General features: G+C 37.1%; 2 protein-coding genes across 3 annotated transcripts; both read right to left on the bottom strand.

Annotated features, from left to right (window-relative positions):
- Positions 1 to 17,128: 17,128 nt before the first annotated feature.
- LOC113360052 lies at positions 17,129 to 21,284 on the bottom strand. Its single transcript, XM_026603603.1, has 2 exons — positions 21,206 to 21,284; positions 17,129 to 17,730 (listed from the first exon to the last, which is right to left on the bottom strand). Exons 1-2 carry the CDS (start codon positions 21,282 to 21,284, stop codon positions 17,129 to 17,131), a joined length of 681 nt encoding a protein of 226 aa, XP_026459388.1.
- Positions 21,285 to 25,873: 4,589 nt separating this feature from the next.
- On the bottom strand, positions 25,874 to 39,838 carry LOC113357570 (E3 ubiquitin-protein ligase UPL2-like). Of its 2 annotated transcripts, none has more exons than XM_026601011.1 (18): positions 39,634 to 39,838; positions 39,404 to 39,530; positions 38,749 to 38,844; positions 38,463 to 38,669; positions 34,536 to 38,348; positions 31,695 to 34,443; positions 30,528 to 31,606; positions 30,133 to 30,438; positions 29,844 to 30,051; positions 29,304 to 29,572; positions 28,917 to 29,209; positions 27,710 to 28,823; positions 27,449 to 27,595; positions 27,234 to 27,314; positions 26,907 to 27,132; positions 26,674 to 26,813; positions 26,400 to 26,506; positions 25,874 to 26,271 (listed from the first exon to the last, which is right to left on the bottom strand). In XM_026601011.1, exons 2-18 carry the CDS (start codon positions 39,500 to 39,502, stop codon positions 26,169 to 26,171), a joined length of 11,037 nt encoding a protein of 3,678 aa, XP_026456796.1. In that variant the 5' UTR covers positions 39,503 to 39,530; positions 39,634 to 39,838; the 3' UTR covers positions 25,874 to 26,168. The 2 variants fall into 2 exon arrangements, with proteins under 2 accessions (XP_026456796.1, XP_026456795.1); XM_026601010.1 differs by having other exon boundaries at positions 31,695 to 34,480; positions 34,573 to 38,348.
- Positions 39,839 to 72,089: the final 32,251 nt, after the last annotated feature.

The following is a 72,089-nucleotide window of genomic DNA, read 5'->3' as shown; positions in this document are numbered from 1 at the left end:
AAGTTAAACAATGTACCATGCCGGTACTACTACTGACATGCTCGATAATGAATTTTCTATGTCGGCAGTGTACTTAAGGAGCACTCTTTATATTTAAAATCTCGACTACAATTTCAAATTTGGGGGATATTATTTGTTGGCATGGTGAAATTATGAATGCCATGCGGAGGAGGTACTTGCCGGAATGGTATTCATACTCTCACCATGCCGGCATTGAGTTTTTTCAGGTGTAACAATGGCGAATTCCATGGAGGAAAAAAATCAAATTTCATGACATTAATACATACACCTAAGTATTTGGGTTACTTGTATGTTGACCTTATTTACTTTCTTGAGTTGGTTCTTCACGAAAATCTTCATGCTCATAAATATCATGATTTAAGGATGTTTGATCCACAAAAAGTTGTAATTGTGAGTTGTTATCTAATCCATTAACTTAATTAAACGTGATTAAATGCTAAGTATGATTAGTGAGGGGTAAACTAGGAACTATATAAATTGGGTAGATAACGGGCACCTTAGAAAAAACTATTTACATCTCTTTTTTGTCTTATTAGCATAGCCCCCAATTACTTTTAGTATCCCGAACTGCGCGTTCTTTTTCTAAGGTTAAATTATTATTTTTTTGTCATGATAACAAGCAAATAATTAATTAATCAAATAGTTGTTCAGGATTTTCCAACTAACATTCTAGACAAGCATATGCATGATGTTGTGATAATTTCTTGCCCTGCGGGCCAAATAGAGTGTGCCTTGATTAAATAAAGATTGAGGACCCATTCATGTTTATTCTCATATTATCTCACACTTTAGACGATGTTTATTTTGGGAATATTTTCTTCTTAAAAAACAACATCGTCCAAAGTATGAATCCGTGCGATAATGTGAGAATAAAAATATGAGGGGATCCTCCCGCTAATATAAATGCGGGATAAATAACTTCAAAAAGGTGAAATATATTAAGTTAAATGGTTGGTGTCATTCCAATAAGTTGCATCCATTCATCTCCTTATAGGACTTGTTGATGTGGCTTTAATATGAAATCTTTGGTGAAATTTTCCGAATTAGCGTGTGTGAGATTTAAATCAAAAACCATCGATTAACATTGTCATAAGAAAGATGAAATGATATATCAATGTTATCTAGTGAGGTTGATACGGTAAACAACATAGATTCTGGTGCAGCAGTTGACGATGAAGACTACCGTGGGTATTTTTATATAGGTGTTTGTTTACATATTTTAGCGTATACCGTCGAGGTTATCTTGTTTATCATCAAAAAAAATATATATCATCAACATTAACTTTTTTATAAAACAATAAAAAAAGAAATTTTTAGCCATTCTCCTTCAACCCGTTAAAAGTTTGGTATTGCTTTACAAGACATTGGGACCAACAATGTTGAATCAAATGTTTTGCGAACCCATCTGGTCCATGAGTTTTTCCTTCTTCCATCAACTTAATTTATTTTCCTAATGGACTATCTAAACATGCTAGATTCACAACAAATACATAAAATAAAGATTATAAAATCTCATTAACATCAAGAGATTTACCGAAATATACTACTTTTGATTTTGCAAAAAAAGTATCACTTTTTTAATTTAGTACAAAAAAAGGCTAAATTGAAAAAGTGATAGTAGTAATCGAACAAAAAGATATATATATTATAATAATTAATTTTAACTTGTTTGAATAGACTCCGACATGAAAGTAACTTGCACAGAAGAAGAACAAGAAATGAACTAAAATCAAAATATGCGTAAAATAAAGACATGTGCCGAAAATGGCACCTTAAGCAGAGTATCAACCAAAGAAAATATAGGTAAATCAAAATTTTCGGGCCAAATATTGGTTTTCGAAGTCTTTACTCGATTTAAGGAAATCTTACTAATCTAAAAACCATGAAGTGGAACGACATTCCTTTGTAGTTGGGTTGTTTCACATCAAGATAGATACTCTTAAGATGTTTTAAAATAGTCATTTCTTGAACCTCTAAATAATCAAATGCATCCTAGTATGCATCAAAAAATTTAATCTTTTCGAAAATAGTAAATTATTGGATATATATATATATATATCGCTAGCTCGAATGAGGTAATTAAAATGCGGGAAGTTTTCTTGATAACGTTGTTGTTATAGCGGCATACAGTTATCACTTGTTGGCATGAGCGGCATACAATTATCTTTTGTTGGCATTATGACCGTTATGATTTTATAATTTGTTTTTTTTTGCAAAATAAAATTAAAAGGGAGGCAAAATATAATTCATTGTCATTGTAACAATCCCATTTTAAACGTGTTGGAATTTCGATTAGATTAGAAATATTATTAGTTAGTTAGCACTGCTGAAATATAAATTTGAACTACATTATGAATAAATGTGTGCGTTCATACGTACCGTTTCAATTTAAATTTGAATCTCTTTATCCGAAGGATGTAACCTTTCATGAAAGGATTTCTATAAGAGTCTCTTTAGAATCTATATAAACCCTTCTTTGCACTGGGTTTAAAATATCTAATCTAACTAATATAAAGAACAGAGGTATTTTAGGTAGGAGACCTCCTAAATGATTAAGTTTCCCTCACTTAAATTACTAAGCCCTATTATATCATGTAAATTCAATAAAAATAAAAGGGTAAAAATGTACATTAAGTAAATATTTACATATTTACAGAAATGCAATTGTTTTAAAAATAGATCAAAAAAGTAAAAAAACTTTTTTTTCAAAATATACACCGGACTTTTATAAAGCTTATATATATTTGAAAAGCTCTTTGAATTATATACGTAACGAGTTAATTTTCATTGTTTCCAAATTTCGCATTGTTCGAATGATTTAAATTCAAGCATGTGCATCACACATGTACTCTGACTAGTAGAAACAAAGGGCGGAGGAGGTAAATAGAAAATCAATTTTATTTTCTACTGAATTTGAGAGTCGTTAAAAGAGAGTTGTGTCATATCTAATTGTCAATTCACGTTCAGTTTTGGTGTTCATCGAAGTGTTGAAGAACATCAAAGGTACTGTTGAATGCTAGAGATTTATGTCATTATCTTTATCAGCGTTTAGAACACTACACTAAATGTTGTAAGTAAATAGATTACTCGCCTTAATACAACACGGTAAGTTTGTTCAAGAATCATAGATTTCTCTTCTCTTTACTCTTCTTCATTTCTTGTTTATGTTTTTGCTAACTAAGTAGTACACCAATTTTAATACATAGGTGAAGCTTAATGTTATAACATTGTAACGAATTTGTTGATATAGTGTACAAGTCGTATTACTTTCCTATCGGTAATGTATATTTTCTAATAATCTTAAGACATTTTAGTGATTTATTAAATGTAATGAAAGCCTTATTACTTGATTGGTGTATAGACACGTCTTCTCCGATGTATCCATCTTCTTTTTGACATTAAAGAGCATCAACGATGGAGGACACTACCATTCAAGTTTTGTTGTTGAAATGCTTTAAAGTCTTTAACATAGGCAACAAATGAATCGTTGTAATTGTATTTTGATTTATAACTATTACAATCTAATTGTGTGAGTCAAAATGGTTTGTTAATGATTTAAGTTTATTCATGTGGAGACTGTATTGATGATATAATATTATGATTAAAACAATAAACGAAAATAAACCTTAACCTAAAGGTTGAGGTGTTTACATCTGTTTGAAAAATAAGGTTATCCCTAATTGAAGAAGATTTTGAGTTAATCCTTTTAACTGTTCATGCAAGACTCCTGATGAGTTTTAAACTCGATAGAAAATTTCAGAACTTTTAAACTGGTGGAACTATTTCTTAAAATTTTAACAATTGAGTTTTGTTTCTGCATACATTTTAAAGAGTAGAAAAATCATCCATGGTTTAGAGTGATCTTCCAATTTGACTATTATTTGGTAATAACACATAGTTTAAATATTATGGCATGTGTTGACAAGTACATCGACGACATAACACCATAAAATAATCGTTTTCGAACTGGCGCAACTAAATTGAATTAGTGATTCAAAGGGATATGAAGTTATTTAGAAAATATTAATTTCTTCATCAAGAAGAATGAGACTATGGTGTACCAAAAGAGTAAGTCGCAACGGTATTCAAAAAGGAAAATTAAGTTGTGAATTACTCCCCAAAAAGTCCTAAGGTATATCTTTCATCTTTACCATTCCAAAGATGAGTGTCAGTGTTTAAAAGGAGAGGGTAACTAGTACACCACCAAATTTTTCGTTTGGGAACCTATATACACATCCTTGTACAATCTATACATTCGATTTCTAAACCGTATACAAAATTGTTTTAACAAGGTAAACCTAGTATATTTCTGAATTTCACATGAACCGAATTCCAACAAGAACGAGTCTTGTAATCTATATTTTAAGATATGCATTCAATATGAATGAGTCTTGTAGGTTCTTTATAGTTAAGTTAATACTATGTAGGTTTAAATACGTACAACCTGTGATGTTTTAATTATAGAGATAAAACAATGCATGTGGAAAAGAAATAACACAGACACAAAAACAAAAAAAATATTAACAAGTGTTGATGGGTGAAAACGATTTGCTGGTTTTTTAGGAAAGTGGAGTCTCGAGCGTGCGGGCGGAGACTCCTCGAACGAGCAAATTGCCTAAACTTTTTTCAAACAGATGCACTGCACGGGAGTGCTTTGAGTTCGAGAGATCAGTTTGTAGGACTCCGTCCTAAACCAAGAAAATAGTCGTTCCAAAGTCAATTCGGTCAAAAAGAGGGATAAGGGTCGATTTGTAGGAGGGAAGCTGAGAAGTGTATGTGAGATCAAGGATTGTGAATGTGTTGAAGGTTTCTGCAAGTTTTTTGTGAACTGTCGAGTTCTAAGTTAAGTTTTGATTGATTGAGCGTTAATTTCTTGTTTGTCGTAATTGTTGCATCCAATCTTGGATTCAGAAACTTATTTATATTGCCATAATAGTAGACATATTGATACCAGTAAATGTGACGGTTGCTGGAGTGAAAGAGTGGGAAATCGTGGTTAAACCAGTTTCATGTCATGTGGAGACTTGGTTGATTGTCCATCCACGACTTTGCTAACTTCCTCAACCGCTTACACAACTTACAAACATTTCTCATCGTGGGTGTACAAACGTGTCGTAGGAACCAGACCAAAACCCTAGTGATTATCCCCCATGTGACGTGATTGATGTCTTGTGAATGTGGAGTCTGCAAGGACGATGTACATAAATTAGCCAGTTGTTGACTTGACTAGACGATGAGTCTTAGCCTTGATGAGTCGAGCATAATGAACGAATTTGGTATGCTCTGAGACTCATAGATTGAGTATAAGGTGTCTGCTGGGACATAATAATGGAAAGATATTGAGTCTTGATGAATTGTGAAATATCATTTTACCAGTCGAAGTAATAATGATATTTGGATCGAGCGATGATATTGCTCGATCAAGGACTTATTTTGATATGTCGAGTATACGACAGGAAATCAAAGATATTGTTGAATTATATAGAATGCTCATTTCTGATCTAATATATCATGAATGATCGAATTACAAAGTGGGATCAGAAATATTAGATGGTCGTCCGTTCGAACCATGTTGCTCAGTCGAGCAAAAATGTTGGCAGCAGGACCAAACATTAAACATAAATTAGAATATTGATTGCTGGATCAATAGAATTTTCGAATGTTGATAGTTGAATCAACATGAGGAATATTGCTCAATCGAGCAATTGATAGTTGAATCAATGAGTTTTGAACCCAGTTGATCGTGTATTTTGCTAGCTTAAGCAATTTAGTGTTGATAGATGAGCAAAATAAAGATTGCTAGTTTAAGCAAATATTGCTCGTTTGAGCAATATTGCTCGATTCATGAATTATTGGTAGCAGGACCAAATAAAATATTAATTAAAAATACTGGTAGCTGGATCGAATATTATATAATTAATCAATATTTTGATTGTTGGATCAACATAAAATTAGTAGTGTTTGAACTTGCTTAGAATTATGGTTTGCAGAGCATTTAGTTCGAAACCCTAATTTTGATCAATTGATGATTTAATGAAAATCAACCAATAATTGAGATAGGGACCGTCTACATGAAATGACAGGACGATCATGTTTACCCAGGTGCTCGAATAAGCATGCACCAAAGTCCTTTGAGACCAGTTGGTGAAAGGATGACTAAATGCTCATTTAATCACTATTAAAATAGTGCTCGTCTGAGTATTAGGTGGTAAAACCTAATTATGGAAAAAGGAGAGACCGACCAAGGGGTATGAAAATGGCCCTGGTGGTCGTGGTACCAACTGATTGTCAATTGGTTAAATTCCAAGTTGTTTGGAAAGAGTTTGAACAAAATATGAATTATGGAAGATTAATTAGGTCAAAATTATGATAGGGTGTGGGACCGGCTTCTGCAAGCCAAAAGGGCCGACCTTGGTCGGTGAAGGTGGCATGCCCGTGTCACCATGTTTCCCATGACTCAATTCTGAGAATTTTGGTATTTTCAGGTGCGCGTTCGAGGAATATTTTGGATTTTCAGAAGAGTTTGATCTTGACTGAAATTCTCGATTTTGCTTGAACGAACAAGTAGAACTTTGCTCGTGCGACCAATATTTTGAGAATATTAAAATAAATGATATTTTAATATTTGTCGTGAGAAGCCTGGATGGTTGTGTGACCATTTGGCTTTTGGCTTTTGGCATTTTGATAGTTTGAGCAAAATTGGAGAAATATGGAAAAATTAGGTTTTTGCTCAAACGATGGAATTTCATGAGATGAGAGAAGAAATAGTAATAAAATAACGAATTGGGGAGGTGTGGGACCGGCCACGGCTAGGGCATGGCCGGCCGGCTAGTAGGTCCGGTCCCGTGACACTCTTCCCTATTTTATGTTATTATTTTTCATTGTATGAGGAAATATGGAAAAACTAGGAGTTTTGCTCAAACGAGGAAGTTTGCTCAAACAAAGAGTTTTCATGAGACAAGAAAAATAATAAAATAAGATTTAAAAATAAAAGGGGAGGCGCGGGACCGGCCACGGGGAATGACGGCTCGGCCGGTCGACCGGTTCCGTGCGCGCCTCTCTTTTATTTTTATTATTAGTTTTCTTCACTATTTTGCATAGGTTTCCTCGTTCATCCATATTTTTGAATGCTCGTTTATGGATTTGGGTGCTCACTCATGCATATTTGGGTGCTCGTGCGTGCATTATTGTTAAGTACACTCGCACCTTGGTGTTGTCCTATGCCTGAAAAGTGAATATCTATTACTATTTCATGGAATTCAGCTGAGAATAAGCCATGAAACGGAGTAATGAGATAGATTGAATATCTATTAATCCAACTGGGAATAAGGCATGAAATGGAGTAATGAGATGAAATAGATTATTTTCTAGGAATTTAATTGATGAATGTTGCGGAAGAATTAATTTATAAATTGCTCCATACTAGCATGCAATATGTCTAGGAGCGTTTATTAGAGAATCGAGGTATGAGATGATAGAGATATCATACTCGTTCTGAATATTAGTTCTGTATAGTCAGGAAACATTGAGACATCTTGAAGACATTAACGCTTTATACTAGCATGCAATATTTCTAGGAGTCGTCCAATCATTATCGATTCCTATACAGAAGTGTTGATGAAATATGCGAAGTGTCGAAAGCTCAGTTGAGAGGCTTTACGAATCACATATTCATGCATGCTCTGAGAGGGTGTACGCTCGATCAGAGATTGTGAAATGAGCTTTCACAAATTCTAAAATATGAGTTTCACATACGTGTTTGAAGCCATGTCAGAGATGTGCAAGATCATGATTTTACGATTTTAACCTTTGTCGAAAATCCATCATCAACAACGAGGAAACTACAATCTTGTAGATAAAACCAGGGATTCGGTCCAGATTGTATGCACACTGATTTAAGTTGTTACACCAATTACCTACTACCAGATTTTGGACTAGATACAATATTTGCTTCAGTTGTATTCATTCACATGTAAAAATTAACTCCTACGAGAGTACCGATTTTGTTTAGGAATTGCTACTGTTTCTAGTAGATCGCTAATTCTCTTTATAAGATATATACTCGTCTAAATCTGTTAGGTAAACACTGATTCTTTTTAGAAGATGCTCCACAACCATTAGGGTTTACAGGTTCTGTAACCTAATTATTTTACCTCACAAGATCAACTAAAACTACTCTAGAGATATGTAGATGTACCAAGTCTAGGGTTTATGATAATAATCCTCGAATGGTCTCATGACAGAAGAGAATGACCTTAGAATGGACAAAGACCATTGTAATCACCTAGAAACGGGTTCCCCAACTATCAAAGAAGAAGATAGCTAACTTGTGCTTTAGAATTCCCAAGTAAAGTCTTAAAAATCTCACCCTTGTTCGTGAAGAACAAAGATGTGGAAACAACCCTATACAACACATATACAATTTTCCAAGGGATGGTTTATGTAGTTGCATAAAACCTCTTTTTATAGTGAATTACCAAGGCTAATTGCTTAAAAATCAGCCACCTTATTTATGAAAGGAAACACTAAAAAAAATAACTTGACTAGAATCACGTTTTTGGTGTTTTAGTTCGCGAACTCTCACTAAAAGTTCGTGCAAAATATCATATTCACGAGTCGAACCTTTAGCAACACTTTTCAGCTTCAGTAAACTCATAAGTCTTTCGTTATAACTCGAAATTGAGTGATTCCTGGCTCGTTGGCGTGGTATTTTTATTTAATATAACATGGAGACCTTTTCAAGGTAAATTGTTATTCTCACTAAAGTATTATAAAAAAATCCTCGAGTGTACAAAAGTATATTACCGTCATAGGAGTTATTCCAAAGAGTGAGCACTTTGTTTCGATAGATATAGAGGTAGAATAAACAAGAGAATCAAGTATTTGCTGCTAACCTTTAACGAATTTATTGATAGATCAATATCTTCGTGTATTCTTAAATCTTCAAGAAAAGCTTTGATTATATACTTTACTACTTAACCTAATCTAGTCCAAAACTGACTTTAGTAGACTAAAGTCAAGAATGCATTTTGGCATCTAAATTTGACAACTGACTTGATATGCCAATGCTAGTAGGATCAACCAAGCATGCTCCAAAAATATTTCTTGGCATGGATTAGGGTAAGAATTTCTTTGAATGAGTTTGTAGGTTAATTTGACTAATTAAGTATGGCAGGATACTTTCAATAGGAGATCACCTATATATATAATGTGTGTGTGTGCGCGCGCGCGCGTATGTGTGTGTGCGCGCGCGCGTGTGTGATAAGTGAAGCTTATTCTATAAGAACTATAAGGCTATTTACTCTTAAGCACTCATATATGTAGATGGGGAAAAACGATTTACTGGTTTTTAAGGAATTGCGGAGACGACCGTACGGAGGAGACTCCTCGAACCGAGCGAAATGTTAAACCTCACACAGATGCACCGCTGCAAATGGGGTGCTTTAGATTCGAGAGATCAATATGTAGTACTTCGGCCTAAATCAAGACAATGACCGTTCCAGAGTAAATTCGGTCACAAGAGAGGATGGGTTGATCTGTAGGAGGGAAGCTGGGAAATGTATGGAATCAATGGTAATCAAATATTCTGGGTGTGTGAATTCTGAATATGATAAGCTCTGAATGATTAAAATTGCTCAATTGAGAGTAGTTGCTCAATTGATGAGTTGATGATATCGTGTTGCCGATGAGACGTGAGATTGATTATATTGTTGATGTTGATCCTTCAATCATGATTCAGAGACTTATTTATATTGCTGGAATTTTAGACACCATGACCCCATGAAGTGTGACAGTTGATGGAATCAAGGAGTGGGGAAGTGGAGATCGTGTTTGAAACCAGTTGCTCAACGTGTGGAGACTTAGTCGATTTTCCACCCACTACCTCGTGAATTCCTTCAACTGATTGCACGACTTGCTCACATTCCATCGTGTGTTTGAACACACGTGTCGTAGACCGCCAGACCAAAACCCTAAGTGATATCCCCCCAAAGTGACACGATTGACGTCTCGTGGTTTGTTAGTCAATTGATGACTTCGTGGTTTGATGGGACGATGAGTCCATGTAGTTGCTGAGTTGAACATGATGTTCTGAAACTCATGAATTGAACATGTCATGAGACAGAGGTATAGTTCTTACGATGAAGTGAGCAAGTATTGCTCATTCGATGGACCGTTGAATATTGATTGTTGAACCAATATTCCTTGGTTTGAGAAAAATACTTATCATCTGAGCAAGTGTTTCTCATGTGATGAATTGTTGAATATTTGATCGTCTGAGCATGTGTTGCTCATCTGATGGATTATTGGCAGCGTACCAAAAATATTAATTAGAATACTCATCGTTGAACCGAGCATAATTAATAAAATTAATGACCATGAGGTCGTCGTAAAATTATTAAGGTTGGAATCTGGAATGATGATCCTTGGATTCAGAAACCCTAATTTGATCAATTGATGATCAATTCATGGTTCATCAGAAGTTTAACCATGGGACGAAGGAGGGAGCGACTACATGGGACCGTGGATCAACCATGTAGTGTCCATATGCTCACGTGAGAAAATACAAAGAACTCCTGAAGAGTTGACGATTTTTTGGTGAAAGAATGATTAAATGTTGGTTTAATCATTTATTCGAAAATGCTCGTCTGAGCCTTAGGTGAGAAAACCTAATTAATTATGACGGAGTGAGGGACCGACCATAGGGTCATGAAACCGGCCCTGGGTAGTCACCTGACCGCCTGATGATCACTTCATGAAAATCCAAAGTGTTTGGAAGAGTCTTGGACCTAATACGTGCAATTGTGCAAATTAGGTCAAAACTGTGAAACTTGATGGGACCGGCTTCTGTAAGCCAAAGAGCCAATCTTGGTCGGTCAAGATAGCGTGCTCGTGTCCCCAAGGCATCCGCGTCTCAGTCCTGAGAATTTTGATATTTTCTGGCGTGCAATTGAGCATCCATTCGAGAAAATATGCCAAAATTAGGGTTTTGACGAAACTGAGGAAAACACAATGAGATGATGGAAAATAATTATAAAATAAGGAATAAGGAGGCGTGGGACCGTCGAGGCCAAGGCATGGTCGGTCGGTCATGACCACGGTCCCGTGGTTCCATTTTCCTTAATTTTATAATATTTTTGATGATTTTATGAAGAATTCATGAATTTTAAGAAATTTGATGAATTTAGGGAGTTTCCATGAATTGAAGGAGTTTTCATGAGTTCAAGGAAGCAAAAAATATTAAAATAATAAAAACACGGGCATGTGGGACCGTGGGGACGTGGCCGGCCGTCTAGAGGCCCGGTCCCACGAGTTTTCATAATTTTTTATATTTTTTAAGTATTTTTCATGATTTGAGGGAATTTTTCCTAATTTGAGAGAAATACAATGAAATCAAGGAATTTGATGAATTCAAGGAAAAATAAAATAAAATAATAAAACAAGGGGCGTGTGGGTCCGGCTAGGGCATGGTCGGCCGGCTAGTGGCCCGGTCCTACAAGTTTTCATAATTTTATTTATTATTTGATGATTTGTGCAAAATACCATGAAATCAATGAGTTTTTTCATGAAATTAGAGAAATAATAATAATAATAAAATAATGAGGAACCGTGAGGTGTGGGGCCGGCTGGGACCAAGGCATGGACGGTTGGCCAACGGTCACGCCCCACACTTCTTTCCTTAATTTTATATTATTTTTTACGAATTTATGAAAATACCATGAAACCGAGGAGTTTCCTCGAGACGAAGGAGATTTGATAAAATGAGAGAATTTTCATCAAATCATGGAAAATAATAAAAATGCATTAAAATATAAAACTGGCGTGGGATTGACCACGACACGGTTGGTCGGCCGTGTGTCCGTGCTCCCAGCACCCTGGTCAATATTTTTAATTATTTATTATTTTCTTCCCTATTTTGCATAGGTTCATCGTTTCGTTGTATTTTGAAATACTCGTTCGTGCGGTGACTGTTAGTGTATCATCGTTGAATACACCTTCACCATTTGAATCGGGGCTTACTTAGAGGTAGCTCAGACTCCCGGTTGTTGATTATTTATTACTAATTGTGGAATTCGGTGGAGAATAATTCACAAAACTGAGTAATAAGATGTTTATTATTAATTCATAAGATCAGCTGAGGATTCGACTACGAATTCAGAATAATAAAGTGAGCATTACCATTCCATGGGATCGTAGATTCGACCGTAGAATCATAGTAATTAAGATTTATCTATTACCATTTACGAGACCAGTTGTGGATTCGATCATGAAATCGGAGTAATGAGATAATATAGTTATTGTTATTCTATGAGATCAAGTCGTGGATTCGATCATAGAATCAGAACAATTGTTTATTGCCATTCCATGGGACCAGTCGTGGATTCGACCATGGAATAGGAGAAATTGTTATTGCCATTCCATGGGACCAGTCGTGGATTCGACCATGGAATATGAGCAATAATAGATTATTCTGGGAATTCTGTAGTGAATGTCACGGCAGAATTAATCTTAATTAGGAATAATTGACTTTGTGGCTCTATACTAGCAGAGCAAGTTGTCTAGGAGCATTAATTATCCCGATATGAGCTTGTCGGTAAGTCATATCCTTTATATAGTCAGGGTAAACTCGTTGTTTGTTCCTGAAGACGTTATCGCTCTATACTAGCGGAGCAAGCTGTCTAGAAGCCGTCCATCTCGTGATACTATATAGAAATAATCACTGAAAGCGTTCAATATTCATGAGATATGCCGTTGTCCAGTCGTGAGACTACATATCTACATGTACTCTGAGAGAAAGTACTCTCCGTTGAGAATTCGATGAGAGACCCGTGTCTCAATAGTCATGTCTGATTGCTGGATCAGAGCTTCGTATAATTATGAGTTTACGATTTTAGCCCTTGTCGAAAATCCACCATCTACAATATAATTCCATGGAAGGAAAGAACACAACTGAGAACCACATATGCAAGTAAGAAACTTGTGTGATTCCTACTGCATCGTTATACATCATAAGGTTGAATAGTTCAAGGCTTCATGTTCAGTAATCAATCAACATGCCCGACAAGTACTCATTGAGGAAGATCCAAGCAAACGACCATCTTTTTCGGCACAATAATTTTCTACTTGTAAACTCTTTCTAGCATTTACACTGAATTCGCATAAATTTATATATAATGTGGGGATTATTTGAATTTTAACAGAAGTTTTATTAGCTAGTTAGTGTCACCGAAATTTAAATTTAATTGTGTTGAGAATTGTTTATGTTAATTCAAATGGATCCTTCAAATTTAAATTAAGTTGTGAATGGATATCTATGTTCATATGAACCCATTCAATTTAAAATTTGAGTATCTTTCTTTATTCAAAGGATATTGCATGAGATGTAGTATATAGACGAAGATCAATGCTACAAAGTTATATGTAAGGAATTGGAGAAAATAACATACAAGTAGTATCATTGCCCTATTGGGAATGAAGATTTTCTAACAAAATCTAAATGTAATCGAGTCATGTTAAAAAAAATATGGGATCGACCTTCCTTTGACGCCTTTGATAGTATGTGATTCCCCTAAGCAAAGTTTCATTCTTACACGAGATGTTTAATTTGTATTCATCATAAATACATCAAACGAACAACAATTGTAGCGTGGTTGAAAATGAGCAATTTTGTGTGTCAAACCATTTCTTATCATGAGTTTATGAATTCTTAGCCGTCTTTATAAAAATGTGTACCTGAGCATACCTCCAAGCTCTAGTCATAAACCAAATTTAGTCACGCCAAAGGCCAAATTAGTTAAATCTCGGTATCAGTCCTTAGATTTTTTTTCCTGTGTAAAAAATTATTACTTTTGTTTTAGGTTGAATTGTTTATATGTACATTGATGGCTACTAATTGGGTAGTCATTACTAAACCAAACAGAAACAAAACAAAAAATAAACTTAATAAGAAAAAACTCTTATTGGATATAGGATTCAAAATTATTTTTATATACTGCCTTTGTCCCACAAGCCTTTCACTTTTATAATCTAGCTTATTTTAGGGAAAAATATTTCATGTTGCAAAGAGTATGATATACGTTTGATTAGTGCCGACAGATAACCGATCATAAATTAGACCCGACTCGCAAATCATAAACACGTTATGTTACCTCCCTAATTTTATGCCTATGGCATTTATTTGGAGCATATCAATTTCTTCTCTCAATTTGTGCAAATGGCTATGGGGTGACAAATTTGGCGAAAATACTAATCTAGCCTCAAATTAACTGTTAATACTAACCCATATAAATACAAATCAATTACTATGTTCAGCTACAAACCATAAAACAAAAAAAACTTTTTATTCACATCCAAACTTTCCAAATTCAAAACCCTGATAAAAAAATGATTTTTTTGTCCAACGATCTCCGATCCAAGGTAAATCTCCATCAACTCGTTCTATTATGAACATTTATTCATTGATTTACATGTTTGAAACCCCAATTTTGAAAATCAAAATTCGTGATTTATCATATCCATCGATTTTGGTTTTGTTCTTCGTTCCATGAAGTTCATGCAGAGGAATAGGTTTATAAGATGATTAGCATCGACCAATTCTGGGTAGAAATTAGAATATATAAAGACTTAATCAGAGTCGGTTTATAAGTACATGAACATAAACCAATTTTGGGTACTAATTTTTTTTGAACTTTGTACTCTTAAAATCGGTTTTTATGTTCGTGTTTCATGTACCGGTTATGTCATTTGTCTCTTGAGATTCCCATAAAAGAATTAATATTTATTTATATGTCTTATCCACAGATTCTTAGGGTTTATTTTTCTTGTGTATTTTTGTTATTAGAATCGGATTATATATATTTTCATATGCACTGATTGTTAAACTTGATTTTTGTTTTGTATATATATGAACTTCAGTCACTTAACCTTTTATTCTCGAGTCATCCAACAAGAGGATGTTGACAGGAAACCAGATATTTTTGTACCTAAAAGCTTGTACAAGTTCCGCTTTGGCGCAGGGAGACTAAATTGGAGCAGGCATTGGCATTGGCTGACAAGCTTGCATATGAAGTGATGATTGAGCTCATCAGTTTTTTTAGAAAAAGAAGTGATGCATTTGGAGATCGGAGGGTAGACGACAGAGTGATGAATACTTTGTTTACATAAATGGATGCAGGTGCTACTGCCGATGGTGTTGTTAGTGCTCCAAATGTTGTAGCTCCCTGATGTCGTGCTCACTGATGCTTTGTGATGTTACCTAGTTATAAGTTTAAGTTTTTAATAATTTTAATGGTTTGTAATGGTTATCAAGACTTGTTTGCGTGATGGTTTTAATGAATTATAACACAATGGTGTGATGCAACAATTAACTTGGGTTTTAACTATAATTATTGTATGTAATGAGTTTATGATAAAAACGAGTTTATGCATGCTTCAGATTATGTTTTGTAAAAATAAGTACACTATCGGTCTATATGTACTACACAATAAACCTATTCTTTAGATCTCATCAAGAATATCAGTTTATGTAGGTATTCATATGATTTGATTCTTCAAGCCTTGTAAATGTCAGTTTTTCTGTATCTTCTTCTAGTCAAAATCGGATTACATATGCAGAAATATGAACCGATTATGCTCGGTGGAAAGTTCAAATTCTTTTTTTATTTTCAGACCTACAATTGGTTAATGTTGACAACTATAAAGACCGATTCTTATTGGCATAAAACCCTAATTGGTTTTACATGGTCATTCACGAGAACGGATTGTGCTCAATGATTTCACTTTTTCCGAGAAAAACTAGTCGTTTGGGTGTTTCTCTATATAAAGAGACCTCATCCCCAGACCAGATGTTCCTCAAACTTGCATATTCAGTTCACTCTTGCTCCATAAAATCTAAAAATACACATTTCATACCACTACATACAAGCATGGCATCATTTGAATCCGCTGAAGATTTGCCATAATGAGAACATGGTACGCCGAAAGTCGAGTTGTAGATCTCTACCCCGTAAGGGTATAACCCGAAACCTTTTGGGCGAAGATATATAACCAATATAAGCGAGATTATGGGAACCCAAAGAGAATAAGTCTTCAACAAATTCATGATAGGTACCAAATCATCCAAAATGCGATAATTGCTTTTAAAGCTATCCTCCAACAACGAGTCTTCAACGCTAGCCATTTAATCTTTTCCTTTCAACGATTTGTAAGTATTTGTATGGTTTATTTTACATAAGCTAAATTGTTTGATCTTCTAACTAAACAATACTAACAAAGTAAGTTTGTGTTGTGTTTTTATAGGAGGAAATCGTAAAAACGCACTTCTTGGAGGAAAGGGTGGAAGCATTCACATTTGATGAAAGATATCATTTCATGGTATCCAAAACCCCGGAGTATGCCCCGGCCCATATGCGAGTTTTGTTGAATCAGACTCGAATTCCTCCGATAAATATTGATAGTTTTAGAAGTTTTTGTATATATTTTCTTGGTATCCCTATGTGCACCCTCACGAGACTATAAATCGTCCACTAGGATTTCCTAGGCTTTAAAGGCTTGATGCATGTCCTAAGTGCATCCGTGATTCCTACTAATTCAAAGGAGTAGCTTTGAAACGAATGAATATGTCCTAAGAGTATGAATGAATTTTTTTTTCTTATGAATATGAAATAATATGTTTATATATGACTAGTAAAAAGCTGATTATGGATGTCTTTGGTGAATGACAAACACCAACCTAGAACCGGTCCACGAGCGCATGAACGTAAATCGATTCTGGTTGGTGTTTAAAAAAAAGGGACAAAAAGTTCGATTAACATTAACTAATTTCACATCTAACACGGTTAATTGGCACCGAAAATGATTAATAAACAATAATTAATCAAGGGTAAAATAAGCACTTAGGTGAGTAGTTAACTAAGGAGTTTTTGAAATTACTTCTTAATAACCCAATTTTTATCTTTCAGTGATAGGCCCCAAACAAAAACCATAAGCCTCAAACTAGGGTGGTTATGTTAGTGCCTCCTTATATATCTGTTAATTTTTTTATTTTTTATTTTATTTTATTTTTATTATTTTATTTTTATTTTGTAAATAAGGCATTGCATAGAAAAAACTAGGACTCTGAAAGAGTCGAGGTTACAAAAGAAGTAGAGCCATCCAACATGAGATTTGAGGAGCTCTCAATATTAGAATTATCTACTAAGAATTGTTTTCTACTACTAATAGGTGGGATTTTATCCCATTTGAAACAGTTGTTTACATTTTTAGCAAATTCGGCTATGTTATCTGCCACTTGATTTCCTAGTCTAGGAACAAAGACAAAACCCAAACAGTTGTTGCAAAGATGAGCTAATATATGAGCTTCTTGTATATAAGCTTTAGTTGTCAAAGATACATCTGCATTCTGACCGTTGATGTAGTTAAAAAGACTTTCGCAATCACCCTCAATACCGAAGTTCTTTATCTGCTTCTCTTTGGCCCAAACTTTCGTTTGCCAGACTCCTATAGCTTCTGCTTCTTGTGGGTCAAGACCTGCTGGAAGTCCTACCTTTCCTCCTTCACAATCTCTTGTTCCATTTCTCGAAATAAACGCATAAGTAGATGGTAAAGATTCAGAAATCCAAGTAGCATCAACATTAAATTTCAGGTTTCCGAAGCTTGGTGCTTTCCATCTAAAACTGTTCTTCTTTTTCTGCTTAGTTCTAGAGATCTTGCCTTTTTTTTGTAGACCAAAACTCGATATGTCTTAGTATTTCCAAGTTTAAAGCAGTACTATCCTTACTTTTATTTTCAAAGATTCTGTCACATCTTTCCTTCCAAATGAACCACATTTTTGTGAGTAAGATTTCTACAGAAATATCCTTCCTAGGATTTTCCATCCAAGTTTTACAAAGATCTAACATTGTGTTTGATTGATCTATGTTCAAAGATACAAGATTGGGATCAAAGTTCCAAATAGAAGCAGCATAAAGGCAATGAAAGAGAAGGTGTTCTGTAGTTTCAATTTCATTCTTACACATAGTACAAATAGGAGAAACATCCTTAACTTTACCATAAAGTTTAGCGTTAGTAGGCAGGGCATCTTATAAGCATTTTCATAAAAAGAGTTTAATTATTTCAGAAATATTAAGTCTCCAAAGAGATTTCCAGAAAGATTCGGGTAGAGGTAGACTGGTTATATCCAAACCACTTTCATTTAACTTTTCATACATCGATTTAACAGTAAAATCGGCTGTTTTAGTTAGAGTCCATCTTAATTGGTCTTTCCTAAGAATATGATTAGTCTCTCCAAAGAGGTGTATTTTCTTAATTTTGTTAGCAATGTTACTAGGGAAAGTAGAGCAGATTTCCAAGAAGCAGTTTCAGAGTCAATCAAATCAGATACTCTAACAAGATTGTTGTTACTAGAATCTTTTAGATGCAGCAAATTTTGTTTTAATCCAGGGATCCAGTAATCTTCCCAAATATTGATATCTTGGCCATTTCCTACTTAGCCATATACTATATTTTTCCGCTAAATCTAGCCCTTGTTTTATGCATTTCCAAGTCCAAGAACTCCTAGAATTAACTTTAGTCCTAAGAGGGGATTTATTTCTGAAGTATTTTGGACCCATAAAGCATTAGGTTCTTTTAACAATATCCAAGCTACTTTAGCTATCATGGCAAGGTTAAATTTTCGAGCATCTCTAAAGCCTAGACCTCCCTTAAGAATAGGTTAACAAAGGTTTGGCCATGCTTTAGGATAAAAAACCCCTTCCTCCGGCCTCTTTTCCCCACCAAAAGTCTCTTTGTATGGCATTTATTTTACTAGTTATTGTTTTTGGTAGCACGAAACTAACATCCCATTAGGTAAGATGGAATACCAGAAAGGACAGCTTTATTGAGGACATATCTACAAGGTTGGGCAAGAACAAGACTTTTCCACCCTTTGGATTTAGATTTCATTCTTTCCAGGATAGGATTGAAATTTTTTCTTTTTGATTTCTCCATAAACAGATGAGCTCCTAAATAAGGGTCTTTTAGGTTGATATGTTTTATTTTTAATAACTTGGATATCATCCTTTGATGTTTAGGTTCAACTTTCTTACTAAAGAAAACTCCTGATTTCTCAAAGTTTATAACTTGTCCTGAGACCTTACTAAAGGTTTCTATTGTGTATAAAATATTTCTACATTCTACTAAGTCAACTTTCACAAAAAGAAGGCAATCATCAGCAAAAAACAAGTGGGAGATAGGCTCACTTTTAGGAGTTATTTTAACTCCATGAAGGATTTTTTTCTGTTCCTGCATAAGAAAGAGTCTAGAGAAAATTTGCATACAAATAATAAAAATATAGGGGGAGAGAGGGTCACCCTGCCGTAATCCTCTAGAAGGTTTGAAGATTTCTCCAGGACTACCATTTAAGAGCACAACAATAGAAGTAGTTGAAATGCATTGTTCTATTAGTTTGCACACCTCATCATTGAATCCAAAGGTTTTTAATGCATTTAAAAGAAAGCTCCAATTAACCCTATCAAAGGCTTTGGACATATCTATTTTGATTCCTAGACCTCCAGTTTTAACTTTTTTCTTTTTGAAAGAATGTATGATCTCGTGAGAAACTATGATGTTATCTGATATTTGCCTAGAGGATAGAAAAGCAGATTGGAAGGGTGATATTATTTTTTCTAAGGTTGGTTTGATTCTATTTGCTAATAGCTTAGCAATGACTTTGTAAATAGTATTGCACGGTCTTATGGGCCTGAATTGACTAGGCTTCTTAGAGTTTTTTAGTTTAGGAATAAGAAAAAGATGAGTTATGTTTAGGTCAGGGTTCATAATTTTCTCTTTAAAAAAGTTTTGTGTTGTGTCAGTGACTTGTGAACCTACCAAATTCCAGTTATGAATAAATAAACTAACTGGGAAGCCATCTGGACCTGGGGATTTATTAGGTTTCATGTTTTTGAAGACCAAAAAGATTTCCTCTTTAGAGGGGATAGCTAGAATTCTATCATTATCAGAAGTAGAAACGGATGCTTGTATATCTGTAAAAATTGGATTAGATAACTCCACTTCTGAGGAAATCTCACAAAAGATAGATTGAAAGTAAGAATTTAAAGCATTATGGATTTCCTTCCTATCTTTAGTTATTTGGTTTTGTTCATTAGTTATACTTTGAATTGTGTTTCATTTCCTTCTTCTCAAAGTAATTGTGTGGAAATATTTAGTAATCCTTTCTCCTAGATTGTTTAGGTTGTCTCTTGATTGTTGTTTAGTTATGGCCTCTTGGGTGTCGTAAAAGATTTCTAGTTCCTTTAATTTACCTTTAATTTTATTCTATTGATATAAACTAACTCTCTGGGATTGTAATCTTTCAATCTCCTTAAGTATTTTATTTATTTTTTTAAAGGATAAACCAAAAATGTTTGTTTTCCCGTCAACAAGATTTATCCCTACCTGTTTAAGGTTATGTACAAGACTAGTTGATGCTTCTAACTCAGTAGAGTCATTCCAAGAACCGTGAATTACTTGTAAGCAAGATAGGTATTTCAACCATGTATCATAAAATTTAAAGACCCAATCAGTTTTAGATATTTTAGAATCTAATGTAAGTAAAATATGGCAATGATCAGAACCTACTGCTACTAAATGTGAAAGGGAAGCATATGGGAATTGAGTGTGCCATTCTGCATTGATCACAGCTCTATCTAGTCTTTCCTGGATATTTTATTCCCTTCCCTATGGTTGTCCCAAGTATAGTCACTACCAATATAGCCTAAGTCATAGAGTCCTGATCTTTCTAGGCTGTTTGCATAGTAATCACTATTAGTTTTGTTGAAACGTACTCCTCCTAGTTTTTCAGATTGGTTGAAAATCATGTTGAAATCTCGTATTACTATCCAAGGCATCATTCTTTGGGAACCTGGCTAATTGGGGCCTATAACACTTAATTTGGGCCTATCAAATTTTCATTCTCACACCACCAAATTACTATGGAAACCCAAACTTCTAAAAAATACTAATTTACCCCCACATTAATTCCTAAAACAATCTCATATAAATACTAATCCTTACCATTTTCAGTAAATCCAAAAACATAAAAACTAAACCTAAAAAAAGTTTATATTTCCATCATAAACTTTCCAAATTCTCAAAACCCTAATCAATTTTTTCTTTTTGATCCTCTCCTCCAAGATCTTCAAGAGCTCACATTGGAGGACATCCTCAGGAAACCACAACGAGTGCCAGAAAGAAGCCTCTATAAGTTTTCCTATGGGCGTGAGACCCATCTTGAACAAGCCCGCGCATTGATTGACAAGCTTACACTGGAGGAGCTTTATGAGGTCATGAGGTTCACTAGGATGAGGAGAAACATGATTTCAGCTGAGATGGAGCTCCATGCAGAAATGGAAGGTATGTGGGAACAAATGGCTCAACCACAAGCTGCTGCTTCTCCGGATGGTGCTGATGCTGGTGATGCTGGTGTTGGTGCTCCTGCTGATGGTGGTGCTGCAAATGTTCCCGGTGGTGATGATGATGTTGATGCTGGTGCTCCTGCATTTTAAGTTTTTACGTTTAAGTTTTAGATATTAAAAGTTTAGGTTTATAAGACTTGTGGATGTTTTAAGTTTTTAACACTCTTTTAAGGTTTGTATTTTGGATGATCTCTGTTCAATTCTTTTAAGTTCTTAACACTCTTTTAAGGTTTGTTCAACTTAATGCACTTGAAGTTTTAATTATAATTATGTGTTGCAACAATCGGTCTACTTGATATGGCAACATAAACCGATTGAGCAAGCTATTTTTCTTGTATGTTTTTCAAGCTAGAATTGGGTCACATATGAATATATATAAACCTATTGTTCAAGCTATTTTTTATGTATGTTTTTCAACCTAGAATCCGGTCACATATGAATATATATAAATCGATTAGTTTCGGCGAAAATTCAATTTTTTTACATGTCTTTAATCGGTTTATGTTGGTCACAAAAAAGATCGATTCCTGGTGGCATTAAAACACAATCGGGTTATATATACCTTCTAGAAGACCGATTATGCCAAATTATTTCACGTTTTTCAAAAAAATAGTCGTTAGAGACTTTCTCTATAAATAGAGACCTCACCCTTGGACCCCATTTGCCCCAAAATTGATCATTTTATTCCCCCTCACTCCATATACTCCACAACTACTCATTTCATACCTCCACATACAAGAAATAGCATCATTTGATTCAAACGAAGATTTGGTAATCACCAAAACATGGTACGCGGAAACTCGAGTTAGACGTCAATCCTCCGTAAGGGTGGATTCCGTAACCTTTTGGGCTAGGGTACACGAAAAATTTAGCCAAGAATTTGGAAATCCTAATGGAAGAAGTGTTCAACAAGTCCATGATAGGCATCTAGTCATCGAAAATGCGATACTTGCTTATTTAGCTATCCAACCTCAGATTTTTAACACTCGTACCTTCAACTTGTCCATTGAACAACTTGTAAGTATTTTTGTGGTTTGTTTTACGTAACCCATGTTGTTTTATCTTCCAATGAAACACCACTAACAAATGTAAGTTTGTTTTTGTGTTTTTGTAGCACGAAGTCGTGAAAGCGCGCTATTTGGAGGAAAAGGGTAAGCATTCGCATTCGATGCAAGCTATCACTTCTTGGTAGAAAAAATCCTGGAGGATCACCCGGACTTCATGGATCGTGTATCGTCTTCGAAGGAAGATTGATGGCTTTACAAGTTTTTGTATAGGTTTTGTGGGTAGACCTCTATGTAAACCCTCACGAGACATAACTCGTCCACTAGGGTCGCCTAGGGGTTTAAAGACTTGATGCATGTACTAAATGCATCCTACAATAATAATGGAATGAATGAAAAAAAATCGTATGAAAGGAAACAATCGGTTTATATATGTAATATGTAAAACCCAATTATGACAATCAGATTATACATATGGAAACATGAACTGATTATAGATGTCCTCTGTTAATTCGGAAACACTATTCCAGAATCGGTTTACATTTTCATGAACGTAAACCGATTCGGAGTACTGTTTACGGAAAGAAATCTAAATGTTTGATGTTTTGAAAAACTCTCTAACATTAGTTAATCTCACATCCAAAACATAATTAACCCCTAAAATGATTAATTAATACTAATTAATCAGGGGTAAAATAGGTATTTGGGTAATTATTTTGATAAGGGGTAATGTGAAGGTTATTTCTAATGACATTTTTTGTCATCTAGCTATAGGCCCAAATTAAGTGCTACATGCCCCAATTTAGCCAGGTTTGGGAAACATGTTTACTGATTTCTTCTAAAAAAATCCCAAGCTATGTTTCTATTAGTTGGATAGGGACTGCAATAGAAACATGTTAGACTCCATTTTTTGTTCTCAAAAGAGGATTTGACAATGATATTTATCATATTAATATTCCATTGAACAATTTCAAAATGGAATCCATCTATCCAAGCAACAACTAATCCTCATGCGGTTCCTATAGGGTCAACAATGTGATAATTGTGATAATTAGGGAAGGAAGATACTAATTTTTTGACAAGGGGTCTTTGATTTTTGGTTTCAAATAAAAATAGAATTTATGGCTTTTCTTTAAGAAGAAGATTAGTTAAGTGATTTTGGGTTTAGGGGTTTCTACAACCTTGCACATTCCATGCAAGAATTTTCATAATGCTAAGAGTAATAGAAAGAGCAGTTATTTCAAGAAACAAACAAGGGGTTCAATACAAAAAAAAATCAGAGAAAATCACACACATAGCAAATAAATGAAGCAAACAGTCTAATTGATTTTACAGCTAAAGGGAACAAAATAAGATGAATTTAAAGGGGATTTAAAGGAATCAGAGATATGGTGAAATTCAAATGAATTTTAAAAGAAAACTACCTGTGTCTCGTCCTGCTGCGTTTGAGGGACCAAATCAGGGAAAGGAATTGGTTGATAAGTGCTTGAGCCTGCCTTATGATCAGCAATGCTTGACCCGTATTGATTAATTATTAAAAAAAAAATCGTCTTGAGAAGGAACGGAACAAAGTTGTTCAGACGATGAGGAAGAAAGGAAATCAGAGACAGAAATTTTGAATGCAGATTTTGGCTGAGTTACAGGAATTTGAAATGATGATGCAATGCAAAATTTATGATCCATACAAGAAGAAGAGCTCACCGGCAAGGAAGGGGAAATTAGGGATCGAACAAACAGGATTTTTCTTCATGTTTAGTTAGAAAGTAATCTTAGATAATGTAATACCCCGACTTCGGCAGTGGTTCGTCGATGAAATTGAATATAAGTAATGATTTGTCCTTTCCTAACACCGAGGCCTGATGGGTACACTTGTTTGAGTTGTGGGAAAAACTTCTCAGTTAAGCGTGCTTGGCTGGGAGTAATCACATGATGGGTGACCTCTCGGGAAGCTGCTGCTGGATAACCGCAGTGGTGCCGTTAAAAATCCCACACTATTGGATAATCGCAGTGGGTAAGTGGAAACTAATATCGCTGTTAGTTGGGATACAACTAAGGATGGTTCGGTTGTGCTCGGGTGTGAGAGTATTCTGGGTTGTTATGCCAGATACTGGTCTCACAAGAGGCAAGGAACGTCTACATTATACCTAGGCCTTTTCAGCACAATTGGTTCCAGAGTTGGCAGAAAACTCTGCAGTTAAGCGTGCTCGGGCGGGAGTAATCCGGGGATGGGTGACCATCCGGGAAATTTCTATTGGATTACCGCAGCAATGCCCGTTGAAAACCCCACACTGCCGGATGACCGCAGTGGCTAAGTGGGGACAGTATCGATGGAGGGACGGGTCATTACATATAATGTTCCTCCTATATGGGCATTATGAAAATTCAAATTATTGAAAGCATGTTGGTGTTTGAACAAACGTAAGTAAAACGCATACCATAAAACACCATTGATAGGGATAGTACGTACTACAATATTACTCCTACTCCTAGTCCTACTCGTGATGATACAAAGTACTAGAGTAGTAGTGGTAGTACTTGGGGCTAGTAAGAAAGTAGGTACTGCTCAGCGAGAGGAGGCATAAGAACCAGCATTGCAGTAAGAGCCTGCAACCACAACAGCAAACCCTGCCTTGTCTATTCCTTCTCATGATAAGTCCCTTTTGAAAGTTTTTAATCTAAGCAAAAACAAATTTTAAATTTTTGTCTGACACGTGTACATTTCTTATTACACCAGCTACTACACAAACTTCGTTTATATGATAAACAACTTATTAAAATTCTTTCCTTCATTCATTAAAGCCAATGCTTATAAATGATCTCTGACCAACTCTAATGAAAACAAATTACAAACACAATCTAAAAACTAACAGATCCTTCCCTATATAGGGTTCATAGACGATGCACGACAATACAGTTGCTAGATATATGTGTCTCATGCAAGTTGGTCCCACAAACCCAACAATAGCCCTAAACCCTAGTCATTGATTCATCTCAATTGTTTTGTTTGTTTTCCAAAGAGTGATAGTGAGCATAGTGGGTGGATCTGAGTTACAATGAGATAGCAGTACGTACTAGTCATTGAGAGGTGCACAAATGATGAGAACACAATTGAATTGCATGCATAAAGATGCCCCCAAACACCCGAAGTGGTTTTGGTTTATTTGTTTTTAATTTTCACTTTTTACAGTTTCATGAGCAGGGAATCAATAAACAAATTAACATGTGTCCATCATTTACAAGGTTTGTCGGACTACAGGAAGAGAGGATCATGGCTTTGTTGTTCATATTTTTGTTTTTGAAATACAGTCGAAAGCGACTAAACCGTGGAGCAGACTCGTTACTTGATAGCACTGACACAACAAAAGCCCCTCTACCTTGGTAGCACATAAAAACACAAGGTGAAAAAAGAACGAAAGACCATGGAATACTTGCATAGGCAAATTACAAAAACTGCCTCGGCAATTTTCACCATTAGCATCAATATTGTAATTCTTCCAAAAGTAAAATAAAATTACTGTACAGTAAAATAAACATTAAAATTTTATCTATCCAACACTGGTTCTCTCTTTTTCTCATTTCACAATTTTCTCCAACTTCCTTCTTTAACAACACTATTATCTACACGAATGTGCCCTTTCTTCAGGGTCCCCCTACCATTTGTTCTCCTAACCCTGGACCTCCTGGGGTCGTTGAATCAACCAAAACCAAATCCTTCATTGGCTTCATGAATAGCCAGCAGCAGTCTCTCCTCTAAATGCTGTTTAGAGGGATACTCAGGTAGGTCCAACTGGTTGAAACTGCATTCAGTAAAAAAACAATAGAATCTGGTTTAGTTTCATCCTTGAAACGAATAAGACAAAATAGGAAAAAGGAAACTAGGGAAGATTGAGAAAAATGAAGATGTAGAAACAAAGTGAGTGAGTACCATGTATGAGCAGAAGGCAGGTGATCAGCGCTGCCATAGGCCTTGTGAATCTGAAACCTCTGCGAGCCTGAAATTCCCTGGAGTGCGCTAAAACCTTCCAAAGGTACCTTCACAAGGTCGTAAATAATGCATATCAGAACCTAAACTACACAAGATGTGTGTGTGTGTGTGTGCTGCTGGTTGCACAGAGCAATAAACCTTTATTTATCATAAGATTTGTGACAAAATTATAACAAAATTCTAGGAAGCATAGAGATTATAAAGCAACCAGTACCTTTGATGTGCCAGTCACAAACTGCAAGAGACGAGCTTTATCCTCCTTGCTAAAACCTTGAGCCACCTCCCAAAACCATTGGATAATGGGTGAAGCAGAGCTGTAGCCAGCATACTCGGTATTCGCTCTCATGTCGTCCACTGATGTTTTTTTGAAGTGGAATCAGTATAACAAGTCTTCAACAAAAACAAATGAAACCGTAAACATGCATAAAGTAGAGAAGATGAACTCACAGTCGATGTCTGGAAGCCCGCTAATCAACAACTCCAGCTCCTTGTCATTGAAAATAGATATCAACTCCCGTGAGATCAACTCATTAAAACCTTCCAAAAATGCATTAATCTGGGGACGAATAGCAGTTGTCAACCGATGCTCAGCAACAAGATCCACATATTCATGCTTGTTCTCCTCAGTAACACGAATATTCCGCCCACCAGGAATCAGTTCATAATCAGTGACCTGCATTTCACCATCGTTGCGTGTTTATAACATCATTATATATTTTGAACAAAATCATTGACCACCAAAACATCTAATGCGCAATTGGTAGTCGGCATTACCTCGGCCCTCTCATATAATATCAGCTTCTCCTCGTCGGCGTCCATGCTGAAAGTTAGGTCTAGCACATCACTAATGTCATTCTACAGAAAAGAAGATGCAGAAAAGAAGAAATAGTTAAGCAATCAAATCAGCATGACATTAAAATTATTAGATAAATTAAGTATTCCGTTAAAAAAATTATTAGAAAAGCTTGCGAGTAGTAAGCATTGTGTACCTCAAGCATCCATTTTAAATTTTTGAAGTAATCAGGATCTATAGCCTCAATGTCATGATAGGTCACTTTCACCCCTAAGATATGCTTATAGAATGATCGAGTGAAGTGAACATCAAGAAGCTGCCCGTCGAACAGAGCTTTCCCAACCTGCACCAGTGAAAGAATATTATAAGCCCATCATCATGAGATAACTTAGCAATTAGCAATCAAATAAATACAAGAGACCCAGTTACGATAGTTGCAACAGCGATAGAAACACACCACTCGGCCAACAAACTTGAAGTATGAAAGATGTTCTGTCTGGTAAACAGAGTTGGGATTCGGCTGAAATGTTGACTCATTACCAACTGTTGTAAAAAGTAGCGCCCCCTTGTCAAAAATAACCCTTGACAACAACTGATACCATTCCCTTGTAAGTCCACCAGCATCAATTCCTTCCTCTCCCTGGAAATGAACAGTCAACCTCCCCTTTAGATCTTGGGTGGAACGCATGCGCAGCTGGTTATATGAATCTTCGAGAATGTAAGCTCTTCTGACTGAAATTCTCAATGGACTATGATGATGGTCATGCTGGTGCTTTATTTTTGATCTGAAGTGAGACCGCTTGTTGTCGAAGTCGATAAAACGCGGCACCTTCAACATCAGAGAGAATGACTTTTCGAGCAGCCCAGGGTTTTGTCTTATAAAAGCATTCAACAGCTTCCTATGCTTTTCTGAGAACTTCACAAATACAGCATTTTTCTCATCACCTTTTGCATTGGAAGCCGAAGTTGTCCTCTGCTGTCCGGAGGAAGTTGTGGCCTCTTCAGTTTCAGAAGTCCCAGCAGCAGAGAGGTCATTACTGGCTCCTGCTTGTAAAGGATCTAACTTCTCACATGTTACAAAGAATGATTCAATATATGGCAACACATTTTGAGTACCCGCAGGAAGTGGGGATACTGCACTTGCTGTCGTGGGTGATAAGCTTCTGGATGCAGGGAATAAATCAGGAACAGCATCCGAGTAGCTCTCTATCTTGCTTATGCATGTGCTTAACTCCAACCATAAGGGATCCAAAACTGAATTTATCCCCCGCACCTGAGTTTGAGTATCAGTCTGATCTTTTCCTTCAGGATCTTTCTCCTTCTCTTGCAAGCATGCAACAAGAGAGCTTAGTGCTTGTAGAACCCTCAGAATTGCAGTACCATCATTGGAAGTTGAGCTAAGCAGTGCCTTTTCTGCTTCTCCAAATACTTGCAATTCACCAATGGCAGATCTAGAAAGGTTTTCCACTGAAGTTGCTAACTCTCTGATAAATAAATGGCAATAAGTTGGAGCAATAGCCACCAACTTCTTTAAAACCTCACTGACAAGAGCATAAGCATTGTCTGATAAACTGCAATACCAAAAAGTATTATAAGTAATGGGAAGATGAGGACAGTAGATGCAGGTACCCATAAAACAAATAGAATCAAGAGTTAGATCATACCCTTCACGTGCAAGCAAAGAGCATAAAAGCCTAAGTTCAGCTTGTGGTAGGCCAAGTAGTACAGAGTGAACGTCACATTCTTTATTTGCATGAGAAGATGTGGAAGGTTTAGAGGTTTCACTTTTGGTTGGCATAGCATCATTAGAAGAGGCACCCACATCAGAATTTAACCCCACATCAGAAGCCGCTATTTCAGGGCCAGACGGTTGCTCAGTAGGGGATACTTCTGTCGTATTAGACGTGTTGGAGCTACTTTCAGCATTATCAATGACAACTTCCAATAAATTTAGCAACTGAAAAACAAATAAAAGAAAGACGACATGGATCATCAGTAATTATATCTCAGGGAATTTCAGTGATATTTGTAAAATGCAGAAGCTTGCTTACTTGTTCTAGATGAGCAATGCTCCTCAAATAAAGTGGAAGATTCAACAAACTCAAAAGCAAGACAATCGACGCATCCCCTTCCTGATGCTGCTTATCATCATCTTCCATAACCATCACAGCTTTGCCACGCCCCTGATCAGATCCATGCAACTCTCTTGCAGGAGAACGAGGCAGCTCGAGCTGGAGCAAAAGCTTTGCCACATTTGGATGATTTCGAGCCAAGTAGGTGAGAGTTTCAAGAATACGTCGGGACACCAAGGGAGGAACTCCTGAAAAGACAATCCAAAAAAGAAATTATAGATTATGAAGTACAAAAGTTTATCCAGATATTAGTTACTAAAGTCTGACAAGAACTCATGCAAATCAACTTTGCCTTTCTCCAAACCATGTATACACGGATGTAAATTGCACACCGTAAACCACATAGATGATGGAAGTGATTCACATAATTATAGTCATTATAGTCAGGAGATAGTGGATATATTTAAGAACACACATAGAAATGCATTGGAGGAGATCCAAACAGTAAACAAGGCGTACCATCTAAAAATTGAGGGCGGGAGTACATAACATAACTCTGGCAAGAATACAGCCTATATGAGGGCTCTGACCCATCACTTAATTGATGGACAGGCTTGCGTGTATCAAGCATCAGCATATCCATCAGAATTTGCACCAAACCAGCTCTAGTCTCATGATGAGCACATAGGTTCAAAAGAAGCTTCTGCAACTGACCTTTATAGATGGGCTGAAAAAGAATTACGTTAACATTTTGAAATAATATGAAAGAGAAACCATGAGGTCAAACTTAATTTCACTAAATGCGCACCTGGACAATACGAAGCAACCGTATCAATGCCTTCAAAGCTTCTGTGTCAACTAAAGGTGCCCCTTCAGCTTCGATTAATTTCCCACCTACGGATCTGCGGGAAGCGAGGTTCCCACCAGCTCTGTCCACACTCGACCCAAGAGCATCACCCCGCCTAGAAGATTCTCCTCTGCGGTTTCTAGGATACATACCAAAAAGGGTACGACTATGGTAACGATGTGCCACTCTTTCTCGTAACATAGTTGCCTCCGCAACAAGGGCAGGGGTTAGATTGGCAAGAACAGCATCAGATGATGTCAATAGCACCTGGAATGACCATATTTAACTACAAAATGAGATCTAAAGAAACATGTATACAGAATGCACAAAAAAACTAAACAATCATTTGGCTGCACCTCTTCTCTTAATTCAGCAGGAAATGTGGCTATAATGGAAACGGTATCCATTTCAACAGGTTGCCCTTCCAGTTCCTGGGATTGGTGCAATCTCTGAGCTTGCTGCTGTGCTAAAACCTCTGCACGGATATCTGGAGGGAGGGCTGCTAGGAATTCAGGATCTATATCATTTGCATTCTCAGGTTGAGCATTCGAAGGTTGTGCCACTTGACCTTGTTGAGCAGACAGTACTTCAGCACGCAACTCCTCTGGTAGTGCATCCAGGAATGCAGGATCAATTGAACTGGAATCAACTGCCCTGTCAATCTGCTGGTCGCTAGCTAGAACACTTTGATCTGCTCCTTGATCAGGATTTTCAGAAACTTCACTAACGCTGTGAAGTGAAGCATCTCTGCTACTAGGTGGCATGGGATTTGTTAATGGATTTGCTCTTCTTGGCCGTGCTGGCTGAAGATCACCCAACGGCAATCTATCTGTAGATCCTTGTCTTTCTCCTCCATCATCATGGCCATCAGCACTTCCAATTTCCACTTCAAGGCTACGGAGACTTTCCCCTAAGGTTGCTCCACTTTCACCGCTCTCTTGGCTTACCGCTTCAACATCCCGCACAACAGTTTCATTGCGTTCATACTGCATGTCAACAGCTTGAGCATGCGCTGATGATGCATCTGCTCCTTGAAGAAATTCATTGGCTTCTGGAGCAACATTACTGTTTTCAGCTTCAACCAACTCAGAACCGGATGCTGGGATAGAAGTTTCTCCATTGCTTTCAACAGGTGGCCCTACCGTTACTCCTGTTTCTGGTTGTTCTAACTGAGCTCCCTCCCCTTCAGCTTGGATATCCATGCCATTTGTATTTTCAGAAGGTTTTTCAGGAGTTGGTCTTCTCAACTGGGAAACAAGCAGCTCCTCAAGACCTTGTGGTATAACAGGTGCACTGGAACCACCTCGTTGTTGGCTATCCTCTACCCACATATTGAAACGATGTCCATGCCGGCCACCACTCCTCAGTGACCGGAAAATAGTATCCAGCCGGGATGAAGCATTCTCCAAATTCCTATCTGATAAGATAATATCACCTGCATTATCTAACAATAAGATTAAAAATGAAAAAATGACAGTTAAGTAACAGGAAAGATATGAAGCACACCCAGTTTAAGAACTTACCCGATTGTCTGAACGGAGATGGATGCAATGAAGAAGAAGGTTCAGTCAGGAGAGGATGTTGAGAAGGTGCTCCATTATCAACACTTCTTCCTAGAAGATTGTAAATCGATGTCGTCCGCCCTTGGCGTCTAGAACCAAAAACTTCAACAGGCATCACATGCAGAGCGTCATTGGGGAAATTATTTTCCCTACCAAAAACCTCGATATGGTCAAAAACATTTATCCCATTTATACCCTCCTCCAATCTGAGAATTACACCATCTTCGTCATCCTCCTCATCCTCATCCTCATCCTCTTCCTCCATCACATCTTCATCAAATTCATCCTCGTCAATTTCTTGATCTTCCTGATCTGTGTCAGGATGCGACATGTGATGAACTTCATCTTCATCAAGGTCATGATGTTCCTCATCATCATCGTCATCTTCATCATCATCTTCGTCAACTTCATCTCCCTCATCATCCTCTGACATCTCATCATCATCATCATCATCTTCTTCTTCATCAGCAAGGTCGTTTTGCCCATTCCGTTGGATGTCAAATCTTATTCCTACAGTTTCCATTCCATTCTCAAGAATGCCAGTTTCTTCAGATTCATGCATGAAGTCATCTTCGGCTCCTGGACCGAAACCTCCATCAAGATCCCCATCATTTTCCATATCATCTGTGACAAATTCTGAGCTGACAGATGTCTGTACTGCATTGAAAGGCCCGACATGATCAGATACAATTTCGTTATGATCAGCAGTCTCTGATGGTTGGAACCTATCAACACCAGCTTCGGTTCGTTCGATTTGGTTCTCATCAGCAGGCTTTTCTGAGTTCTCACCCTTTGTGGAGTCAGAAGCGTGAACATGTTCCTTTGTCACCAACTCAAGAGCCTTAACCATCCCGGTGACAACCTTAGACGAATCAGCATGATCAAGGTCCAAGACACGAAGAGCTTTAGTCATCGATTTCACTAGTCCAACTTCTATGTATGTTGCTGAGGCTTCAGCTGAAATATATGAACCCATAGGAGAGCGAGCAGCTAGGATATCATTGAGTAGATCAGTATATGCTTGAATATAGCAATCAGGAGGCCTGAAACCAATAGATGATTCTACAAACTCAATAAACACGTTATCGACATCCGTGAAAACCCTCTTCCTCCCCTCTGTTGAGCGTATGCAAGAGGCAACCAAAAACTGGCCAGCCCTGGTTGCTAGTTTCTGCCTCCAGTCGCCGTCAACTTTCTTTTCCTTCTTGTGGCTTCCAGCGTAAGGAAGAAACTTGTGAAGAATATGATGAAATATTCCTCCACAGCAAATTTCAGGAGGGCCCATTAGAGGAGGACCTCTGCAGTTACTGATCTCGGCATCTCTTCGAAGAAGAATAGGCACGGAAGAGGAGTATGTCAAAAGTATCTCGGTCAACAACTTCAGAACAAAAACTGTCTTTGCAAGAGATGCAGAAGCTTCTTGGCCACTGGTCTCATTATTTTCAGGTACTGTCTCAATTGCCTTTCCTTTCCCTTTATCCGCGGTGTCATCAATGTCCATTTCTGATAATGTTGGGGCACCAGACAACCCATCACCTGAACTGTCATTTTGCGGAGATGGTACATAGGTGATTACAGAATCCAAAAGAAGTTCAATCACGCTTGTAAAACTCTGAGGAGATTTCCGATGAACTTTGGCACTTTTGATACTTGAATCCAAGCCCTTAGCACTGCCACTGCCAGGAGTCTGAGTGTTAATATCGCATGAAACAGGTTTCCCATCAGCAGATTGACGCTTTTCTTTCTCCTTGGACTTGTCTTTCTCACGATCTTTCAGTAACACAACATATGGTCTATCACCAACCATCTCAATTTGACAAGTGGACTGCGAAGCTTGCATAAACACCACTGGATCCCTAGAGATGACAGAAGCTAAATTTAGCAGAAAATTGCGTGGAGTGAGCCTTCCATTTGAATGCCTATTTGTTGCGGCCACTAAGCTATGGCGTATCTCAGTTTCCATTGCTTGCTGAAGTGTCTGGGGATCTTCAAGAATATGACGGACTATGGTAGCAGCAATGTTATCAAATCCGGAAAAGAGGCTACACGTTGGTAAAGAAAGCAGTGACGGCAAACCCCCCTCGTCGAGAAAGCTCACAGCAACAGCATGAGTTCTGGTAAGTGTAGCACATAGCTGAAGAATCACATGCATGGTTTCAGAAGGAAGTTGCAGCTTAATACATCTACAAGCAATCTCAACAAGTCTTTTCTGCTCGTGAACCCCAATGCCAGGTTGACCTAATCCCAACGTAGATTGCAATTTGTTAGGCTTGTCCTCACCAATAACAAGTGATGATTGATTGGTATCTGGAACATCTTTTTTCAACTGCTCTGGAAGCTCAGAACCCAGTTTCGGATCTACTTGCAACAGCCGATCAATTGCAAGAAAAGATGATGTGACCCACTTCGGTACATGCAATTTCTCCCCTCCTTGTGAACTTGGGTCCCACTGAGAAAGCAAATCAGAAGCAATAGTTACCAGCCCATTTTCCAAGGCAACTTTTCGTGCCACTGCATCCTCATGAAGAACAAGGGCTAGAACATGGAAAAGTGCAGATAGCACATTGCTGGTTCCACTTTCAGAAACAGAACTGCATAGCTTTACATGGTCAATTATGAAGGTAATAACTTTAGCCCTGTATTCACCATCATTTTGGGAGCATATCATTACAAGCAGGTCTCTGATAGGAAAAGCTAGAGATTCTTTCACCTGCAAAAGCCGTGTACACGTTAGTAACAGTTCATCAGCGGGAGCATATCATTATAAGCAGTCCTCTGAAGAGAAGTTAAAGATTCTTTCACCTGCAAAAGCCTTGTACACGTTAATAACAGTTCATCAACGGGTGGAAGCTGGAGTGCTTCTTCCTCCTGATCTGGGATGACCTCTTTTTCATCATCTTCCATGGCCGACTTCCCAGACCCAAGAGACATAGCAAGAGCTCGAGCAAGTTCATCATCTTCTTGGACCTCCTCTGGATGTGAAAACAACCACTCCATTGCCATCTCAACACTATTTGTTCCCACTTGCCTCAGAGCTTCTTCAGCCCTCAACCTGGAAAAGCCCATCTCTTCAATTGTTGATATAGCAGCTTCATTTGGAGGAGGACCAGCTGCACGAGTTCCACTGCTGCTAGTAACATTTTTAACTTCCACTCCAGAATATATATGCCTCATGATGGAAACAATGGTCGTAATGAACTCGTAACTGCAGTCACTAAATTGAGGATGAGTCCATATAGGAAGCACTGCCTTCAGAACCATGGATTGGAGAACCTTTACAAATGCTTCTGCATCTCTTGGAAAAGAAATGTTTCCATTTGTAAGAGGCTGTCCAAGCAAATGCTTTGTGAAAGAAGAAATGATCAGGTTTGAAGTGACTAGGTGATCCATTAGTGTGCCATAACTGGCCAACGGACCATATATCCAAGAATGATCTGTTTCTTCCTTGTCACCCTGATTAGATTTCAGGTCATCTGTCTCCATGGGGGAGGCTGGGGCTCTGTTGACTGCAAAAAGTAATTGACTTGTAGCTTCAAAAGTGGTCAATACTGCCTGAACAACCCCATGGCCATAGAAGCAGTTCACTAAAATAGCATTGCAGGAGTCTGATCTGCCAAGCAGAATGCCATCTGCAAAATCAATAACCTTGCCAAGGAACCTACACTTAGTTGATATGGAAGCCTCTGATTTAGAGGGATCAACATGCCCACCAAAATTCAAGTGTCCCAAGACAATGGAGGCAAAAGTGGAAGCAACGGACTTTGAAGCAGGGGACACATTAAGAGAATCTTCCCGGCGACGTGAAGGAAGCAACATAACTTTTCCCAACTCTGAGAACAGATGGCTGATATGATAAGAAAGTGATCTCATCATGTCACAGCACAATGAATAGTATGATCTCTGCTTATCACCTTCCACTTTACTAGACCCATTAACTTCAGAAGAGCCAGCTACATTAAACTGATGGCCAGATCTAAGAAGTGGATTAGAAGAACCATCCATACCCAGCCTCTGCGGACCACCACTTGCACGACCAAGATCTCGATACATGTTTATAAGGTCAAAAAATTGAGATTCAACACTCCATCCAGATGATCTTCGCCTGAGTAACGGATCAAGTTGCTGCCTAAAAGAGTTGACTCTCTGTTCGTCGCTTTGATCTGCATTTGTTTCTAATTTCTGTGCATCGGTTGTGGAACCAGAACTGTTATCCTCAATGTCAACTGGTGTATCTTCAAGGAGAGCAATCTGCCATAAAACCTCTCGATGGACACGCCCTATATCTTCCAGAACATCCTTGCTACCATTACCAAACTCCATCAGTAAAGCAGCTACCCAACGGTTATCTCTAGATGCAGCAAGAAAGAGAAGGAACTCCACAATAAAAAGGCAAGAAAAAATCGCTTTATCAGGTGTGGACTTTGGAGCCAGCAAAAATGAACCAGAAGCCGAATCAAACCCTCCTAGAGCTTTCTTCAAATTTTCCCTAAGAGAGACACAGAAGGCATGTGCCAACGGAGCAGAGTGATGCTGGGTAAAACCCTTAAAAACCACAGTGCTGTGCAAAGCAATAGACATCCCTTCAGATGATTGAGCAATGCTAGGTCGCAACAAAAGCCTCATCAAAGCATCAATCCCCTTCTTCTCAACAAATAATCTACAAGTTTCTGAGTTTTCCATCGTTCTGTGAACAAGTACCATCACATGAAAGATGCACAGCTGAACAAATCGCTCATCACTGATGCCATCAGAAGTTGAATTGGCTGTGCTAACTAAGCTTCCCGGACCTTCATTTTTTTTGTCTTCAGAGTCTGTTTCCATTGCATTACTGCTTTCCCCTTTTTCAGATGTCCCAGAACACCCATCATCCCCGAAGGCACCAAGTTTATCAATAATTTCGATTATTAGGTCAACACCAGTGCCTCTCAATGAAGACACATGCCGCAAAAGCTCTTCCACTGCATTTGCCAAAGGGACAACACCCTCGTTCATAGCTAACACATATTTCCTGGAAGTAAAGATGTCTACAAGGAATCGCAAAGCCGTGGTGTCATTAACTGCCTCTAAGCCTTTAGCATTAAGACAGATCGCACCTAACCCACTAGGAACACATGTTATAGCTTTTGAGGATGGAAGTATTCCAGCCGCCACTGAAGACAGAAAGGCTGCAGGAAGACCCAATTCATGCAATGCAGAGAAACAGGTCGGGTCCTTGTGGATAAGTTCACTCATAACAGTCACTGCTGAGAAATAAATGTCCCCCCCAAATCGCTCAACATTACGAAAAATGGTTGACAAAGAGATTGGCAATGAGTTATCATGAGAGTTATGTGACCTTGAAGAGTTTGCAGGGGCATAAGTGGCAGAACCGAGTGCCTTTAGTAAAGCCTTGATGAGGCGCTTCTGTGCATACAAATGATCATCGTCAAAATTTGGTATGTCTTCCACGATCATTGAGTTATCATTTGGACCAGACAAACCAATAACTCTATTTACTTCAATATGTAACCTCTGAGCCAAGAGTTCTACTCCACCCAAATCTTTGAACAGAGAAACAGCAGCATTACTATAATCCATGAGTTTCTGCAGAGCTTTTACAGCAAGACAGACCAGATGCATATGTGCAGACTCAACATCTTGAAGTACAGGCAAGAGTGTTGGAACCATTCCTGAACCTCTAATGGCGCTCCCTGAACTTGAAGAGGATATAACATGGAGCATGTAAAATTGTAGAAGTGCTTCAACCAAAGAAAGAGTTGACGGATCATTAGAACTCTTCATTGACGAAACGGCTTTCTGAAGCACATTCAGAAGAACCATGCGGTTCCCCCCAGCAGCGATGATGCTTGATCCACTCAATATGCGGGCCCGATCATGAGAGGACGAATATGCAGCCAACTGTGCAGCTAACACAAGCATAGCAAGGGTCTTTATGGTTCCAGGGATAGTTTCCTCTGATCGAACAATCTTGATCAACTCGTTTGTGTACTCCGGCTCATTCGCAAAGAAAGATACAATCTCATCATGAGCATCATTAGATTGCACAAGCACAATAAATGCAAGAAGGCAGATCCTGCTATAAAGTCTGCAGGCGCTAGGAGAACAGAATGACCGAGCATATCTAATTCTGGACAGCAATGAGAACCTGTGCTCTTGAGGTACATTGTATTGCTCGACACACTGCTTCAGCAATAATAAATCATCTTCCTGTTGTGTATGCAGATCAGAAATGTGTATGACACGCAAGTCAGAAGACTTTGTCATGGCACCGCTTCCCTCAGTGCTCTGAGCATTAACCCCGTGGAATTCAAAATAAAGGGTTGAACCTAACCTATACTGAGATTTGGCACCTTCCTTATCCACATCAGACAGAGAGGAAGAAAGTTCCTCTTCTATTCTCTCATTTGATGTAATACATGTATATAGACCCAGTCCTTCTTCTTTGCTTCCCCATCCTTGTGCCAGACTGAGAAGATAACTATTAATCGAGCCCAACCCTATCAACTTACCACTCACATGTAGCTTCGACGGGTTTATCTTCACCAAAGTACAGAGAGTCTCCAAAGTAGCAATAAGAATCTCAGGGTCTGTCGATGCAAGTAAGAGCTTGAAATGCTGGTGCAATAACATACAGAATAAAATATTAGATGAATACCATGGTCTTGGGATAAATGAAAGTCCACAAGTAATATGAGAAAACTAAGAATGATCCTACAATCTGAAGGATACCTCTACTCCGGCAAATGAACTCTTGTTAGGGCAATTCTCTAGAATTGTTTGCATCACCCTTAAAATCTGCAGGATGGCATGCTTGGGGAAAGCGTCATCATTGTCCAAAATGTTATCAGATAATAGAAGATCTCTCCTATGAGAGATATATGTCTTGAAAAAGGTCTCAAAATGCAAAAAAAGCGGCCTCCAATGGTGAAAATTTCCCTGAAAAATTAGTCCAAATAAGCAACCGAACAGCAAATGGATACAGAAAATAAAAACTCGAACTAGAAATTGTTCATACCTTATTGTACTCCCATCTGAAGCCTGTAAGAGGTATGGCTATATCATGTAATGGAGTCTTGATCACATTATCAATAAAAGTCTTAATTGAAGGAGGCTGTGAATATTAGGGCAATGGTCAGAATTACTCGGTCCAAGTTAAGAGATGAGTGAAAGAAGTTAATTATAAGAGATGAGTGAAAGAAGAAGCAAAAGAGAAACTTTAAAGAGAAATCAATGAAGAATAAGCAAACTTGTAAGCTGTGTCTAGACTATATGAAAGTGATATATTGCTAGAGATAATAATGCACAACTGTGCTTTACAAGTATGATTGTTTCATAACGAAATAATTGATTGAACAAGCTTCTAATATACGTCTTTTTTAATTGTGCAATCAACTAGGCAGAACTGTTCTAGTAAAGGGAATCAATCAACTGACACTAAATACTTATGCTATCAGAAAACCATTCAGAATCTGATTCTCTTTATAGACAATAAACCAATACAATACAGTTAAGTTAGCATTGAGAAGTGTAACAAATAAAATCAATTACAACAACACTACTACATAAACAATAAGAAACAACCTAACTAAAGCCCTAACATAAAACATAATCAAAATCCTTACTAAGGCATGCAAAAAAACAAAACCAAGTAAGAAAAACAAAATACTTACAGGCTCAGACTCAAGCTTTAGAGAAGGGCCAACAGCTCCTCCATCACCAGATAAGAGCTGCCGCAACCTAGCTGGCAAACTCGATCTCAAGGAAGCCATTGATAGATCTTCCCTATTTCTCAGATAACTGTAAAACAACACAAATAAACTTCTCGTTAAGAAAAAACCCAAAAATCGATAACTAGGTCATCAATAGATAAGGAAACTATAATGGAACAAGATAGAAAAACCTGAGTAGGGGGTTCGAGGTGTACACGAAAACGAATAGAACATCCGATTGTGCGACTATTGAGAGAGAATAAAGTGAAGCAGCAGCAAAAGAAGAAGAAGAGAAAAACCCCCAAAGTTGAGAGAGAGAGAGAAGAAGAATAGACTCTTTTGAAAGGGGAAAAATAAGGAGAGAAGAGACGCAATAATATATAACGACGAGGAGGAGGAGCAAAGAAAAAAATTGAAGCTTCACTATTCAGCCTTTTGTTTTATTTTATACACTAGGTTTTTTTCGGTTTTGTAGCTGTGTTGTATATGTGCTGTAGGGTTTACCTTGAGGTCTACGCACTTCGCCTCTTTATATTTGGTTAGTGTGTCAGGTTAACCATCCTTAAACCGACATTAGTAAAAGAAAAAGAATGATTTTTTAGGTACCATGGTTTTTTTGAGGGGACCATGATTTTATTAGGCCACCTTCCCTATAGTGATAAGGGGTGTCCTAAAACGTTGAAATGACTAACCTATCCTTAACCTAATTTAATTTAAAACCAACCTAATAACCACCTATATATATAACCACCACCTCCGCCCACCACCGCCGATTACCACCACCTCCGATTATCACCACCACCAACCACCGATTACCACCACCACCTCCTCCCACCACCACCACCACCGCCTATTTAAGAAATGTAACAACATCAATGCAATCATAATTAAGTTCTGTTACATGATAATTTTATCGAGTATAAAAGACGCCAGCCGCAGCCTGATTCTGCCATGGGACCACTCCAGAGGTATTTTCCAACAAACCCTTCACTTTAATTTGATTTTGATTGCTTCAATCGAATAGAAATCATCAAAATAGGGTTTTAGTAGGAGTTACAGAGCCATGTTCGGTTAGGTCGATTTTCCAAAAAACCCTAGTTTACTAACCGAACTTCTTGAAAATGAAGAACACGAAGAACAGTTCGGTTCTATTGGATTTAAAACTAAGTCATTGAACTCTCTGTTCGGTTGTTTCGCAAAAAAATTTAAAACTACAAAGTAACCGAACTCCACCCTTAGAACCGAAAAAAAAACAAATCCAGTCTAACCGAACTGTGTTGTTGTGGCCACTATCTTGAGTTCCAAAATAACCGAACTTAACAATAGAGTTCGGTTTTTTCGCAAAAAAAATTAAAACTACAAAGTAACCGAACTTAGCCAATAGAGTTCGGTTGATTCGCAAAAAATACTTTTAACCGAACTCGTTGTATTAGAACAACAAAAGTCCATAAGTTCGGTTCCTTCGCAAAATAAGGATATCACCGAACTTTAGTTTACGAAAATAATGAGAAGTCCACAAGTTCGGTTCGTTCGCAAAAATGTTAAGTTTTCTTTGTAACCGAACTCTACCTTTGAAACTTCGTAACCGAACTCTACCTAATTCGCCAAGAAATAAATTTTGTAGTAACCGAACGTTTGCCTAATTGCATATATGCATATATAAGCCCAGTTCGGTTGATTCGCAAAATATGTTGAAGTTTGCGAACCAACCGAACTTCTAACACTAGGTTACTTTTAACCTGCAGTTTGGTTGGGAACTTGGTTGCGTTGAAGTTTGCGAACTAACCGAACACACAAGATGTACCCAAATAAATTATTAAGTTCAAAGTTCGGTTACCTACCATTTTTATCCTAGGTAACTGAACATTACACTGTACGACCAAAACCTCCATTAACGAGCGAGTTCGGTAACCTGCGTGTTTGTAAAACGTAACCGAACTACACTTTCAGGTGTGTTCGGTTACATGTTCTTGACATATGGTAACCGAACTGACCCAAATCTACATAAAAAAATTCATTTTTTTTGAAAGTTTGGAGCAATTCAACCAACATTATCTAAGTTTGAAGCACACCTGGGTACCCAAATACCCTTCCTCCGGTTGTGGTTGGTAAAATCCATCGTTTTTCATGTTTTCCTTCTTCATCTTCTCTAACTTTACTCTCTCAATAATTCTACTTCTTTAAAAAAAAAACATCTGATTTTTTAATCTCACTAATTATCTTTAACTTAATCATCTCACTAATCATTACACTAACTATTATTAACACTAACTAATCATCACCCAAAATTAATCAGGAGGGTAATTTATGTATTAATATAAATATCCAGATAAGGGGTGACCTAGATTTACTTCTAATATCTTTACCCAAAATAAAACCATGGTCCCCCAAAAAAATCATGGTCCCCAAAAAATCGTTCAAGAAATAAGGGCAAGGCCTTGGCCCATATAGATATAACCAGCGTATAAAAGTTTAAGCTGCACAAAATCGATTCAACCCGATAAGCCGATCCCAAACCGGCTCAAAAAAACTGAATCGTGAACTGAACCGTTGATCAAAAGGTTGACAACAGTCTTCAATTTTAAAACCGATAAATTGACGGTGCTTCTCGGTGGTTGCTTCATCACCGACTGCTCAAACTGAAACTGAAACCTCAACCGTTGGATAATAAAGGAGTAGTAATCCTAATTAGTATGTTAGCGTTATTTTAAGATATTGTTCATTTTCATTTGTGCCTCCCCTTTCTTCCTTTCCCTAACTGTCTCTCCCTCTCCACCATTCCCTCTTTCTCTTTCTAATAGATTGAGCACACGTATTCTAATTTATTTTCTTAAAACTTGTGAATCAAATAAGAAGGAGCCTCAAGGTTTTTGTTCCGTCTTATGATATGAAATCAAGGTGAACAGGAACCAATTGATAATCCGGTCTTATATTCTCGAAGAACAGACTAGATTAATCAATCATCTCACAATAGTCTTACTTGTATAAACAAGAGGACGTCGAGGAATCACAAACAGTGAGACGAAGATGTTTGTGACTTCTTTATCTTGCCTATCGGAGAACTCTCACGATCTCAAGCCAATCAATAAAATTTTACTCGTACGATAGAAGATGCAAGATCAGATCACATAACTACGATAAAAGTAGTATCGGTCTGTCTTCACAATCCCAATGAAGTCTTTAAGTCGTTAACCTGGTTATAGAGAAGAAAACCAAAGGTTAGAGGAGAATCGACTCTAGCGAGCGCACTAGTATCACAAATACGTGTGGGGATTAGTTTTTCCCAATGCTAGATGTCTCCTTTATATAGTCTTCAAATCATGGTTTTGCCTTAGGTACAAAGCAATCAATGTTCACCGTTAGAGGAAAACCTGATTTAGATTCAAGCTAATATTTCTCAACCGTTAGATCGAAAAATTAGCTTGTCACACACACTTGAGATATACATTTACTGGATTTGTGAAAACCGTGCCCAAACGTGTACGTGTATGTTGGTTCAACATAGTAACCCAAAAGGTTAACCATATGAGCATTTCATATTAACCTTGTTCTTCTTCACCATAACTAGTTCAATTGACTCAAATGAACTAGTTAGAGAGTTGTTCAATTGCTATGAGATTTTATGTAACTACACGAGACACAATTGAAACAAAGATGATTCGATTCGATTTGAATCGGCTCATGAACTTTATAGCCACGGTTTGCATACTGCATTCCTTAGTAATTTAAATTTCATGTTCAGAGCACATCTTTAGATGATAACCCACTCAAGTACGCAAATAAGTTCGCGGACTTAAGGCTACCGGTAGAATTTTCCAAACTCAGCAGAAAATCTCGGCAAAGAGACTTCCGCCAGTTCACGGACTAGGTTCGCGGACTGAGTTCGCTGACTAAACACGCAAACGAGTTTTTGGAAATCCCAGCAGAAATTCTCGGTAAGAGAACTTCCGTCAGTTCGCGTACTGAGTTTGCAAACTGAGTTCGCGGACTTGGCAAAGCCAATTCCTCCGGTTTCTCTCAATCAACAAAGTTCGCAAACTTCGGATTAAGGAATAGGAATTATGCACATACGTGTTACCACACAATGCTTATATCCATCATTGGTTATATAGACCTAAACTCTCATTCCAACCATTGAAACATTCTTAGAGGACGTTATATAGTTGTTACACTATTTCTCGTCAAAGAGATTTTCAAAGTGATTGAAACATTACGACTTTCGTCACTAGGTGAAGATAAACCTGATCAAAGCGAAATGCTTTACCAACACATGATTTCGAGATATAGATAAGTAGAGTATACTCAGCTCGAAATATCAAATGTGTATGATCCAGTCTATATAGCATACGACTTTTTTCTCATAAGAAGTAGGAGATAGAATAAATAGACTTTTGAGTGATAGATAAGTTCAAGTCTCCACATACCTTTTTTTTGATGAAGTTCCACAGTTCGTTGAGTAGATCTTCGTCGTTGTATGATGAATCTCCATGAAGTCCTTGAGCTCAACTACACTTTTCTATCCTAGTCCGAGACTTAGCTATGTAGACTAGAAATCAAGACTCATAGTTTTGATCACTAACATTGACAAACATGCTTGATAGAGCAACGCATGCGAGGTCGACCGAGCTATGCTCTAACATTGTGCACACCAAAGATTATAAAACTCAAGTCAGATATTCAATATCTTCTTTGTCTTCCAATCTTCTTAAATCTTCAATAAAAACTTGCACACAAATCACTTGAATCTCTTGTGATCAGTCACGCACAGAACGGATTATCACAAGATCGTCTTTAGAACTCACAACAGTCTAAAGATCCCTGTCGAAACTCTGAACTAGTTTAAGTGAATCTTATATCAGAAGAGAAAATTCTCAAGAATAAACAAACTAGGTGCAATCAGATTTCAACCACCGTTAATCAATCAAATCAATCAGTAACAAAAGATAAACCGCAATTATCTAGTTTCCCACTAACGGTACACGCTAGAGCTTCTCAATCCCAAAGAAGACTTTAAACTGGGCGGTCGTACGAGATTTCGCCTAATTAGGTTATTCTCCTCTCTGAATAGGCGGCTACTGATAGACGCATTTATGTGTCTAATTTGTCCTCAATGTTTCGTATTGTTAGTACTCGATTTCGTACTTATTATGGTATTTTGTGTGTTTGTAGGCATTTTTGGGAAATAAACATTTTTGGGAAATAAACATTTTTGGAAAATTCGGCTCGAAAAGTTGCCCGGGGCACCCTTGGAGGACACGTGTTATTCGGACTCTCACCGTTGGTTAAGGGGCACCTCAGTTTATAAGGGGCACCCTAACTGGACAGCTGCTATTTACACTCCACAGACGGATAAGGGGCACTTCTTCTTCACGGGAGACAGAAAATTGGCGGGAATTCTTCAGTTCAAATATTTTGTTACGGCAAATTTCTGGCGGAAGATTTTGAGGCGATTAATTGAGACTCAATGCCCGGTTTTGATTGTTACAACCCTGTTTCGATTAAACAGGGGTGGTAATGTGTTTTATCTCGGCAAATTTGGGTTGTGTGCGTGGGAATGACGTGAAACATGATTGAGAGACTCACGGGATTCTGTTGGATTCGTTTTGGAAAGTTGGAGCGAGTATACAGCGTTGTCATCTCATTATGGAACGTGTATCAATCATTTTGGAGTGTGTAAACAACAGCTAGCTGCGTGAGAAGTTAAAACAGGGAAGAAATTCCTGTATCTTGCATGAAAATAATTTTTATTGATTACCGGGTAATGGAGGATATTTTGGGAGTAATTGCGAGATATTTTGGTCCTGTTGAGTATATATAGGGTGCTGGGAACTCAGAGAAAGAAGATGGAGAGTTAGGGGAAGAAAAGAGAGGAGTTTGATCGAGTTGCAGAGTTGGTTCTGCTGCTGCAGAAACCCTAGAAGACGAAGAACATTGACCCACACAAGCAGTCGTTTATGCTACAGTGAATACGACAGTCGCAAGACAGTCTTATATGCTACAGTAGGTAACGACCCACAACCGAGGGTCGCATTTCTCTGGTTTGTAACAAATATAATTGTTACAAACCCGGTTTTGAATTATTTCTCCCTTTTCATCATTTGTAAACACCCTTTGAGCAATAATAATGATTTTGAGCGTGTTTCCAACAACATGATGAGCTAGACCCCATCACTGGGACAACGGAGGAATCAACTTTTCATGATTGTGGTAAATGAATTAATTCTTTTATTGACTTTTTGCATAGATTTAATTGCTTTATGATTTCTATTAATTATTTGTTATTTTGTTAGATGCCGCATGCTTAGTTCTAAATACTTTAGTTACGTCATGCTTTTAACTTACAAAAAATATTTTACGAAATCTATTTTTGGCAAAGAACTAGAGTCACAACTTCTTTTGTTTGAGCTATATTATCTAGAGTAAATGACTGAACCATAACAATATGAAAAGTAGTGGAATCCCGCGTCTCAGCGTCTCTTCATCTTGTGACATAATTTGTATATTTTTAGTGTTTTCCCTTTATTAATCCTAAAAACAATTTCAACAAGTCTAAGTGAAAGAATCATCTTACTACAACTCAATTGAAAATCCCATCAGCTACACCAGTAACAACAACAAAAGAGGAAGTTTGTTGTTACGAAGGATTAGTTTGCTAGAAAGGCAAACTTCAAGTATTTATAGACAAGGAAGTTTGGACACCAAGGAATTTCCAAAAACGAAAATATTCTGAAGATATTCATTACAGCACAAATTCGGTTTTTATAATTCCTGGAAATGCTCTGTCCAAAAATAATGATCGAAATCACTCGGAAAATCTAATTAGTAAATGCACATTACTAATTCTGGAATTTCCCTACAAAATGAAATTATTAACCTTAATTAAAAGATTCTTAACTTACTTATGTTTCGATCCTGGGATTCTCTTCCCTTAGCCCTTAAGGAATATCTTTGAACAATTAAAGAAATAAACATTCATAGCACGTGTTCAAAGTATGTCGACATCCTTACTTTGTAAGGTCTCTTCACACTTACAACCTTGAAACAGATTTGCTACACTTCCAAACAAGTTTAGAATGGGTTCATCTGACTTTCAAGAACTATATGATTGATCAAACCAACATTCAATCACAATCATGGGTTTAACGGTTCTACCAAAACAAGTTTCGGTTCTACCTCCATGTGAGTATTGTGCACAGTCACACTAGCTTTCCAAAATTCGGTTGACTAGGTACTAGGATTGTTTCCCCACATATATATGGTATCTAACTTATATGTGTTACACATGTCCATAGGATCGGTTCCCCTTTCTGCTATAAACCTTGTTGCACCTCATACAAGGATCGGTTCCCCTTTGTGATGTACTGCATCTCTTACTAGGATCGGTTCCCCTTTCCCATATTTGGTCAGAAAAAACGCAAACCCGATCATACATCTAAGGTGATTACTTAAGATCGGTTTCACTAATAAAAGTCATACAAATACTAAGTCAGGCCTTTATGAATAGTTCTACCAAGAACACAAACAAGTTGTGAGCGGTTATACTCAATCACACATATTAGTTGTTCATAAGATATGCAATGAATAACAAAACCAATAACACCTGACAATTTCCTTTTCGGTTCACAAACAATTTTATGAACTTAGTTCCTCAGAACACATGTAAACATTGTTCCCTATGATGAAATCCTCACCTCATACCCATACATAATCACAATAGCATTCAAATGATTATGGCGATGTCTTATCTACAAAGTTTAATGGTTAAGAAATAAACCTCGTATTGTATTACTTAATACTATGTCTATATAGAGTTCAAATATGCTTCGCAGTTATGTTTTCAATATGCACGACTTGAAAGATACGTTAGGGAATAAAACAGTTTAAGTAAAATATCACTAACCTCAAGTGGAAGGATGACTGTTGTCATTGTAACTCCTTGCTTCTTCACATCTTCAAGACTTCGCAATACTTGTAATGTCTCATATCCCAATACTTTTTAAGATAACCTATACGAAGTTGACTCTAGTACATAATCAAGCGACTCTTAACATGAGTTTTGATTCACTAAAATATGACAACCAAACTTGACAGATCAACGCTTGGTGGGTTCAACCGAGCCATGCTCTAACAATCTCCCCCTTTTTCAATTTTAGTGACAAAACTCTTACATCATATGGATAAACAAATTACATGAATTCATTACACGTCCGCTTGATTTCCGATTCAACGACACAGTAAAACTGCTTGCATTCAATCCTTGAAAATGTCGTTGTTGACATTATAATAACAAAGTTATTACTCCCCCTAAGGAAGATAGGTAGATATTCAATCTCAACGTATTTGTTATACCAATTCATATGATATTGTTTATGGGTGAAAACTATTTCTGTCGGTTTTGGAAATTTGGGGTGTGTGGATGAGAAATGAATCTAAACCCTAAAAAAATGCACTGCACGGGAGTGCTTGTGATTCGAGAAATCAATCTGTACAACTCTGGCCTAAACCAAGAAATGGTCGTTCCAGACTTGCTTCGGTCACAAAGTGAAGGAGATGGGGTTGATCTTAGGGAGGGAAGCGAAGAAGGTGTTGGTTGTGTATGACTTTATCAGAAAGCTGAACTGGCTTACAGAATGTAAGCTATCAGTTCTGGTGTTTGAATACGATTGTATCAACACTTGGTTTATGTTGTCTTGTTTTTTCTGAAAATAGGGAGGAGAACCTATTTATACAAGTCATTGAGCCTAACCCACGTCTCTCATGGGAAGTGGAGAAAGTGTAGTGATGGAGTAGTGGAGTTGAGTGTGTTAGTGTTACATGATCAGTCTTGCCCACTTCTCCCATCATCACTAATCGTCCATGACTTCCTGACACGTTCTTGTGATGGCGCGTTGTGTGCTGCACGCTGTAAACCGCCAGACCAATACCCCAGTATGTATCCCCCAGTTTGTGACATGATTGATGTCTCGAGTATGTGGATCGTGGGACCCACAGAAAGTAGCATGTAATGCTAGATTAAATAACTAAGTTATTTAGGAAGTCGATATTTATGAAATATCGTGTGAATCCTATGCATGTAATGCATCAAATGTATTTAGCATGAGTGAAGCATCGTTGTTTTAAGGCTTAATGGAGTAAGTCACGATAAAGCGTATTAAAATAGATGCATGTCTATCCATCTTCAAGTGATCGTTTGGGGCTGTACAGGTAAGTCCTGACTTGGCCGACCATTTGGTGTGGTAGAGTGACGGCTGGTAATCACCACGACACCTCATTGACCAGTTAACTCCTGACCAGGGTTGTATAACCAAGCAGGTGAAGTTGAACGAATGAGATGATCTTTGAGACACTCATCTACGATCGTTAGTGGAATTAGGGTTTATGAAGAGGTGCGCAAGCATCACTCTTCAGCTTGGTCGAATCCACGATTTTGGCAAGGCCGATTGGGCATACGTGTAGATGGCATGCCGTGTACATGTCCATACCTTATTGTCTCGTGAAAGTGTAATCTAGATCGCTCAATTTTTCCGGCAAAGAGGAACGACTAGGATTGATTTGTGACAGAGATTTTGTGCCTCCAAGGCCGCACATCATGCCAACTTTGGGCGCGCATTTCGAGGCGACCAAGCCTAGTCGGTCTTGGCCGATTAGTCTGGTATGCAGACGACAGGCTGGTGTACATGCCTGTATTTCATTGTCCCATAGAAATGTGATCTAAGCCACTCAATTTGTTCGACAAAGTTGAGTGGTCGAGATTAGTTTACAATTGGGAGGCGTGACCACGCCTATTTTGGGCGTCTGAATCGAGGCAACCAGGCATGATATGCCTTAGCCGATCGGGTGTGGAGATAGATGGGCCCACAGTGATCATGTTGATGTGCACCGGACCTGCCTAGTCTATTCCTGGACCCTTCGTTCGTGCAGGAGAAAATGGACGCTCGTGATGTTCAAACCCTAATTAGGGTTTCACTGGCCGTGCGGCATGCCTTGTTTGGGCGCACGAACTGGAACGATCAACTATAGTTGGTCCTGACCGATCGATCATGTATGTAGGCGGGCCCACTGTGATTGTGTTGACATGCTCTGGGCCCTTTGAATCTACATCTACACCCTCCATCTATGCCTGCGAAGATGGATGGTTAAGACTGCTTTGCGACACATGTAATGTGCCGCAGACCCTAAATTAGGATTTCTCGTCCGCACTGCTTTGGCTGGACGATTTGGCAAGCCATGCTACCCTTTTGGGGAGGCCGACCATGCGGGCCCGCATTGGGTCGGTGGTGAATACTTCAATACCTGCCTGGGGGGTTATGGATCCGATCTAAGCCATCATATCATGTTGGTGAAGTTGGATGGTCGTGATCGTTTCTGAGACTGATGCGGACAGCCCAGATGCTCGATCGGGCTAGTATAACACTCCGAGAGTTATAGCATGTACGGGTATTTCGTACATGCCTCCTTATTTAATGCTTGGATATTCGTGTTGCTCTGCTGAGAGCGATCACTCAGTCGTCATGCCGCACCAATAATGAGAATAGAGTAGTACAGGAAATACAAGGCTGGTCATGCATTAATTGGTAATGCTATAAGTTTATAGTGAAGAAGTATTCTCCACTTTATCAGTGGCTTTATCCTTTGCAGGATGTTAGCACATAGTTTTGGCTTTTACAATTTTAGCCTTAAATGAAAATCCACCATCAATGGACATGTTACTCCCCCTTAGTCCGTGCTTTCACTATTTCGTTAGATAAATGTTCAAGCACTATTGTTCTTTTCCTTAGCGATACCAATCAATATAAAATCAATGCCAGTATCACCTGTTTACTCCATGTTTCTCCCCCTTTTGGTCACAAAAATGACAAAGAAACAAAAAAATAACGGACAAAACGAAAAGAATCTTACAAATCTTAAAATAGACTTGCAAACATGTAGAGTTAGGAACGAGGGTTCCACACATCATCTTCTGATAACCAATATCAAACCCGAAACTACAAGTAGTTTTATTTTGATATGTTACCAAGGAAATAATTTTCCGAAATAGTTTTTCCTATTTAGTTTAGCAAACCAAAAATCAACTAATCACTTTAGTCCCTTTGCTAAACCGATTGTTCAAAAACAACCGCTTAATTCGATCAAACAAAAATAAAGATAAACTTTATTTTTCTCATCAGGTTCTAATTATCCATAACTTGGACCTTTCAATTTTAAACAAGACAAGTACTAGGTTAGTTAACTAGCATTTCTTGTTAAGGCATTCGATTAGACTTGAATAACCGAAACCTCACTTTGATAAGTCTAACTAAGATCAGAATCAACTTAGTTTCTCTTATCCGGGATCGAATTGGACTAAATAACTCATCCCGTACACTTTTTATTTTGTTAATCCATAAATAATTTATACAAACCAAAATAAATCAACTTGCATAATTATTCACCTCAACCGGAAGTAATTGAAACAACATAGACATTAAAAGCACCGCAATTGCACCGAAATTTTGTAAGCCTAAACAATTGATACCATACAAAGGCAGGATAACAATAGTTTTTCTTAACCGGAACCAATTGAATCACACGTAATATCTATTGTACCAAAATTTTGTAAGCCTAAACAATTGATACCACACAATAAAGCAAGATAACAATAGTTTTTCTTAACCGGAACCAATTGAATCACACATCCACACACACATCATGGAATAAACATCAATTGTACCGAAATTTTGTTAAGCAAAATCAACAAATATATATAATATAAACTCAGGATTTTCTTAAACAGGAAAACAATTAACTAACAAGATTGTTACCTCAAATTTTGCATCCATTTCTCCAATATGTTTGCATCTTCGTCCAGGGAGAATTGATATCGAAATATCATCACGTTGTCATCCTTATGTATAAACAAAATAATAACAACAACCCTCAACCTTTACCAGAGAAAGGTTGAAAATCAGTTTTAACAATTGCAAGCAAGAGTTGAAAACCGTCGAAACACATATGTTTTTATGCTAAACCAAAACCGATTCAACATATTGTGACTTTTTCACGTATTGTTTCTACCAGAACCCCTCATGATCCTTTGATAAAGCCTACCAACATAGGCTAGAACTCAATCCTGCTATTCCAAAAAGTTACCCAAACCATAAGGGTTCACAACATATGATATCGAATATTAAGGTAGTAAAACCAAAATCAAACATCCCATAAACATACATAGCAATAAGATAAAAGCATTCAAGCACAGGCTATGTGAACCGAAAACTATCACAAGAAAAATTACCAATCAAATAATTTTATTCATAATAGTTTTATTCATTAATAGGCCAATACAATGAATGAAAGAAATCAAAAATTGATGTCTATTATTCTAGATTAAGTAAAACAGTAAATAACTTAATCTCTAGTGGTGCTCTTGTTGTTCACTGAGGTCTCTTAAGTGTTCAAACTTTTAAAGCATGTCTCAAGAGACTTGTCTGCAGCCACTTCTTGTTTTTCAAGATCTTCAATTAGAACCTTGAGATCAGCAAGAGATCCTTTTTATCCTTCAATCTTCTCTTTTAACCAATCTTGATGTCGAATGGTCATAACAAGATTGGTTTCTAGTTCTTCAAAACCTTTGATATATTGAGACATACTATCCAACCGAACCCACTTGGTTTTGGTTGGATCTTGCTTATTGTAAGCCAATAAACATGACTCATCTTGTGATCCTTCTGAACTATCAAAATCATAATCAGTCATAATTTCTGATTTATTTCTCTTCTTCCTCTCTGTATTGATTCCTTGACAATCTTTGATCTTTTGAGCTTCCTTCTTATCTGCCTTTGATATACTACAAGTTATTGGAGGCATGCTCGAATATATATATGTATATATAAGGATTGATCAGGGTTTTGAATAAAGAAGGCAGGTGATAGTTTTCCCTTTAAAAGAACAACTTTCTGACCGAAAAACCGAGAACCGCAAATATTAAGAAAAATATTTCGTTTCCTTTTGTCCGAACTTTTCAAGACTGAAAGTTTATTAAAATTCGAAAACTCCAAATAAAACCTTATTTCTAAAAATCATGTTAAACATGAACATTTTAATCAACCATGGATTCGCAGCTGTCCATAAAGTGTCACAACTTTTCTGATAATAAACTACACAAACATATGTGCTCCACATTTATTGTGCCTTCCCATCCATGAATATGAGCACGGAAAAAGGATGAGGGTGCACAATTTTGATACAACTAAGTTGCATCAGAATAAGCTTTTTCAAGCTTATAGTGAATATCAGAAACATAGTTCATGCTTCTTTTAGGGAATTTCTGCCCAATATATTTTCTCCCAAGACGATGATCTTTTCTAAATCTAGAGATATGATCATGTGGAGAAAATGTACTAATGTGAGAATTCTTGGAGATAGCTAAATCTCTCTTAATTCTTTCAATGAGATTTTCATAAGATTTTCTCATTCTAAGGACTTCCTTATTATTCACATTAGTGTGATCATCTGAAACAACTATCGGAAATTCCTGATTGTTTCTTTTGGCAGAGATTCGCTCTTTCCCTTCCCTCTGGAGTCGTTCCTCATCAAAACCATAACTGTTTCGATAAGGGTGCGGAGGAACCTTTTTTCAGAAGCGATTATCAACTCTTTCCTCTGACTCCTTTGAGTTGATCTTATCGGGATGTGGTATAGTTTGTCTTTCCACTGAGGAATTATCTTTCAATTTTTTAAGACATGAAACTTCCTTCAAAATTTTTACCACTGTATGTTGAAGAAGTATAAGTTTCTTGTCAAGTGACTGAAAATTGTATTCCTTACAATCACCACGGAATTGGTTAAAAGTTTCCTTTGGACAAGATTTCATTTGATCATCAGTAGATCTAGAAGTTGATTTCTCATCCTCTTCTAACTTGATGTAGTTGGGAAAACTATCATCATCTTGATCTGTTTCAGATGTGATTAAACCGGTTTTTCACAATCAGTAAAAGTCGAGCAAGGACTTTTAGTTTCCTCATCATAAGGAATCACAACAACATCATCAGTCAGAATCATAGGACGTGTCTCTTTATCTGTAAGAGATTTACCAAGAGCTTCTAGTTTTACAGCAAGATCCATTTTCTCTTTGGCTAGACAATTCAGTCGAATGTCTTTTTCTCTGATCTCCTGCTTAAGAATATTTGACTATGTCTTTAAAGTAAGTACTTTAGAAGATGGAGATTGTATAGGCTTTAGGAGTTTTACCAACTCTTTATCAGCATCTTCTCTTTCATCAGAGATAGACATAGATGTTTTCGTAACTCCAGGGTCATGAATCAACGAAGTAGTAACATCTTCAACTTTTGAGTATTCGGACTCTTGCATAACGTTAACTGAATCAGATATTAGATTCAATTCTTATAGGTTGGATTGCACCAAACACGGATTGTTAGATCTTTTCGTGTTTTCCTGCTTTGATACCAATTGAAAAGGTGAGGGTACTCAATTATACCTCAAGCTAAAACTTTTCATACATATAAGTCCTTTCTCCAAAAGTGATTGTCTATGGACTGAGTAGAGACAATACAACTAATCAGTTCACACTTCGTGTGATCGTCTATGGATACGAGATCAAGACAATACAACAACGAAGTATGTTTACTTGATACAAAGGTTCGGACTTAACCAAACACAATAGGATTTCTTATCAAGTAAATATGAATTAATGTTTGTGTAATTTACTTTGATTATAATAAAACAATTATAATGTGGAAATATAAAGTAAATGACAGAGCAAGATCTTGTTAACGAGGAAACACAAATGCAGAAAAACCCCGGGATCTTGTCCAGAATTGAATACTGTCAGGATTAAGCCGCTACACAAAATTACACCAACTTCGTATAGTTGAGACCAAACAACCCTATAGTTCACCTAGGTCTGTCTGTATTCCAACACCTCCAACTTATAAATAAGTCACGTACTTGGAACAATTCCTTTGGTTCGTATTCCAAACAGTAAAGGAACAACAAATCTCTTTGGTATCAACTCTATTCAACCAAGTCATATGTGTCGGACAAAGGCTCTTCCGTTTATCTTAATATAAACTCCTTCGTCAGGTCCTTAGATCTATCTTATGTTCAATTACCGAAGAAATCGTTTAAGATTAAGCCAACAACACTCTTAATCCAAAGAATTGTGTTGATGCCGATCTACTCAATTAATCAATCCAATTTACCACAAGGATAAACTGATTATTAATTGGATCCTCTTTTACCAAAACAAGTATTGTGCACACCAAAGATTATAAAACCCAACTCAGATCTTCAATATCTTCTTTGTCTTCAAATCTTCTTAATCTTCAATAAAAATCTGCACACAATCGCTTGAATCTCTTGTGATCAATCACGCATAGAACGGAGTCTGTTAACAATGGATTATCACAAGATCGTCTTTAGAACTCACAACAGTTTAAAGATCCATGTCGAAACTCTGAACTAGTTTGAGTGAATCTTATATCAGAAGAGAAGATTCTCAAGAATAAACAAATTAGGTGCAATCAGATTTCAACCACCGTTAGTCATTCAAATCAATCGAAAACAAAAGATAAACCGCAATTATCTAGTTTGCCACCAATGGTACACGCTAGAGCTTCTCAATCCCAAATAATACTTTAAACTGAGCGGTCATAAGAGATTTCGCCTAATTAGGTTACTTTCCTCTCCGAATAGGCGGCTACACCAGTAACAACAACAAAAGAGGAAGTTTGTTGTTACGAAGGATTAGTTTGCTAGAAAGGCAAACTTCAAGTATTTATAGACAAGGAAGTTTGGACACCAAGGAATTTCCAAAAACGAAAATATTCTCAAGATATTCATTAAAGCACAAATTCGGTTTTTATAATTCCTGGAAATGCTTTGTCCAAAAATAATGATCGAAATCACTCGGAAAATCTAATTAGTAAATGCACATTACTAATTCTGGAATTTCCTTACAAAATGAAATTAATAACCTTAATTAAAAGATTCTTAACTTACTTATGTTTCGATCCTTGGATTCTATTCCCTTAGTCGTTAAGTAAAATCTTTGAACAATTAAAGAAATAAACATTCATAGTACGTGTTCAAAGTATGTCGACATCCTTACTTTGTAAGTTCTCTTTCACACTTACAACCTTGAAACCGATTTGCCACACTCCCAAACAAGTTTAGAATTGGTTCATCTGACTTTCAAGAACTACGTGATTGATCAAACCAACATTCAATCATAATCATGGGTTTAACGGTTCTACCAAAACAAGTTTCGGTTATACCTCCATGTGAGTATTGTGCATACTAACACTAGCTTTCCAAAATTCGGTTGACTAGGTACTAGGATCGGTTCCCCAAATATATATGGTATTTAACTTATATGTGTTTCACATGTCCATAGGATCGGTTCCCATTTTCCTAAAAACGTGTTGCACATGTCCATAGGATCGGTTCCCCTTTCTGCTATAAACCTTGTTGCACCCCATACAAGGATCGGTTCCCCTTTGTGATGTAATGCACCTCTTACTAGGATCGGTTACCCTTTCCCATATTTGGTCAGACAAAATACAAACCCGATCATCCCATCTCATGTGATTACTTAAGATCGGTTTTACTAAGATAAGTCATACCAATACATAAGTCAGGCCTTTGTGAGTAGTTCTACCAAGAACACAAACAAGTTGTGAGCGGTTATACCCAATCACACATATTGGTTGTTCATAAGATATGCAATTAATAACAAAACCAATAACACCTGGCAATTTCCTTTTCGGTTCACAAACAAGTTTATGAACTTACTTCCTTAGAACACATGTAAACATTATTCCCTAGGATGAAACCCTCACCTCATACCCATACATAATCACAATAGCATTCAAATGATTATGGCGATATCTTATCTACGAAGTTTAATGGTTAAGCAATAAACCTCGTATTGTATTCCTTAATACTATGTCTATCTAGAGTTCAAATATGCTTCGCAATTATGTTTTCAATATGCACGATTTGAAAGATATGTTAGGGAATGAAACAGTTGAAGTCAAATATCACTAACCTCAAGTCGAAGGATGATTGTTGTCGTTGTAGCTCCTTGCTTCTTCACATCTTCAAGACTTCACAATACTTGTAATGTCTCATATCCTAATACTTTCAAGCTAACCTATACGAAGTTGACTCCAATACATAATCAAGCGAATCTTAACATGAGTTTTGATTCACTAAAATATGACAACCATACTTGACATACCAACGCTTGGTGGGTTCAACTGAGCCATGCTCTAACAAGAATATTAAGATCCCAGTATGTAACATCTGGAGAAAATAGTTGGTGCACGTACTATATTGCAGCTGAGAGAAACTCCCTTGTATAGGAGTAGGAGGAGAAAGCAGCTCTTTAATCCATCTATGCCTCCATATGAGGATCTTCTTACCATCTCCCAAACACCAGCAGCTGTTCTTAAGAACAAAACTCAGCTCAGAGCTGATACTTCTCCAAGACCAGGTTGTGTTTGACTTCTTCTTCAAGTTAAAAAGATCGCCATCTAAATAGTATTTAGCTTGTAGGGATTTGGTCATCATCGAGTCCGTATCAGAGCACAGTTTCCATGCAGACTTTGCTAACAAGGATCTGTTGAAAATACTTAGATTTCTAAAGCCCAAACCTCCTTGTTCTTTGGGTTTTTGGGTTTTTTTCCAGGTAATAACGTGATTGCCTCTGCAGGACTTTTTATTTCTCCGGTATCTTTGTTGAGAGGATTTCATCTTGCTGATGGTAGACTCAGGAAGTTTAAAGTTTGTCATATGATGGATGGGGATGGCGCTGGAGACATTTTTGACCATGGCAGATCTGCCTGCTTCACTGATATTGGTTCCATTCCATTTAGCGAATCTGTGATCCATTTTATCACAAAGATAAGAAAAAGGTATACGCTTGTTTCTACCCACGAAAAAAGGTAACCCTAAATATTTTTCTTCAGAGATATTTAGGCATCTAACTTGTAATGTGCCACTGGTAATTTGACATGAAATTGGATCCATATTAAAGTTGAAGAAGATAGTTGATTTTTTGAAATTTATTAACTGCCCAGAACATCTAGAGAATTGATCAATGACCTGGAGAAGCTTACTAACTTGGGTATCATTAGTTTTGCAGAACAATAAGCAATTGTCAGCAAATAACATGTGGTTTATTTTTGGTGCTGAACGGGAGATCTTCATTCCAGTTAACTGACCAGAGTGTTTACAATGCGCCAAATACCTTGAGAAGGATTCCATTGCCAAAATAAACAAGTATGGTGATAGTGGATCAGCTTGACGAATACCGCGAGAAGGCTTAACATTTGAAGTAGGTGAACCATTGAGCATGAATTCTATTTGAGTGGTAGAGATACATTGAGCAATGAGCTGTCTGAACTTCTCCGAGAAACCAAATTGCATAAGAATATCCAACAAGAAACTCCACTCAAGCCTGTCAAAGGCTTTTGACATGTCCATCTTAAGCGCAAGATGGCCACTGATACCTTCTTTTCTCTTCATTGCTTGCACAATTTCTTGCACTAAACAGATGTTCTCCGAAATTAGTCCACCTCGCACGTATGCAGATTGCATGGGAGAAATAATTGAGGAGATGTGCTTTTTCATTCTCAATGAAATAATCTTGGATATAATTTTGTAAATTGTATTGCATAATGCTATCGGCCTAAAGTCTTCTGGTTTCTGAGCTATATGAACCTTTGGGATGAGCGAGACTCTTGTGTTGTTTAACTTCTTAAGAAGATACCCTGAGTGAAAGAATGATTTAACCAAATTGCAAACATCATCTTTCACAATCTTCCATTGTGTTTGACAGAAACCAGGAGGAAATCCGTATGGTCCTAGTGATGTCCATGGCGCCATTGTCATCAATGTTGAATGAATTTCATCCTCAGTAGAGATAGCTTTTAATTGTTGGTTGTCCTCAGCTGTAACAGACTGCGATATATATTTTAGAAAACTGCTGCTATCTGCTGGTGAAGAAGATGTCATAATATTTTGAAAATGATTTTAAGGAGAGCAAAAAGAGAATCTCTATCATTACACCATGTACCATCTTGAGCCAACAACGCATCAATCCTGTTGCGAGATTTTCTTCTATTCATTCTAATATGGAAGTATTTAAAATTTAAATCGATTTCATTGTAGAAGTGATCTATAGCCTTCAGTCTGTTAGAACTTGCTTGTATATCATTGAGTTTCCTGATTTCTTGTTCTAATTTAATTACTTCCTCCGTGTTTGAACCATTGATATCAGAAGCTTGGAGATTAGAGATATTCAGTTGCAGCTGAGCAATGGAGTTACTGATATTACTAAAATACTTTTGCTCCATTGAGACGAAGTATGCCTTCTTGCAGAAAATTTATTAGAGAAAACAAAAGCATTAGATCCTAAAAAGCTAGAAGACCAAGCAAATTGAATTTCATCAGTACAACTGTCCTGAGATAATCAATGTTCAAAGAACTTCCAATTTCTACCCAATACACTATTATGTTTACAGAGTTCTAATAAGATGGGAGCATGATCCGAACCATTCTGAGATAAATGGGTAAGGATTGAATCTGGGTAAGAAATGTACCAGTAGCTGTCAACTAGAGCTCTATCCAACCTAGATTTAATGTGACCAGTACCGTGTTTATTGCTAAACCACGTAAATGGATTACCACAAAAACCATATCTGACAGATCTGCGTCATCGATTAAATCAAGAATATCACTATAGGTAGTTCGAGAGGACTGAGTATTTTTATCATTTGGGGAAAGAGTGATATTTAAGTCACCAATAATCACATATTAAGTTAACGATGCTATTGATAACGATGTGTCACTTAAGTTCCATCTATTTATAACGATGTGTCACTTAAAGGTGTAGGCATAGCTTCGACAGTTATAAGGCGACATACTCATCTTAAATTTGGCACTTCTAGTATTATTCAAGGTAACTCTTAGATAATATCGGTTCAAGTTTTGAGTAAATAGGAAAGTTCATGATAAATAATATACAAGATATCTTTTATTTTCGGTCTTTTATGGAAAATATATTTTTATTTTACCCAGTTTAGGTATCAATGAAATATTGATTTATTTTGGTATTTCAAAAACTTGGATTTCAGGTTTATCGGTTGATATAAAATTACTTGAACAAATTTGTTCTTTCATGAAAAGTTTGTTGTTCAATATGGGTGAAGATGCTATTGATATCGATTATCAACTACAAAGTCTTAAAACATATTTCCCAACTAAAATTGAGTGTTATTTCTTAAAAGAACATAAGAGAGATCAATTGTTCCTTGAACTTATGTTCATGCTTATGCGAGACTCAAAAATTGCCCGAGAGCAACTTGAAGCATCTGAAAGAAATGAAGAATGGCTTGAATCTAAATTTTTGAAGATGATTATTGATCTTAACCTTCTGAAGGAACAAATTAATCAATTGAAATAAAGAAAAAATCTCAAGAAAATCATTGAAGGAACTTACATGAACAACCAGAGCACTTCATATAATATTAAGTTAGATGTCGTTTTGCTTAATCATATATCAGACTATCAATTGTTGATTTATTTCAATGACGTCTATTTACAACTTTCAATGATGAGTTTTATTTTATAAATCTTGTGTTAGTATTTTGATACTTTGTGCATCTTGTGATTCTTATGTCTATTTTTTTTCGATTTTATGAGATTTACTTTCGTTTTTTACTAACCCTAATGTTCTGATATCATAATATGTTGTCTCTTATGATTTTGTAATTTTTTTATTTAGCATATTTCAGATCTAACCTATAAGGTTGGTTTATCTGTTAGAGCACTGCTCGGTCGAACTCGCAAACGTTGTTATCTCAAGCTTGTTTGTCAAGTTTAGTTGCCAAAACTATAAGTCTTGATTTCTAGTCTACTTATAGCTAAGTCTCTGATTATGATAGAAAGTGTAGTTGAGCATTAGACTTCACGTCGTTCATCAATTGAAGATGAAGAACTACTAAGGGGAGTTTGTGGAACTTCATCAACAAAAGGTATGTGGAGACTTGAACTCATCTATCACTCAAAAGTATATCTACTCTATGTCCTATTATAGACTTCGATTATGCACATTTGATATCTCGAGCTGAGTTTAACTCGCTTACATAATTCTCGAAATATGTGTTAATAAGCTTTCATTTTAACCAAGTTCATCTTATATTCTTGACGAAAGTCAAAAGATGATCATGTGAAAATCGTCTTGTAACATCTTACATGATTTGTGTGAGACAGTCATTTGATATAGACTCGGAATGTTTCCTACTGATCATTCAATCACTTGAAAATTTATTTGAAGCTAATAGTTTGTGTGAGACAGCTATTGTCGTCTTCCGAGAATATTTCAATGTTTGAAATGAGAGTTTAGAAAATTGGATATAAGCATAGTATGCGTACTTGCATATATGTGATCCAAGTACGGTACCATAATATGCATACGCGTATACGTACTGGTTGGTTTAGTGAAATTCCGGGAACCTTGTACACATACCAGTACGCATACCGGCGTGAGGTTCAGGTCCGGGAATTTCTGCTGAGTTTGGTGGTATGCGTACCCGTTCGCATACTGGAGAACCCAAACTTAGTCCAGGTACCTAGGTATGTGTACCCGTATGCATATCTGAGTAAGTTAAGTTCTAAAATCGGTTTGTTCATGAACTAATACATTTATATATATAATAAGAATGCAATCTTTTGCAAACCGTGGCTATAATATTCATGACTTGATTCGAGTAAATCAAAATCGATTTTGCTTCAATTGTGTCTTGTATACTTATATGAGAATATAAACAATTGAACAACTCTAGAACTAGTTTTATTTGAGTCATTTGAACTAGTTATGGTTAAGATGAATGAGGTTGATATGAAAGTGTTCATATGGCTAACTTCGGTTAACTATTGTTGATCCAACAAAGGTGTACATGTTTAGGTACGACTACTTATATCTAAATGAAGTCACTTTTCATTTCTGTGTAACAATCTAAGTTCGATCTAACGGTTGAAAATATTAGCTTGAGTCTAATCAGGTTTTCATCTAACGGTCAATATTGAACGCTTTGTTACCAAGGTAGCATTGATTGCAAATCCTGATTTGAAGACTATATAAAGGAGAACTCTAGCAAATTGGAAACCTAATCCCCACACCTATTGTATGATACTAGTTGCGACTAGAGTCGATTCTCCTTTAACCTTAGGGTTTTCCAAAACCCTATAGGTTAACGACTTGAAGACTTCATTGGGATTGTGAAGCTGATAGACACATTTTTGTGTCTAATTTGTCCTCAATGTCCTTATTGTTGGAACTCTATTTTTGTACTAATATTGTGTTTTTATGTATTTTTAGGAAATAAACATTTTTGGGAAGATCTGCTCGAAAAATTATGCGGGGCATCCCCGGAGGACATTTGTTATTCGGACTCTCATTTTGGTTAAGGAGCAACCCAATTACTAAGGGGCACCTCAGTTGGGCAATTGTTATTTACACTCCACAGACGATTAGGGGCACTTCATCTCTTTAAATTCAAAAACTTTTTTTTGGCGGGAAATGAAGTTCTCAACTGTTAGAGTTTCAATCAACAAAATGAAGGTGTTTTAGGGAGATTTAATCGCTCAAACTTGGTAGGAAGATATGATATGGCATGAGGAACACATTATGGGCAGTGGGTTCGATCAGAAGTGGCTGGAAAACGCGTGATGATCCTTGAGCCCAAAACAGAGCACGTGCACTGTAACACGAGCAAAAATGGAGTTCTTGTGTGCATGGAAGAGTCCTACTAGCGTCGGAAGAGTGTTGAGGCGTGGAGAAGACATTTGGGAGCGTGCAGGATCAAAGTTAACGCGTGCATGGGATTAAAAATGGAATTTTTCGTTATTATTGGCAGCCGAGAATATTTGGATTAAATGGAGAATATATGCAATCAATGGTCGGCTTTTTGGCTCCAATTCACTATAAATACAAGGCAAAACAGTTTGCGAAAAGCTAGAAAGTTTAGGGAGAGTTTGGAAGAGAATAGAGACGTAAAATCGAAGAACTAGGTGCCGTGAAGAAGAAGTTCCTGCTGCTGCTGGAACTGAAGAACACGAAGAACATTGGACGAGGCAGGGAAGTCGTTAAAAACTGTCGCTTTATTGCGACACTTTTCCACTCTTTTCCGCGACTGAGTCATTGTACCAACAATACTATCTCTGTGTCGTTGATTCTGGACGCGTTCTGTGGGTCGCAGAATCCTGTTTTATACTATTTACTTCTCTTTCTCTTCATTGTAAAACACTTTTTGAGCAATAAATAAATATTTTGAGCGTGTTTTTATCATGATGAGCTAAAACCCAACACTGGGACGACGGAGGAGGCTGAATTTCATCCTTGAGGTAATTTATTTTATTTTTTTTTATGACTTTTGCATTAATCTAAAATAGAAATATGATTTGAATTAGTTGGTTGTTATTTAATTTGATGATGTATGCTTAGCTTAGGTGTTTTGATACATCATGCTTAGGACTTACAATCGATGTTTTGAGAATCTATCTTGGCAAAATCAGAGTTTATGTTAATTTTATTGAGTTTTATTTGTCAAAGAATATATGAATGAACCCTGTGTAGTGAATTCGGCCAAATCCTTAGTCCCAGTACCTCTCGCCCATTGTTAATATTTTTGTATATATATATATTTTTTATTAAATCTAAAAATTCCATTTCCTTCACAAGTCTGAAACGAATCCTATTTACTACAACCCCATCAAAAATATTAATCAGAAGCCAGACCCAACTATTTTCTCTGTAGTTGCGTGTTCTGATCTTGCTGTTTTATATCGCGATTGAGTACTATATTATCTAAGATTTGCTCGAGATTTAATCTCTGATAGGCAAGATAAAAAGAAATCACAAACATCTTTGTCTCATCGTTTGTAATTCCATAATATCTTGTTTCGCTACCATACAATTAAGATTATTGTGAAGTGATTGATATTTCTAAGCTGTTCTTCGGGAATATAAGCCTGGTATATCAATTGGTTCCTGTTCACCTTGATTTATCAAAAGACCGAACAAAACCCATACATTTATCTGTGGGAGACAGATTTATCTATTCAATATACTTTTTTGTGTGAGACGGATTGGTTTATCAAGTCTTCGACTTTGGGTCGTAGCAACTCTTAGTTGTGGGTGAGATCAGCTAAGGGAATTAAGTGCGCAGACGTGGTTCTAGAGGCGTAAGGAAGGCGACTGCACCTTGATCAGTGTGAGATTGGTTAGGGATCAACTACATTCCAGTCTGAAGTTAACTTGGAGTAGGCTAGTGTCTGTAGCGTCTTAATACAGTATGGTGTTCAAATCTGGACTAGGTCCCGGGGTTTTTTCTGTATTTACGGTTTCCTTATTAACTAAACTTCTGGTTTCTGTGTTATTTCTTTTCCGCATTATGTTTGTTTATATAATTGAAATATCACACGTTGTGCGTAAGTTCAATCAATTGTGAATCCAACCTTTGTATATTGATTAAATGGATTGACACATAGATATTGATTTTTGATACAGTCCAAGTTACTTCTGATATTCAATTGGGCTCGCAAATTCCTATTTGTTTGATTGCAGATTGAATTGAGAAATTGAGATATAACTCTTAGGAATTTCCAAAACCGAAAATATTCTCAAGATATTCATTAAAGCACAAATTCGGTTTTCATAATTTCTGGAAATGCTCGGTCCAAAATTAATGATCGAAATCTCTCGGAAAATTTAATTAGTAAATGCACATTTCTAATTCTGGAATTTCCCTATAAAATGAAATTAATAACTTAATTAAAAGATTCTTAACTTACTTATGTTTCGATCTTGGGATTCTCTTCCCTTAGCCGTTAAGGAATATCTTTGAACAATTAAAAAAATAAACATCCACGTCACGTGTTCAAAGTATGTCGACATCCTTACTTTGTAAGTTCTCTTTCACACTTACAACCTTGAAACCGATTTTCCACACTTCCAAACAAGTTTAGAATTGGTTCATCTGACTTTCAAGAACTATGTGATTGATCAAACCAACATTCAATCGCAATCATGGGTTTAACGGTTCTACCAAAACAAGTTTCAGTTCTACCTCCATGTGAATATTGTGCATAGTCACACTAGATTTCCAAAATTCGGTTGACTAGGTACTAGGATCGTTCCCCACATATATATGGTATCTAACTTATATGTGTTGCACATGTCCATAGGATCAGTTCCCCTTTGCCTAAAAACGTGTTGCACATGTCCATAGGATCAGTTCCCCTTTCTGCTATAAACCTTGCTGCACCACATACAAGGATCGGTTCCCCTTTGTGATGTACTGCACCTCTTACAAGGATCGGTTCCCCTTTCCCATATTCGGTCAGACAAAACACAAAACCGATCATACCATCTTAGGTGATTACTTAAGATCGGTTTTACTAATATAAGTCATACCAATACATAAGTCAGGCCTTTGTGAGTAGTTCTACCAAGAACACAAACAAGTTGTGAGCGGTTATTCCCAATCACACATATTGGTTGTTCATAATATATGCAATTAATAACAAAACCAATAACACCTGGCAATTTCCTTTTCGGTTCACAAACAAGTTTATGAACTTACTTCCTTAGAACACATGTAAACATTATTCCCTAGGATGAAACCCTCACCTCATACCCATACATAATCACAATAGCATTCAAATGATTATGGCGATATCTTATCTACGAAGTTTAATAGTTAAGCAATAAACCTCGTATTGTATTCCTTAATAGTATGTCTATCTAGAGTTCAAATATGCTTCGCACTTATGTTTTCAATATGCACGACTTGAAAGATACGTTAGGGAATGAAACATTTCAATTCAATTATCACTAACCTCAAGTGGAAGGATTATTGTTGTCGTTGTAGATCCTTGCTTCTTCACATCTTCAAGACTTCGCAATACTTGTAATGTCTCATATCATAATACTTTGAAACTAACCTATACGAAGTTGACTCTAGTACATAATCAAGCAACTCTTAACATGAGTTTTGATTCACTAAAATATGACAACCAAACTTGATATACCTACGCTTGGTGGGTTCAAACGAGCCATGCTCTAACCAAGTTCTTCATATGATTATCGTTTGTTTATACTATGTGAATATTTATGGTTGATTTATAGATCGTTTAGGTAGCCAACTAAATTGATTTGTTGATTCAATATATAGCTAGTATTAGGTTATGAGATAAGTAATCGTCGAATAACTTGTACACAAGTAAAGAACACAAAACCTTGGAGAGGGATTCTGTGGAGCGATTGTGTGCCTAAACAACACTAAAATGTGGACCTTGATCTAAGAGTATAACTAGTAGGATCAACCTATAAATTCACAAAATATAAAGCATTCGACTAAATTACACCTTGAGTGATCTACTACTAGGTGGTTTAGGTGAATAGAATCTGGTAGGCGAGAACTTTCGTATCCAGTGATATAAGGAATTTAGGGGATAGCACTAATCTAGCCGTTATCCACGGTTGGTGATAATCTATGATTAACGACGAGTAGGCAATTGATTATTAACTAAGAAGGATTCCTCGATCATATCTCTCTTTATTGATTACAATTCAACTTTATTTGCTTTGATTATTTATTTTGTTTAAAATCTAAAACAAAACTCACCTTTGTGACACTTTGACAACTAAAACTCACTGCTCTTCGTGGGAACGATCCTTAATTTCATTATATTACCAGTTAATTATGTGGAAATAAGATTATTAATTTGATTGCACTTACGACAGGCATCAAATTTTGGCGCCGCTGCCAAGGAGCAGTCGGTAGCTTTAGTTGTTATTTCTTTTAGTTTTATTATTGTTTTTTTAGATTATCTTTTTAGTTTTTAATTTTTGTTTTCTAGATTTGTGGTTTCATGTACTTAATCTAAAGACTGGGAATACCAGAGGTGTGGAATTCAAACCCGTAGAGGAACGGTACTACAAGCTCGTCAGAAAATGCAACAAGAATCTTTAGAGGAAATGGTAGACAGTACAAATCCATCTCCTCCTCCGCCTCAGGAGAGGAAGTTTCGTGAGTTGACATCTCCATGCTTAGATTCGCAACTACTGTGTATTACAATCACTAACCCAGTGGAGATGAAGTTGAATCTTCTTCATCATCTACCAAATTTCAAGGGACTTCCAGGTGAAGATCTGAATCGTTATCTTCGAAAATTTCAACAGAAGATGACAAGTCTTAGGCAAAGTACCAAAGACAGTGATACGACAATGTTGCAAGCTTTCCCATTCTATTTAATAGATTTAGCGGAAGAATGGTTGTATTACCTTCCTCCAGGGAGTATTACAACATGGACTGAAATGAAAAAGCTATCTTTAGAGAAGTATTTTCCTGCTTCTAAGGAAGTATCCGTTCTCAAGAGATTAGTGGTATTCTCCAAATTACTGGGGAGTCTCTTTATGAATATTGGGATAGGTACAAAATATTGGTGGCGAATTGCCCTCACCACAACATATCTCCAACACTCATCATTCAATATTTTTATGAAGGATTACTTCCAGAGCAACGAAATTTGATTGATGCAACTGCTAGTGGTTCACTTACTGAAAAGGCAATCTCGCAGGCAACTAGTTTGATTTAGAGTATGGCTTCAAATGCTCAACAATTTTACACCAGAAATAACTCAAATTTCAGAAGAGTTAGCAATATGGAAGAAAATTCACAATCAGAGCAACGAATGAACAACATAGAAAATGTAGTACAAAGGATGGCAGCAGTGATTATTCCATCATACGAAGACGAAGCCGAGGTAAATGATGTATTTCCTAATCAGAGGCAAAGGTATGATCCATACTCCAATACTTACGATCCTGGTTGGAAACATCACCCAAATTTTAGTTATGCTAACAAGCAAGCTGCATCTCCTAATCCATATGTGGTAGGCCAGGGAATGTATAAGAAACAAGAGCAAAGGATAAGAAGAGACAGAAAGGCCTACATGTTATACCTGCAAGTGCACAGGGTCTGTTGTAGTGAGTGTGCAAGGCAGGGTCATTTCCACAGGGACTAGGGTGTGTAAGTTGAAGTTTTATAGGCTATTCTAGCTAAGCTAAGTGATGACAGTGAGTAAGAAGCAAAGGTGGTGACAGTGACAGTGAGTGACAAAGAGTGATAGTGGCAAAGAAACCAAGGCAGTAACACAGGCAGTGATAAAGAAACAAAGGCAGTGAAGTATAGAAGGGACTAGGATCTTGAGTCCACCCTTTTCCTAAGATAAGTCCTCCAACTATGTTCTTGTCCCTTGTTAGTTATCAGTCAGCTTCTAGGCTCTCTGAATAACTAGATGACAGTTGCGGTTCAAAGCCGGCTGTTCATATGAGGGTTGGTCTAGAAATATTACTAAGAACACTAAGATGAATCTAATCCTAGTAGTAGTTGGGGATCTCACACTGCAACTACCCGCAGAGAAGCTTGCTTAGTGTTTTAACAACCTAAAAGGATATTCAATCCTAGACAGTTCAAGCACAACAAGATCAGAGCATGGATGGGACAAATACAATTGAAATTTACAAAATAATTTAAACTAAGAACTAACCCTTGAGGCACTGGCTATTCCAGTCCTCTTGGGTGAAGCACCGGCTAGCCCAGGCATGTCCCATTACAACACCCAAAGACCCCTATTTATACATACAATGGAAATCCCAAAAAATCCCCAATTAACAGCAAAATTAGGGTTTGTAAAAAAATACATTAAACCCAAAATTGGTTCACCTAACCTACTGATAAAAACCCAATCAATCAACCCATGTTTCAATTAGACGTACAATCATGTTCCCCCAATTATCCCTAAATTATGAAATTAGGGTTTATAAGAAATAGAAATTAGGTTTACCTAATCACTACAAACTCTTGATAGCTCTCACCCATGCTTCCTTACGATCTTCTGATGCTTCCCACGCCTCCAATTGATCTATATCATCAACTAATTTCACCAACTCACTCTTAGGGTTCAGTGGTGAGAGAATAGGCGAAATTAGTTGTTTGAGAGAGATTAGAACGTGATATAGGTGATGGGTCGAGTGTGTATGATGATTTGAGAAGAGATGGTGGTGGTTGTGGTGATTGAGAAGGAGTTGGTGGCGGAGCAGGTGGTGATTGAGAAGGAGTTGGTGGCGGAGCAGGTGGTGGTCGTGGAGTTGCAGAGGAGAAGAAAGGGGGAGAAGAAGGAGAAGCCGATAGTTTTAGGGTTAAGGTGTGTTTGGGTTAGGGTATAGGTATTTGGTGCTTAGGTGTTGAGCGGATGCATCAAGTCTCGATGATACGCAAAGCTGAGCCGTGGGATGCGGAAATGATAGATTGATCTAACGGCTACAAGTGAAGAGTCTGGTATCGACCGTCGGATGCCTGATACAACGAAACTGACGGCTCAAGATGGAGTTAGGTGCTGTAGTGTTAGACAGGACCTTCAGACTTTGATGCACTATGATGAAGCGACCGTAGGATGCTGAGATGATCCAATCTGACGGCTGAAGATGAAGGTGGGTATGGATATTGGAAATGGGTTTGGGTGAGGGTTTTGAACCTTGGGTATGCCAAGCCCATATCTTCTTTAAGGACAATTCTTCCTCTTCAAGCCCACTTCCAGTTGATCCGGCTCTTGCAAACATCATTCTTCGCTGCTTTTCTGCGGGAGTCTTTGCCGTTTCTTTGTTCTTTTCGCTCCGTGAGTTAACCAGGCTTTATTTAGTACCTAAAAATGCAAAATTAATTAAGAAAAGTATTTATTCTTGAAAACAATGAAAATACAGAATATGGGATAAAATGTAGAATTAATGCACAAAAGATGAGTTAAATGCCAAGAAAAATATATAGAAATATGCACTTTTTAGCACTCATCAAATACCCCCAAACCTGAATTTTACTTGTCCTCAAGTAAAACAAAACTAAGGAAATCCTACCTATACCACTGTCGCTGGTCTCTCGAATGCATTTAGCGTATGCACTAAGCCTTTTAAACCATTAAGTGTCCCTAGTGGACGAGTGAAGTCTCGTGAAGGTTTTCTTAGAACGTACCTACAAAGTTCTAGGACAAAATATAAGCTCATATTCCATGAAATGTGACATGTGCAAGACAGTAGAAGCTCACAGCAAAATGGAGATGTCAATCTAGCTATCAAAGGCACAATCCTAGCACTGATAACAAATAAAGACATGTGATAAGAGTGTAAAGTGTATCTACACATGTGTAACGAAAGATCGGATGTTATGACTACTAATCACCAAGAGATAGTTTTTAGGCTAAGAACCGAATTCTAAGCCAAGCTAGCTGTCCGGACTTTACGAGAATTGTGAATGAGTTGGAGGTATTTCACAATTACTCGCGTTGTACATCAATGGCATACACCCTTCCTTGCTTATAACCCAAAAACACAAAAGATGACTCTTATTTACATTGACTACTCTCTTTTATTTTTGGAACAAGAGAGGATGGAATTGATAAATACTTGATTATTATTTTTTTTGATTTTTTTTTTTGATTTTTTTTTCTTTCTGAATATATACATCGTTTTTTTTTTTTTTTTTTTTTTTTTTTTTTTTTTTTTAACATGGTAACACTTTTGATACATATACAAAAGGAAACAAAAAATTACATGACTCTTAGCAAGAGGTAGCCCTTTTTGATGCACCCAGTTAAATTCGATGGTTGTCTTTCTTAATGTAACCTCCACCTTCTATCCCAACCAACCAAAGAACAAGCTAGTCAAGTTTCGTTCAGTATTCTAAAGTGATTGGCAACTAAAACTTCCGATAGAACACCTCAAGGATGAGACTATACATGTATTGGTAGATCGTGCGCGTGCAAGTTTCTTATCACTATGTGAATTGTGCTAGAATCAGGGTGCCTAAATATCTAGACTAAGAATCCTTATGTTTACATACATGCACAAGAATCAACATTTCAAGGTAGATGAGCTCCATTTTATGTTTTTTATCATTTTCTATTTTTTTTTTTTTTTTTCATTTTTTTTTCTTTCAATTTTTCAATTTTTTCAAAAAGAAGGAGTTCTATTTTTCGATTATAGCATGTTATCAAAGTATCTACTTTTCACCCCCAAACCTAAACTAAACATTGTCCTCAATGTTTCAACAGATGGACAAAATTATACGACAACATACGAATAGGACCATGCTGAGTAGAGAAAAAGGAAAGAGAATACCCGATTTGACGAAAGAAAGAACCGAACTCCTTTATTCAATGGCTAGGATCCAACAGTAACTTAAGTGAAAGCACATTGGATTAGCACAATATATACAAAAGAAACAAAAGATTTAACTAAGAAACTATCTACTAGATTCTATACAAGAAAATTTGGTTTTTAATGGGATTGGACTTTTTGGGAAAAATTTGGTTTTGTGGGAAGACATTTGGTTTTTTTGGGAATGAAAAACATTTGGTTTTTGATGGGAAAGAGAAAATTTTGGTTTTTAGGGAAAAAGAAAATTTTGGTTTTTAGGGAAAAAGGCCGAGCTGACAACTTATAGTTTGAGTACGAGGCCCAATTGTTCAGTAAACCAAGCCTAGAAGTTAAGTTTCAGTTGGGTTTTGGGCTAGCTGTTTAGCCAAAAGACTAAGCCCAACTGGGCTTTGAAAACGTTTTACAAATTTTTGTTTTGGGTCAAGCCCACAGTTCAGAAATTCAAATTTCAGGGTTGAAACCCACAGTTCAGAAACAAAATAAGCCCACAGTTCAGCTTAAATACAGGCCCACAGTTTAGTTAAACTACAAGCCCAGCATTCAGTCTTAAAATTACAAGCCCAAAATTTGGGTTTACTGATGGGTTTAGGCTTACTAGTTAGCACAGCCCAGCTGCTCAGTAATTGCAGTTGCACAGCCAGTTGGGCTTGGTTCACAGCAACAGCAACTTCAGCAAGAGCACCAGAGGCTCATCAGCAACAACAACAAGAAGAAGAAGCGGCAGCAGTAGGAGGTAGCAACACAGCAGCAGCAGCAACACAGAAAACAGCAGAAGCACCAACTACAACAGCAACACAAACTCAGCTTAGCACCTCAGCATCAACACAGCAGACAGGCAGCAGCAACACCAACTACCTGACACTCATTGTGTGTGATCAGTACACAAAAAAGGCAGGAAAAAATGGAAAACTGCATAAAGCAGTGCAGTTTGCAGCTGTAGTTGGCAAGGCCAAGATGCTTGACAGATAATATGCAGCTACAGATGCAGATGGGGATGCAAATGCAATGAATGATGCAGATGCAGTGAATGGAATGCAGATGCAGTGATGCAATGATGCAATATGCTTACAGCTAAGTTAAAGATGCAGCTAAAGACACTAAGGTTAAGTTAGAGACACTAAGGCTAAGTTAGAGACACTAAGGCCAAGTTAAAGTTGCAGCTAAAAAGCTAAAAACACTAAAAGAGCTAAAACAGTTATACTAAGTTAAGGTTACAGCTAAGTTTGAAAACAGAAAAGCAAGAGCACAATTTTTTTTTCTCAACTACACAGCACCAGTCCCTGGTAGCGGCGCCAAAAACTTGGTAGGCCAGGGAATGTATAAGAAACAAGAGTAAAGGATAATGAGAGACAGAAAAGCCTACAT

Source organism: Papaver somniferum, chromosome 3 (assembly GCF_003573695.1).
Source record: "Papaver somniferum cultivar HN1 chromosome 3, ASM357369v1, whole genome shotgun sequence".
Lineage (NCBI taxonomy): Eukaryota > Viridiplantae > Streptophyta > Magnoliopsida > Ranunculales > Papaveraceae > Papaver > Papaver somniferum.
This window is presented reverse-complemented; position numbering and strand designations above follow the sequence as displayed.

Excerpts from the sequence above, each read along its gene's own strand:
- LOC113360052 (XM_026603603.1), bottom strand. The coding sequence starts at position 21,284 with ATGGGTCTCACGCCCATAGGAAAACTTATAGAGGCTTCTTTCTGGCAC. Across the intron at positions 17,731-21,205 it reads TCCTGAGGATGTCCTCCAAT|GCAAGATCTCTAGAACTAAG; the intron begins GTGAGCTCTTGA and ends TACAAAAAAAAG.
- LOC113357570 (XM_026601011.1), bottom strand. The coding sequence starts at position 39,502 with ATGGCTTCCTTGAGATCGAGTTTGCCAGCTAGGTTGCGGCAGCTCTTA. Across the intron at positions 38,845-39,403 it reads TAAAGCTTGAGTCTGAGCCT|CCTCCTTCAATTAAGACTTT; the intron begins GTAAGTATTTTG and ends TAATATTCACAG. Across the intron at positions 26,507-26,673 it reads TTGTGACTGGCACATCAAAG|GTACCTTTGGAAGGTTTTAG; the intron begins GTACTGGTTGCT and ends GACCTTGTGAAG.